At 40.5% G+C, this 70,053-nt stretch overlaps 6 protein-coding genes across 6 annotated transcripts; 1 reads left to right on the forward strand and 5 right to left on the reverse strand.

The window, feature by feature from the left end:
• Window positions 1-562: 562 nt before the first annotated feature.
• Window positions 563-7,408, reverse strand: cdk21 (cyclin-dependent kinase 21). Its single transcript, XM_061711734.1, has 7 exons — window positions 6,841-7,408; window positions 3,759-3,891; window positions 3,514-3,681; window positions 3,293-3,402; window positions 3,128-3,178; window positions 2,825-2,957; window positions 563-705 (listed from the first exon to the last, which is right to left on the reverse strand). The coding sequence occupies exons 1-7, from the start codon at window positions 7,065-7,067 to the stop codon at window positions 628-630; spliced, it is 900 nt and encodes a 299-aa protein (XP_061567718.1). The 5' UTR covers window positions 7,068-7,408; the 3' UTR covers window positions 563-627.
• Window positions 7,409-8,808: 1,400 nt separating this feature from the next.
• Window positions 8,809-16,591, reverse strand: LOC133422225 (all-trans-retinol 13,14-reductase-like). The gene is made up of 11 exons (XM_061712170.1): window positions 16,395-16,591; window positions 15,172-15,354; window positions 14,680-14,921; window positions 12,779-12,980; window positions 12,478-12,675; window positions 11,632-11,751; window positions 11,349-11,487; window positions 11,154-11,263; window positions 10,901-11,070; window positions 9,815-9,974; window positions 8,809-9,734 (listed from the first exon to the last, which is right to left on the reverse strand). The coding sequence occupies exons 1-11, from the start codon at window positions 16,546-16,548 to the stop codon at window positions 9,586-9,588; spliced, it is 1,827 nt and encodes a 608-aa protein (XP_061568154.1). The 5' UTR covers window positions 16,549-16,591; the 3' UTR covers window positions 8,809-9,585.
• Window positions 16,592-17,279: 688 nt separating this feature from the next.
• LOC133421445 (all-trans-retinol 13,14-reductase-like) lies at window positions 17,280-22,520 on the reverse strand. The gene is made up of 11 exons (XM_061711051.1): window positions 22,291-22,520; window positions 21,442-21,624; window positions 20,968-21,209; window positions 20,205-20,406; window positions 19,923-20,120; window positions 19,715-19,834; window positions 19,426-19,564; window positions 19,179-19,288; window positions 18,926-19,095; window positions 17,858-18,017; window positions 17,280-17,777 (listed from the first exon to the last, which is right to left on the reverse strand). Exons 1-11 carry the CDS (start codon window positions 22,445-22,447, stop codon window positions 17,629-17,631), a joined length of 1,830 nt encoding a protein of 609 aa, XP_061567035.1. The 5' UTR covers window positions 22,448-22,520; the 3' UTR covers window positions 17,280-17,628.
• A 1,431-nt stretch (window positions 22,521-23,951) lies between these two features.
• On the reverse strand, window positions 23,952-32,126 carry LOC133421994 (glycylpeptide N-tetradecanoyltransferase 1-like). The gene is made up of 12 exons (XM_061711832.1): window positions 31,996-32,126; window positions 29,559-29,664; window positions 29,191-29,335; window positions 28,965-29,083; window positions 28,403-28,494; window positions 28,130-28,246; window positions 27,788-27,958; window positions 27,586-27,694; window positions 27,320-27,490; window positions 27,069-27,233; window positions 26,827-26,964; window positions 23,952-25,304 (listed from the first exon to the last, which is right to left on the reverse strand). The coding sequence occupies exons 1-12, from the start codon at window positions 32,097-32,099 to the stop codon at window positions 25,284-25,286; spliced, it is 1,458 nt and encodes a 485-aa protein (XP_061567816.1). The 5' UTR covers window positions 32,100-32,126; the 3' UTR covers window positions 23,952-25,283.
• A 3,723-nt stretch (window positions 32,127-35,849) lies between these two features.
• On the reverse strand, window positions 35,850-61,330 carry plcd3a (phospholipase C, delta 3a). The gene is made up of 15 exons (XM_061711577.1): window positions 61,153-61,330; window positions 48,943-49,110; window positions 45,055-45,282; window positions 43,735-43,865; window positions 42,992-43,217; window positions 42,158-42,359; window positions 39,918-40,062; window positions 39,613-39,765; window positions 39,306-39,458; window positions 39,078-39,228; window positions 38,810-38,926; window positions 38,431-38,609; window positions 37,397-37,532; window positions 36,980-37,129; window positions 35,850-36,084 (listed from the first exon to the last, which is right to left on the reverse strand). Exons 1-15 carry the CDS (start codon window positions 61,235-61,237, stop codon window positions 35,942-35,944), a joined length of 2,367 nt encoding a protein of 788 aa, XP_061567561.1. The 5' UTR covers window positions 61,238-61,330; the 3' UTR covers window positions 35,850-35,941.
• A 4,312-nt stretch (window positions 61,331-65,642) lies between these two features.
• Window positions 65,643-67,452, forward strand: hexim1 (HEXIM P-TEFb complex subunit 1). The gene has a single exon (XM_061711185.1). The coding sequence runs from the start codon at window positions 65,976-65,978 to the stop codon at window positions 66,957-66,959; it is 984 nt and encodes a 327-aa protein (XP_061567169.1). The 5' UTR covers window positions 65,643-65,975; the 3' UTR covers window positions 66,960-67,452.
• Window positions 67,453-70,053: the final 2,601 nt, after the last annotated feature.

Here is a 70,053-nt window from a genome sequence, read left to right on the forward strand (position 1 = left end):
ATGAACAATGTGACTCATGTAGAAAAATATCTTGTACAGTCTCTCAATATAAACATAAAATACTGGTGTAGTCTGTATTGATTACACCAAAAAACGTCCATAAAAAAAAAGTGAATAAATAAAAATACATCAAATCAGATGTGTTGCACATTTCCAGTACTTACAAGTCACAAACTCTTGACTGAAACAAACATTTTAACTTAGAGGTGCCCATGATACTACTTATAATACATAGTAGTATGTTGTAAACGTGGAAATGAAAAAAAAACAACCTCAAATATTAAGACTCAACAACAATATTTATGTGAAACTTAGCAAAAACAACATATCGGTCCTCCATCCAGATGAAGGCAATCAAATTCACAAAATAAAACTAAGGACATAAAACAAAATAAACTTCACATTCTCAAAGATTTTGCTAATCAAGCTCCATTTCCTACAAGCTTAGAAGTTCAGAAGCCTCAAAACCTCAAATCTGAACACAGCTTCTCATAATTCTGACATTTTCTTTAAAAGAACAAAAAAAGCAAACTCTCACTGTCAACAAACAAGCAAACTGTTCATAGGATTCTTTTTGGTGCGACACTCAGCGGCGGGATTCTTCCTCTTCGCGCTCCTCAGTCATCTTTACGGCTTTCCAAAGAAAGGGTGAGCGAGGGCTTCAGCAGCAGATATGCGACGGCTGGCGCTGAATATCAGGCATTGCTGCAAGTAAGGAGACGTCACAGCTCATGTTAAGTTTGCAGACAAGTACTGTTTGTATTCTCTGAGAGCAAAGTCCCAGTGGGGCTTCTGGGATTCCCACAACCTGCAAGTGTTTGCTATTTTTAGCTGCCCTGGTTCTGGAGGACTGTGATGTGCGGTCGGCCCGCCGCGCTGGCTCTAACTGAGATACACCTGTTGCACCGACTGCAGAGACGCTGGCGCAAATGTTAACGACTTCACGATGCCAGAGCTTAAATCTATCCTCCAGGGAACTTTAATGTAATTAAATCAAATACCAGCAAGGCTACTTACATTTAAACAGGTGTGTGCAATGAGCTTAAATAAAAATAAACTGAAATCACTGATCTCTTCATCTTTGCAGTTCATTAAAGAAAATGGCTGAGAAGTGATCAAAATAATCAAACTGACTGTTCTTACAGGACGATATATTCCAACAGCTCCAACCGGCCAAGTCATGAACTCCAGCAGCTTCTCCAGCTGCACTGAGGTGTTAACGAGATGGTCCCTGGAGTTTAAGCATGTAGCTCAGAAATGTGACCTTGCACCACCCTTAAGCCGGACATACACTGTGCGATTATCGGCTCGTTTTGAGCCGATTTTCCAGTCGTGCGACTTTTTTTTGATCGGGCCCGATTTTGACCCAATCGTTGCTCGTGCCTCGTGCAGTGTACGTGGGGTAACGACGAGAGATTAACACCTCACGACGAGCTCCCGATCACAAATCGTGAGGTTGCAAGAAAATCAAGCATGTTTGAAATCCTGGTCGCTCCTCGTGAAGGAACCGCACAGTTGAAGCAGTGCTGCGACCCGATTGGACTCATCCTTTAACAGAGAGCATGCGCAATCTCTGATGTCACCTCAAAAACTATTATTTGTAGTTTAAGTGTTGCAAATTCACATTACAAATCATGTTTTAATAGCAAAAAAAGACCGCATTTCCACGTACGGTGCGGGTCGCCACGTACCCTGCGCCGTAGGCTCTGCGTTGGTAACGTGGAACCATAAATCAGCCTTCAGTGTGTGCGCTGTCTGCTGTAGGCCGTCAGGTCACCCACCTTTTCGTTTCATCTCGTTCCCACCTCCTGCGTGTAAATTCTTTTCACTTTAAAAAAAGAGCTATTTATGTTAAGCATAGGATAAAAGTTTGAACTCGGATTTTTGGGAAGTATTTTCAAGATCGTTATTTTAATAGCGGGACTATTTCCAGCGGCGCCTGTGTCGAGGAGCGCTTCGGACGCGTCACGTGATCGCGCTGGACCAATAACAGCGGCCCCTAATGTAAACAAACCTGACGTCATACAATGTTGGCGCAACCTCGTCTTCCCAGAAAAATAGAAATAGAAAAATACAATATAATGAGCCGAAAAGTGCACAAAAATGACTAAAACAGTGTTATATGATGCCACAATGAAGATGAATTATAAACTAAAGTGAAATAATAAAAATCGCCCATAATGTGATTTCGTTTTTATCATTGTGCTGTACTGTTCGGAACAACTCTTTTTTCTCTTCTCATTTTGCTGGGACGCCGGGTTCCTCCGCGAGACACAACTTTTGCGGTATGCGTTCATTGTTATGTCTAAAAATGATGCAGAGTGCCGACCCAATCAGAAACGGTACAGATATTTTATTATATATTATATTTCCAGTACACAGAGGTGCGACGGGAGGATTATGATCGTATAGTGTGAGCAGACGGGTCGCATCCGAGCATCGGCTCGTACAGTGTGAGAACATAAATCGTGGGCTCTGAACTTTTGAACTCCGCGATCTAGTCGTGCAGTGTGAGATGGGGCAGTCTCATACGATTCAAAATATCGCACAGTGTATGCCCGGCTTTACAATGCTTCTTTGGACCAGTTTCAATCTGTAGAGACGTCCACACGACAGGAAAGCTCCACTTTAAGACTTAATTTAACTTAAAACTTATTTTTAAACTTTAAAGAACTGAGAGATAATCAGTTTTATCCACTTCGCCCGTCATTTATTTCAATGTGGATTGTAGGAATATCTTAGTTTTGTGTGTGAATTTGTTATCTTTTTATCACTCTTAAGCAAAAAAAGAAGAAGATGTGAAAATCATGATGGACGTGCTTACAGAAAGCAGGTTGTTCTCGTCTGGGCCCAGGCTGGGCATCTGCTCGGTGCAGGATTTTCTCGGCCCCCAGCTCTCCGAGTACGAGACGGGGGTGTCCCGAGGCCAGTCCTCCTTACTGGGCAAACCGATCACCCTGATAAACGAAAAGAACTCACTCACTGGCATTTTCTTTTTGCTTGTTGGGGGAAAACAATACCTCCAAAGGATTTCCCCAATGTTTAAAGAGTATTTCTTTTGTTTAGAGGAGAAAGATCAATAATGACAGTGTAATGTGTCAGGTTCAGTTAGAATAAAAGTACTCACTCAAAGATTTTTTGCAGTTGCTCCACCTCCGTGTATCCCTTAAACAACGGTCTGCAGGACACAAGAACAAAGCTTTATCTCTATCATTGCAACTGTGCAAAAAGTTACAATTTTAACTTAAGCAGTAAACTCAGTCGTTGCATATTTCTGTTTCCACTGTCTCACTTCAGGAGGAAGAGCTCAGCGAAGATGCAGCCGGCGCTCCACATGTCCACAGATGAACAGTAAACAGAATTCAGCAGCACCTCAGGAGCTCGATACCAAAGCGTCACCACCTGAGAGGTGGAGAGAGAAACAAAAAGAAAACTCAGGCAGGTAACAGGTTGTATTCAGAGCTCGTGGTTAGAAATCCTTGCAGGATTGATGCAGTAACCTTTAACACTTACACCTGGAGTCAGAGCGATGTTGAAGGTATGGATGCGTGCTAGTCCAAAGTCTGCAATCTTGACTTCTCCACAGCTGCTGACCAGGACGTTCTGTGGTTTCAGGTCACGGTGCAGCACCAGGTTCGTGTGTAAGAAGTCCAGCCCGCGCAGCAACTGCAGCATCACATCCTGAGAGCAGCGTGGCAGCAGTTACAAGCGTCTAAAGAGCTGCGGCGTTAAAGTACGATCAGACCACGAGATCCCACCTTTATGCAGTCGTGGCTCAGTCCTGGAGCAGGAACCTTGGAGAGGTAGGTGGACAGGTCCTGATCGATGTATTCCAACACCAACGTGAGGTCCAGGGCCGAGCCCACTGGTACAGCAGATGCATCCAAAAGCCTGCAGAGCAGCCATGTTTAGAGAAATCACTGCACCAGTTAAATGAAAGTAAACTGGGAATTACTTTCATGCCTTATTTGAATTTGAAGACACAAATTTGTCAAGGAGCATTCAAATGTCTGAGCTCCAATCTCACGTCAACTGATACTCAGCAATCATTGGCTCATCTGTGTCTGAGGGGGGGGTCTTATTGATAAATCAAGGGTTTACATTGCAGGCCTTAAGATTTAGGTACCAAATAACTATAAAGCAGGTCTTCAACCCTGTCCTCCATGTTTTAGATGTTGCCTTGCATCATCACACCTCATTCTAATTAATGGCCATCATCAGCTTCTCATCCAGATCTGGACAAGTGTGTTAATTCAGTCATTTATTTCACTGTGCGCTGAAGCAGGGAAACATCTAAAACATGCAGGACAGGGGTTGAAGACCACTGCTATAAAGCAATAATATAACCTTATGCCACAATTTTATACGAGCAAACACCTCGAAAGTTGTATTGACCACCAATCAAATTCGATAGCTTGAAAAAGAGGAAAGAAAATTGTGCTTCTTTCATTTTGGGTTGACAGAATGAGACGCCACCTCCACTCAAACTTTATTGATATTTATTGAGATTTTTTTTTAATTTCCCTTACAGTCCCACAATGGGGAAATTCTTTTTCTCTGCATTTGACCCATTTTCTAGTTGAACTAGTATAGCAGTGGTCGCCATGCAAAGGGCACGGCGCCCGATGACGCCTCGGACGGTCGCAATGGTGTTTCGTTCCCTTCTACTTTTTAGCATTTTGTGTAAATTTCCTGTTTTCTTCTGCCTACTCTATTATTGTTTGTAACTATTTAAATCTGGGTTCAGTGAGCGAAATAACCAGAGTCAAATTCCCTGTCTGGCATGTTCAAACTTGGCCAATAAAGCTGATTCTGATTTGCAAATCATTTCAATCTATTTTTCAATCTATTTTTAATACAATTTGACTCCACTCATATGTTCTGATGCAGAGTAGAAAGTAGAAAAGTAGAAAAGTTCCCTGTGGGAGAAAAAGATGACCATACCTGTCAAGTCTCCCGTTTTGGCCGGGAAACTACCGTATTCTACCTCTCTTTCCCCCCGTCCTTCCGTATTAATATTTTCCCCTAAATTTCCCGTTTTATAATATAATAATTTTTTTAAAGCATTATTGTGCCTTTCCTAACTGCATTGTAACTAACCTCACAAGAACTGTCCCTTGCTGTAGCCAGGGTGGCAGTTCTCGCAAGGTTAGGGGCATCAACGGGAACAAACTCAGAACAGATAAGAGATGGATGGATGTAACGAGAGAGGAGACATTTCTGCTAAAAAAGCAAATACTTGGTGCAAATATCTCTAAAAATGGGAAACCAAATTCACTTTCATAAAGAGGAAATACAGAAACATGCGTCTGTGTAATCAGTCAGAATGCCAGAGAGCCACATGAGTGAAAATTACAAATAAAAAGAAAATGTAAATGTTTCACCTGAAAATATTTAAAATAAATAAATGTGCTTTAATTCCCTTTTGTGTTTTCATTTAGGCTCTATTATAGGAATTATATGAATGAATGTTTTTTTTTATTTCGAACATGCATATAAAAAAATAAAAAATAAACAGTAACATCTTCATATTCACATATGTTCGAAAAAAAAGGAGTAGGAAGAAGTATACCCTTTTTCCTAGTTCCTATCCCTTTATAACTCTATGAATTTACATTATTATTATTATATCTACACAATATCCATATAAATATAGTCTATATAAATACTATGTAAACATGCCTATTACCACATAATTATCCATATAAGTATATATAAATATTACATAATTATATCAATATATAGAAAATACAAATATTATATAAATCTATATAAATATACCCTATATAAACGAAATACATATCCCTATAAATATATATATGCTACATACCTAATAAATATATAACATATATTACATAATTATAACTATCCCTCAGTCTCAACATATTATATATACTACATAAATATCTAAAGATATCTTAAGCAAGTATAATATACCTTTTTCCCTATTTTATTTTTCTCACACTCCTCGTTAACCCATTTCCTCCTCCATATACCTGTTTATAAATAATTCAATGTATCTCTTTTTAAACAGATTTATGTTGTCATTACACTACTCAAACATACGACGTTTAGTATTAGGGCCAAACAAAAAAACTAAAAAAGGAAATTACGAGAATAAAGTCCTAATGTAATGAGAATAAAGCCGTAAAATTACGAGAATAAAGTCATAATATTACGAGAATAAAGTCGTAAAATTACGAGAATAAAGTCATAATATTACGAGAATAAAGTCGTAATATATTATAAACATATAAATATAACTTCACAAAATGCTCAATATTCTATTCTCGCAACATTACGACTTTATTCTCGTAATTTTACGACTTTATTCTCGTAATATTACGACTTTATTCTCGTAATTTTACGACTTTATTCTCGTAATCTCCAATTTTTTTTTTGTCTTAGTTTGGCCCTAATACTCCGTCATACAAAAAAGACTCAGCACTGGAAAAAACAACAATTTCCACCTGTTTCAATTAGATTTTCACTTGAAATAAGTAGAAAAATCTTTTTTTTTGCTTGTAATAAGAAGATAAATCTTGTCCCACTGGTAGATTTTCCTACTTATTTCAAGTGAAAATTTACTTGAAACAGGTGAAATTGTCAAATAAGTTATTTTTCTGGTGATGACTCTAAATGTTGAAATAGCAGTAAAACCACATTCATTGATGAAATGACATAAGGGATGGAAAGTTTTACAGGGGGGATGATTTTGACCGTTTTTATTTCAAGGGGGATGCCATCCCCCCTCATCCCCTCTCAACTCCAGTACTGGTTATTTTAGATTTCTCATCATCCCTAACTCCAAACCTTGCCAGGTGTGCAGATGGCACGTACTTGACTATGTTGGGGTGGTTGAAGAAGCCCATCTTGCGCAGCAGCGCCACCTCGCGGATCATGAAGGCGGGGATGCCGTTGTCTGCGTCGCAGCGCAGGTTGAACTTCTTGACCGCCAGGAGCCGCTGCGAGTCCCCCAGCTCTCGGGCTTTATAAACCTTCCCGAAGGAGCCAGCTCCCACCTCTGCCAGGAGCTCGTACTTCAACTGTTTCTGCCAGCCGTTCATGGTCCCCTGCAAGTTCAGCGTCGCTTAACCTGAATTTCACATGATATAAAACAACAAATACGACGCTTTTTTATTTATTTTATTTTTTTAATCCCCCTTAGACCGCGCCCAGTGTAAGCTAGCTAACGAAACGCTTTATATTGATAGGTTAACAAGCAGGTAATTTAATGGCATTTTAATGCAAAGCACTTGCAAGAAAGATGTTTTGATTTCGCAGGTCGGTGATGTTGACATTACATGTTGTTTGAACTTTACCTCAGACTGCGCGCCAGCATCAATCACCTCGCAGCAGGAAAATGTGTCTGGGAATTTAAAATAAGAACAAGCCACGCCCCCTTTGCTTAAACTTTAAGCAAACCACGCCCCCTGGCAGGGTACCAGTGTGCGCATGCTCAGTTCAGTCAGAGTAAACTCATTTATAAACAAATTAAGTAAACACAGTTCAGAAAGAGTTGCTTTATTTCCAGGAATTTTCCAAACAAAGTGAAAAAAGTCATAACTTTTGCAACAAATATTTTTACAGAACAGGTGCACATATTAGTAAACAACATTACACATCATATACAGGACCGTCTCAGAGAATTAGAATATTGTGATTTTCTGTAATGCAATTACAAAAACAAAAATGTCATACATTCTGGATTCATTACAAATCAACTGAAATATTGCAAGCCATTTATTATTTTAATATTGCTGATCATGGTTTACAGCTTAAGAAAACTCAAATATCCTATCTCAAAAAAATTGAATATTCTGGGAATCTTAATCTTAAACTGTAAGCCATAATCAGCAATATTACAGTTTTTCACAATTGTTTAAACACATTTCCTGATTGACTACCTCACTTTCTCAAATCTATAAACACAAATTACAAAACTCACACACAAAATGCAAAATCCTACACTTCTCTTGTAAAAGCACACTCTACCCTCAAAACAGATGAACTCTTCACTAAATGGTATTTCCTTCTCAAATGCCAAACACACACATCATTTGAGTAGACATTTCTGAGCACCCACTGAACACTGATGTGCAGAATGGAAGACACTATAGTATGAATGGAAAACATTATATGAATGCCTCAGTAGAATCATGCATTTGTATGTTCAGTGTTACACCTTCAGCTGTTGGATGGAATATATCACCATATAGTATTCTTATGTATAGACTACTCAAATAGAAAACAACACACAATTCTTTACTGTAACAACAAATATTTTACAGTAGTTGGACTCAAAATGTGCAGTACACTGGACATCACATCAAGCTGCTCACCTCTGTCAATATTGCCCCCATCCATTGTTCTCCAAACAAACCAGGAGCTCACCTGTGACCCTTTTATGGCAAATTGCTGATTGCATATATCACAACAGCCTTTGGAGTTTAGAAATGTGATTGACTGTGTGTTCTGTGTGAACAGCAAGAGAGGGAATTCAGGAAGATTGTGCAGGGTATTGGGAATTGTGTGTAGTGTTGTGAGAAATGTGTGGTATGGAATGGGAATTTGAGTCTAGAGCAGTAAATGTGCTTGGAGTTCAGCAGGATTGGTTCAGGCACCTGAAACACGAGTTTCAGGTTGTGCACATTGTGTCTGATGTTCCAATAAATGTGTTTAAACAATTGTGAAAAACTGTAAAATAATAAAAGGCTTGCAATATTTCAGTTGATTTGTAATGAATCCAGAATGTATGACATTTTTGTTTTTTTAATTGCATTACAGAAAATAAAGAACTTTATCACAATATTCTAATTTTCTGAGACAGTCCTGTACTGTATGTTACATTCCCTACTGTTAGAGCCAATTTTGTATTGTGTTTTACTCCCCATTTAATAACTTGTGTGGGTATGTGAATTGTTGTAGGGCCATTTTTTGCACAGTAGGTGGTATATGGAGTTTTAGGGAATAGGTTTCATAAAGGTGAGGCTTATCACGGGCAGTTTTTTGACTTAAGTTGTGACTTGACTTGATTTGACCCAAACAAACAAGAAAAAATCTACAAGTCACTGAGGCGCTGATTTACCGGAAACAGATGACGCGTCTTAACTTTGGCATCGCATTGTTGCAGTTTTGGTCTTGCAGCTTTTACTGGTTTCATGCAAGTTATAGCTTTATAAGTGCATGTAGTTCGCTGTATATAAAAGGAGCTTGTGCATACAAATAAATACCCTTTTTGAGCATCACAGAGGATGTTTATGGACAATCATTCATTCAGCTGACATACTGCCCAAGGAGACGCATCATCTGTTACCGGTAAATCAGCGCCTCAGTAGTAGGTAAGTAGGTTTTTTCTTGTTTGTTTGGGTCAAATCAATTCAAGTCACAACACCTACCAATGAGTTTAAGAGGACAGATTACTCATCAAAAACCTCAGTAATCAGACAAACCACATGTCGTGTTGGTTATATTTAACCAAGTAAACAATAACAGTGCAGCTTTGAATATGTGAGATGAGGCGTCACGCTTCCAGTCACACTGTGACTTTGAGTTGCAGTGTTGAAGGACAGTATGTGTCCGCGGCTACTCCCCTTTACGTTTGTTGTCTTCAGATTTGGTTCTCTTCGCCAGGGCGATGGCGTCCAGGTGCAGGTTTCGGTTGAGAATGGCCGAGCCACAGGTGAGAGCCCCGGCGAGGGCGCCGGCGAACCCACACAGAAACACATCCTGGCCTGCGAAAGGAGAAAACGCTGAGTGAGATGACTGCGGTCTGAAAGCCCTGGATCGAGGGATGATACCCAGACAGACGTACCGGTCAGATAGAGGTTCTTCAGCGGCGTCTGAGGTCTGATCGTAGCGCTGAGCTCCGGGCTGAACCGGGCCACACCGTGATCTATGCCGTAGATCTCTCCTTTGGGGGCTCCAATGTAGTGCGTGTTTGTGATGGGGGTGCCAGCATCAATGTACTCGATCTGCAGACACAACAAAGGATTACTTAATAGAGGAGTGGGTGACCATTTCTGATATGAAAATGTAGCATTTGCCAGAATTACTGGTTATGTACCTCCGGTTATAAACAAGAAAGATCGATAACGTCCCCATTATTTAAAATAGAAAAAAAAAAAAAAAAAAAAAAAAATATATATATATATATATATATATATATATATATATATACATACATATACACACACACACAATACAGACCAAAGGTTTGGACACACTACCCCATTTGTTTGAATTTGGGGTCTTTTGGTCTGTACTATATATATATATATATATATATATATATATATATATATATATATATATATATATATATATATTTACGATAACATAAAAGAACGAACTGACAGCACGGAATAACATCTAATATTGTGTAAAAATAAGCCCCTGCTGATACCAGTCATATAAGATAAGATAAGATAAGATAATCCTTTATTACTCCCTCAATGGGGAAACTCACATGTTAGCAGCAGTACACTTAACACACACATGCAGGGAAGGGGGTAAAAAAGTAAAAAGTTAAAAATATATACAGTATATTTACAAGATATAGACAGTATATATACATTGCGATGGAAATAAAAAGTAGTGCGAAGGGAAAAAGATATATATATATATATATAAATAAAAGATCTTTCAGAGCATGTTAATGTCCCGAGAGACATCCCATTTTTCATTGTTTGAATTGATAAGATGTTTTTTTAACTAAGTAAGTTTTAACGTGAATGATTTTGAGCTTTAAATATGATACATGCGAATGATAGATCTAATAACAAATATGACTCTAAGAAATTCCCATCATAACTTGGTATTTTATTACCAGAACATATAGAATTGTTTGTCTTCAACTCATGAGAAGTGAGAAGAAAGCGAGTGGATCTAAAACGTTCACCTTGTCTCTGGTGATCTTGGGGAACACGTCCATCACCACCTCCAGAGCAGTGTCAATGAACGCTTGTTTCAGCTCCTTGTAGTCGCCTCCTCTGTTCGTCACTTTGCCGTCCTTCCACTCATCAAACCAGGCATAGTTGGCAAAACTAACCAGACTCAAAGTAGACTTCCCTGGAGGGAAGGGGAAAGAAGAGTGAGATGGAGGAGAAAAGCACAAGAGAACCAGGTGTGGTCACGTCCCGTCACATCTGTACCTGGTGACCTCTCCTGCCAGGTTGGGTCTTTTGCTGATGGAGAGGCAACAAACAGCAGAGGGATACTTTTGGCCGACTCCTCCCTCTCTCCGTTCAGATATTTCTCCACCCTTAAAATAAAACAAGGGGTTCTGGTCATTTCACACCTTCAAAAGTTCCATATGTCTCATGAGAATTAAGAAAAACGTAACACACAGTTCATCGAAGTTGTGTTCGGTAAAGATCCAGTAGTTATCTGCTTTCAGGCCCAGCTCCTCTTTGGTTCCAGTCATACCCAAAAAGATGCTCAAGCCTCCTTCACCGTGCTTCACCATACGGAGCTGCTTCTGGATGGCTGCAAGGGAGGAGAGTTTGCTGCTTTTCCGTTTTCTCTCATTGTACATTTTTTGTACAACGGCACATTTTCTGGACAAAAATGTGAACTTAAATATTAAAAAACGTGGATACTGATCACCGATCATCACTAGTTGCAACTAACCTGGCATAGTCTGGAGATCTGTGGGCAGCAGCTTCTCGTAGGTGTTGTAGATGCCGGCATTAGAGATGACCATCGGGGCCCGGATGTGAAGCTCCTCCTGACCTTTGAGCACGCTCACACCTGAAACCAAATGATCCAAATGCAGTGATCTCCCATGAGGGATCTGGCTGGTGTGGCCGCGAGCGGACGAACGGATGACCTGAGGGAGCTAGGGCTGGGCGATATGTACCAAAAGTCATATCTCGATATTTTCTAGCTGAATGGCGATACTCGATATATATCGATATTTTTTCTGTGCCATAATTGGGGTTTCCCCCAAAGCATTATAGCATAGCATCTCTGTTAGCTTCATTTTTTTCTGAGGCAAACCCTTAAAATGCCTCGTGCTAAATGTCACACAGGTACCTTTATTAACAGAGGTCTGCACAATATCAAAATGTATAAAACAAATGAAATAAAAATAAACTGCCTGCATATATAGAATAAAAATGCTTCTAGAATAAAACAAATATCCCTTTCCTGCATAACAATTACATTCAAATACACTGTGCAATTAATACAATGTAGACAGTAACAGGCAGACTTTTCCACTGAGGTTGACAGTTGTGCAAATAACAATAAAAATAAAACATTCAAGTCAATTTGTCACAAAATAAGCTATATCAAAATCATAAAAAAAAATATATATATATATATATATATATATATATATATTTTATTTTTTTTTATTTTTTTTTTTTAAATCGATATAAACGATATTGTCTCGTACCATATCGCGTTTGAAAATATATCGATATATATTAAAATCTCGATATATCGCCCAGCCCTAGAGGGAGCCACACCCACCACAAGCTTCCTTTGCGTCGTTGAATAAGATGCGGTTGACCGGGGCTCGGACCAGAACGGCGCCCCCTGCCTTCTCAATGATGGGGATCATGTGGTAGGCAATCTCACTGGCTCCACCTTTAGGGTACCAGGCGCCGTTCAGGTAGTGAGTGACCAGCAGACTGTGCATGGAGAAGCTGGCGTCTTTTGGCATGTTGCCTGCAGATCAGCGACGGAAACAAACACTGTGAGCAGCGTGCCGACAAACAAGTCCATCAACTAAACATGGAGCTCTGGGCTAAACATGGAGCTCTGGGCTCACCGTAGGTGCCAAAGATGTAGCTGAAGACGGCCCGGAGGTCCTTGTTTTCTGTCAGCTCATTCACCACTTCTGTCAGGCTGCGCGGGGCCATTTCGAAGAAGAAAGACAGACGTTTGGCGAGGCCAGTGTAGATCAGGAAGTTGGCCAGCGGCGTGGGGCAGATCTTCAGCATAGCGAGCAGCCAAATGCCACGACCCACTTTCTGAAACACACGTGAAATGCACAGAGGTCAAAGTAATTCAGCGTACATACTGATCCTACTTTTAATTAGAATATTAGATATTGTTTTTGTTTTCAAGGAAGATGTTGGTGATTCCTCTTGAAAGGTTCCCCTGCATCACTCCTCTAGTGCAGTAAGAACCATAAGACTTAAAACAAAAGAAAGGAAAGTTCATGACATGGTCCTAAACACCTGCCACTACCGAGGCCTCAATCCTGAAGTCTTGCATCTACGGGTGGTGCTGCAACAATCAAGGTGACTTTCTTGAAATTACCTCAAAACTGCTTCAACTAGAATTCAGAAACATCTTTCGTTTAATGTTTTAAAAACAAATCTACACGTTCAACATCGTAAACTGCAGGACTGGTCCTCACAAAGCAGACTGGAGATGCTCTCGTCCGGAACTTCAGCTTTAAAATAATTGATTGTCAAATGTGAACCTCTGAGATAACAGCCTGAAATTCAACACACGTTTAGAAGTGTTCACAGTTGACTTACAGTATAATTAACTAGAACTTAATGAGATGAATAAATCCATCTGTTCATTACGATCTTGACATTTATTTGATGTTTTGTTCCTCCAACCTCAAAATCTGCAAAAGCTCTCAAGCTAGAAGAAAAATAATAATAATAAGTAAACACATCCACTGTTTGGGTTATGCATGTTTGCATTGCTGCCGCCCCCCTGCTACTTCAGAGGTCCGTCAATCAGTATTCTACTTTAAAAAGTACATAAAAAATGAATTTATATGTTTATCTTCATAAAACTTTAACTGACCGCGGATTCTTTTAAAATTTGAAGTTAGATGTGACGCGTGAAAATATTTGTCAAGCAGGCAACTTCTACTAGCCAAATATTTAGTAACACTTATTTGTTTACGGCAGAATCTAAATAATCTGTTTAATAAAGCACATTGGCTAAGTGAGGCTGCACCATAAACTGAAGAACTTCTATTCTTTTATTTTTGACTGAACTACTTGATATTAACTTCATTATTTTTTGTGAATTTTGGATATAAGCATAGAAATTAAACAGGAAGGTTACTATAAGGGCAATTAGAGGGAGAAGGGGTATGAATAAATACGTTTTGCTTCTTCATACCCCTTTTCAGACAATTTGCAGCAAATCAATGTCATATATGTAGGTATAAATACTTACAAAGTTATTCAATTAGAAATGTTGTTTCTATTACCAGTATGTACAAATTTATATATGAATATATATTGCGACTATGAGTCAATACTGGTGAATATGTATATGTTGTTTGGGATTGTTCTTTTGTAAATACTGTTTACCAATCACTTTTGTGGCACTTGTCTGAAATAAATTCATTTATTCATTGATTCAACTTACATCCCAGGCAAGTAAGTTAATTGTAAAGAGCTTTGTGAGTTTTAGTCTTCCATCAAAATGCAACCGCTTCAATTGTGTATCAGCTTTTATTATTTCACTTAACTGTTTTATGGTTTTATTACATACTCTGAACTTTGATTTCCGATACTACACAATCAGAAACCTGTATAATCAAGTTTTTTGTGTCAAAGTACAGCTTTAACATTCAAAGCGTTCAACGTTCACATGGGATCTTGTGTTACAACACAATAAGTGGCCTGACAGCATCTGAAATGACTCAAAACAGACTAAGAACAAATAAACGATAATCAATTAGATGGATCTCACCTTGACCAGCCTCATGTACTCGTCGATGGCCTTCTCCTCTCCGGGGAAACACTTCTTCAGCTCTTCGGGGAAGCGAGTCCTCCCGCTGTAGATGGGGTACCGGCGGCGGTTTTCTGGAGGTCCCAGCACCACCTGGTCAAACGGGTTCTCCAGAGGCTCCCACAGCAGCTGCCCGTCCGTTAACTGGTCCAACATGCAGCGAAACGGCTTGTGGTCCAGCAAATCCCCGATGTAGTGGATCCCTGTGGTTTAACGTGACAACCGTTCATCAAGAATGAGACCGAAGCTCATGTTTTAACTTCATGTGGAAATAATGTGAATGAGTGGAAGCACAGAGAAGTCCACAGTGTAGAAAAGTTGATCTTTATCCTAACTCTGACCTTTATCCTAACTCTGACCATAATTCAGCAAATATTTGGTCTTAACAAAGCAACATTTAGAGGTTTCTTCCATTTTTAGGCACATTTCAGGCAGACAAGCCCTTCATCTTACCAACATCGAACTCAAAGCCCTTCTCAGTGAAAGTGTGGCAGCATCCTCCAGCCCGGTCGTGCTGCTCCAGAACCAGGACTCTCTTTCCAGTTTTAGCCAGCAGCACGGCCAGCCCCAGCCCACCGATCCCACTGCCGATGACAACCGCATCCAGGTTGTCTGGTACTTTACTGGACAGGAAACCTGCAGAAGGGACAAGGAGACTAAAGTCTCTTTTTTGCAGATGAAACACCTCAAGAAATAAGACAATTCAATTTAAAAGAGGATTATTAATTCAACTTTACACATGTTAAGATAAGATAAGATAAGATAATCCTTTATTTTCTCCCTCAGTGGGGAAACTTATTTTGTTGGCAGCAGTACACTTAGCACACACATGCAGGGGGAGGGGTAAATAGAGACTAAAAAGTAAAAAATATATATAAAATATGTATAATTACAGAAATATGAGCAGTATATACAGTAGACTGAAAGAAAAGAAACCTTCAAACCTGCAAAAAAAAAAGCAGGTAGAGTGTGTGTGAGGTAGACTGGCAGATATTGCACATATGATATTGCACATCTTTGCACATGTTTTATGTTCATGCCAGAAGAATATACCTGTTTACCAAAGGCTGAATGTATTCATTCTCAATTTTCCAGAAAAATAACAGATTTATTTATTTTTTTTGACACCACATCTGACAAAATTGCCTTAATTGTTTATATTTACAGTTGACATCATTCTCTAAGACAAAGTCTGATTCCAAGTCCACTGTGTCTTGTGAAACTGTGCAAAATTACAACACTCAACACATTTCCATGTCTGGGAGCCTCCACTTACAGGACTGTCTCAGAAAATTAGAATATTGTGATAAAGACCTTTATTTTCTGTAATGCAAAAATGTCATAAATTCTGGATTCATTACAAATCAACTGAAATATTGCAAGCCTTTTATTATTTTAATATTGCTGATCATGGTTTACAGCTTAAGAAAACTCAAATATCCTATCTCAAAAAATTTGAATATTCTCGGAATCTTAATCTTAAACTGTAAGCCATAATCAGCAATATTAAAATAATAAAAGGCTTGCAATATTTCAGTTGATTTGTAATGAATCCAGAATGTATTACATTTTAGTTTTTTTAATTGCATTACAGAAAATAAAGAACTTTATCACAATATTCTAATTTTCTGAGACAGTCCTGTAGTTTTGCAACAAATCCTGCACATCAAACTCACCTTGCTTCAGGACTTTATTTTTCTCTTTATCATGAACCATCTGTTTCAAAGGTTCGCGAGTGTCCTTGTCGAAGGGATTTGGCCCGGAGCTGAAGAAGAAATATTTCAGTATATACAAAAGCAGCGCTACACAAACGACCCATACGACAATCATCGTGTCACCAGTTCGTCCACCACATGTGAGGAAGGCGACTCTGTCCACTTTGACGTTCAACTTGTTTGGGTTGCGAAGGCCCCGCCCACTCGATAAAAGTGGCCAATCAAACTCGACCAAAATCACACGTGATGCTGGCCTGACCAATTAACGATGGGCTTATTGTGGCGGCGATGACGTAACCACTACAAACGTGTCTGCCCTTTTAAATCTGACGGGGAAAGAAAACAATGACCTCTGTGCTACTTTCACATGATAAATGGATAAGATTAAGATAACACATTAAACACTTTCACATACATTATTACTATGAAAATGTAATATTGAATGCGTCTTGAATTTCCCTCAAGATGTATAGATAATAATAAATATCATTATATATATAATTTAAATAATAATGTAAATCAATTAAAAATTATAAGCCACAAATTTGATTAGAAATATTTTTATTTGGTGATATTACTGCTCAGCGTGATGCTAAATGTGCACGGAAACTAGTAACTGGCTTATTTTCTTCATAGTGTGATCATATTCTATTAAATAAATCACATTTATGCTCTTTCTCAGACGTTCGCTTATGTGTCCTCTGCTCTGCATGTGATCAAAAAGGCTTCAAAAGTGCAATAAATTACTTTGGATTTCTGGTTTTCTTTTACACTTTCCCAGACCATCAAATAAAACCCCAAAAAATGACTTTTTTTATACAACAAATGACAAGGAATGACGAAAGATAAGAAAAACATGTTTTTATTTTAACCGTTATACTATCTAACAAATTGTATATTTAGGCACAGAGTTCAGTCAACATCGTGACACATTGCGTATGTTACATTCCCTCATCGATGAATGACTTTGACACTTGTGTGAGTTTACGAGGACAGACCAAACATCAACCCTGATTAATCACACAAGCAGTTTGCTGCGCTTGTAACAGTATGTTTAAGCAAATATAAAACAATTTAACGTAAAGACAGTGCAGGTTTGATTAGTGCTGATTCATGTGTGAGATTAGAGGCAGCGCTCCCACTCCCACTGCGACTGAGCGGTAGTTTTGAAGCAAAGTTAAGCACATGTCAGCAGTTACTCCCCTTTGAGTTTTTCTTTGACAAATTTTTCTCTCCTCGCCAGGGCGATGGCGTCCAGGTGGAGGTTGCGGTTGAGAATGGCCGAGCCACAGGTGAGAGCCCCGGCGAGGGCGCCGGCGAACCCACACAGAAACACATCCTGGCCTGTAAAACAAGAGAACTCTGAGTGAGATAAACTCACTCTTAAACCTTCGGATCAGATAATAATGCGGAGTTGGACGCACCGGTCAGATAGAGGTTCTTCAGCGGCGTCTGAGGTCTGATCGTAGCGCTGAGCTCCGGGCTGAACCGGGCCACACCGTGATCTATGCCGTAGATCTCTCCTTTGGGGGCTCCAATGTAGTGCGTGTTTGTGATGGGGGTGCCAGCATCAATGTACTCGATCTGCACAGACACATGAAAGGAGAATTGCTAATATGGTCAGGACGCTATAACATAATCAGGATTGGTAAATATGGTTTTGCTTGTTTTTAAAACTGTAAAAGAAAACGTGTGAAAAAATGATCATAGTTTCTTGCGACACAAGGTGACGTAGTCAGATCTGTTCTCTTCAACCGGCTGTGTCGAGGGTTGATCGATTTATATTAGACTAAGAAAAGTGGTGATTGCAGACATCAGAGAAGCTGAAACAGTTGTAGCTGCACTGGGATCTTCTACATATTTAGATATCTGCTTGTAAGGTAGGTATTACATCATTGTTTTTTATATGTAAATCCACACACTCTGTCCCAGCTTGTACATTACATCTCTACTACTCGCAGACATGTATTTCATCGTCATTTTATCGAGAGATTTATAGATTTTTACATTTCAGAACAGCAAAAAAGCAGAGAAGGCCTCTTGGCTTGAGACTAATTGTTTAAGCACCTCACTTTCTGTAGCTTTAACAACTTTACAACCAACACCTGAAGGTTGCCTTCAGTCACAGAAACTCTTGCAACTATTCAGCTCCCGATGGATGATACTTTTAGATTTTCTAAAAAGGAGATTTCTGATAAATTTGTTTGAATAATTTGAAGACACAACCATAGAAATACCTTTCCTTGAGCTCAAGTATTCTCAAGAGATATCAAAAGTATAAAATGCCTCCAACAATCACCTCGGTTTGAATTCAAATTTAACAATGATGCAGAGAAGTTAAAGCCATGAGAAAAAGTTGATCAATTATTGATGGTGTAATTCTACAGTGCCAATAACTTGGTTAAAACATATTTCTGGTGACTTTACATATATAGTAGGTTTTAGCTATACTAGTGTTTGTAACCCACGAGACGTGAGGAGTAAACGTTCACCTTGTCTCTGGTGATCTTGGGGAACACGTCCATCACCACCTCCAGAGCAGAGTCAATGAACGCTTGTTTCAGCTCCTTGTAGTCGCCTCCTCTGTTCGTCACTTTGCCGTCCTTCCACTCATCAAACCAGGCATAGTTGGCAAAACTAACCAGACTCAAAGTAGACTTCCCTGGAGGGAAGGGGAAAGAAGAGTGAGATGGAAGACAAAAGCACAAGAGGACCAGGTGTGGTCACGTCCCATCACGTCTGTACCTGGTGACCTCTCCTGCCAGGTTGGGTCTTTCGCTGATGGAGAGGCAACAAACAGCAGAGGGATACTTTTGGAGGACTCCTCCCTCTCTCCATTCAGATATTTCTCCACCCTTAAAATAAAACAAGCGGTTCAGGTCATTTCACACCTTCAAAAATTACTCATTTCTGCATTAAAAACCTTTGGACATACGATATGTCTCATGAGAATTAAGAGATAAATACAATTAAAAAGAGAAAAGTAACACACAGTTCATCGAAGTTGTGTTCGGTAAAGATCCAGTAGTTATCTGCTTTCAGGCCCAGCTCCTCTTTGGTTCCAGTCATACCCACAAAGATGCTCAAGCCTCCTTCACCGTGCTTCACCATACGGAGCTGCTTCTGGATGGCTGCAAGGGAGGAGAGTTTGCTGCTTTTCGGTTTTCTCTCATTGTTCATTGTACATTTTTTGTACAACGGCACATTTTCTGGACAAAAATGTGAACTGAAATATTAGAAACGTGGACACTGATCACCGATAATCACTAGTTGAAGCTAACCTGGCATAGTCTGGAGATCTGTGGGCAGCAGCTTCTCGTAGGTGTTGTAGATGCCGGCATTAGAGATGACCATCGGGGCCCGGATGTGAATCTCCTCCTGACCTTTGAGCACGCTCACACCTGAAACCAAATGATCCAAATGCAGTGATCTCCTACGAGGGATCTGGCTTGTGTGGACGAACGGATGATCTGAGGGAGCCACACCCACCACAAGCTTCCTTTGCGTCGTTGAATAAGATGCGGTTGACCGGGGCTCGGACCAGAACGGCGCCCCCTGCCTTCTCAATGATGGGGATCATGTGGTAGGCAATCTCACTGGCTCCACCTTTAGGGTACCAGGCGCCGTTCAGGTAGTGAGTGACCAGCAGACTGTGCATGGAGAAGCTGGCGTCTTTTGGCATGTTACCTGCAGATCAGCGACGGAAACAAACACTGTGAGCAGCATCCCAATAAACGAGTCCATCAACTAAACATGGAGCTCTGGGCTCACCGTAGGTGCCAAAGATGTAGCTGAAGACGGCCCGGAGGTCCTTGTTCTCCGTCAGCTCATTCACCACTTCTGTCAGGCTGCGCGGGGCCATTTCGAAGAAGAAAGACAGACGTTTGGCGAGGCCAGTGTAGATCAGGAAGTTGGCCAGCAGTGTGGGGCAGAGCTTCAGCATAGCGAGCAGCCAAATGCCACGACCCACTTTCTGAAACACACATGAGATGCAGCACCGATGATGAAAGTGTAATCTAAGAAATTCAACTTACACAGTTATCTAAATTTTAATTTGCACACTTTACAGTGTTTTGGTTTCAGATTTACTTCCGACCAAGTTTCAGGGAAGTTGTTGTAATATTTGTACGTTACAATTGCTTATTTTAATGAATTAATTTATATTTGTTATTGTTTTACTAATTTATTCTGTACTTTGATGCACTGAACTGATACGAGAACAACAGTGACAGATCTTCATCTGGATGTCTAAACTTCATTCTTCGGTCCAAGTGAAATTATGAAACGCGTTTGCAGCTTCTCAACAGCTTCAGTACTTACTCTGAACATTGATTTCTGATACTACACAATCAGAAACCTGTATTATCAATTTTTTTGTGTCAAAGTACAGCTTTAACATTCAAAGCGTTCAACGTTCACATGGGATCTTGTGTTACAACACAATAAGTGGCCTGACAGCATCTGAAATGACTCAAAACAGACTAAGAACAAATAAACGATAATCAATTAGATGCCCTCAATTACAGGATCTCACCTTGACCAGCCTCATGTACTCGTCGATGGCCTTCTCCTCTCCGGGGAAACACTTCTTCAGCTCTTCGGGGAAGCGAGTCCTCCCGCTGTAGATGGGGTACCGGCGGCGGTTTTCTGGAGGTCCCAGCACCACCTGGTCAAACGGGTTCTCCAGAGGCTCCCACAGCAGCTGCCCGTCCGTTAACTGGTCCAACATGCAGCGAAACGGCTTGTGGTCCAGCAAATCCCCGATGTAGTGGATCCCTGTGGTTTAACGTGACAACAGTTCATCAAAAATGAGACCGAAGCTCATGTTTTAACTTCATGTGGAAATAATGTGAATGAGTGGAAGCACAGAGAAGTCCCCAGTGTAGAAAAGTTGATCTTTGTCCTAACTCTGACCATAATTCAGCAAATATTTGGTCTTAACAAAGCAACATTGAGAGGTTTCTTCTATTTTTAGGCACATTTCAGGCAGACAAGCCCTTCATCTTACCAACATCGAACTCGAAGCCCTTCTCAGTGAAAGTGTGGCAGCATCCTCCAGCCCGGTCGTGCTGCTCCAGAACCAGGACTCTCTTTCCAGTTTTAGCCAGCAGCACGGCCAGCCCCAGCCCACCGATCCCACTGCCGATGACAACCGCATCCAGGTTGTCTGGTACTTTACTGGACAGGAAACCTGCAGAGGGGACGAGAAAAATCTTTAAAAATCTTTATATAATATATTATATTATTTATATATGATATTATATTATATTTAAGTCTGTTTTTTTGCAGATGAGACACCTCTCCATGAGAAAACATCTTTATATAATTATATAATATATATATATATATATATATATATATATATATATACATACATATTAAAATATATAATAATAATTATATATATTTATTATTATTATATTATTATTATATATAATACATCTTTACTGTCTTTAAGCAGTAATTTAATTTTATATTGTAAAATATTGATAGAGGATCATTTATTCAGCTCTGCACATCGTTTAAAGTTGGATTTTGTCCTCCTGGATTTTCCAGGAAAATAATAGATTATCATTTGACACTGACAAAACAAGAAATTGTTTTGCATAAATGGCCTCTAGAGAAAACCAGTTTATATTTACAGTTTACATTCCTGTCTAAGACAATGTCTGATAACAAGTCGATCGTCTCTTGCAAAACTTCCTGTTTTGCAAATTTCACACCTTTTAACTGCGATTCTCAGCAATGAAATCTACTTTTTCACAACCATAATTCAACTTATTTACAAAATAAAGTTATTTTACTCAGTTTTTGCAGGAAAACTGCAAATGCGACAGATGTCAGCGACCAAACCCACCTTGCTTCAGCACTTTATTTTTCTCTTTCTTATCGAAAACCTTCGGTTTCACCGGTTCACGAGTGTCCTTCTCAAATGGATTTGGCCCGGAGCTGAAGAAGACATATTTCAATATATATACAAACAGCGCTACACAAATAATCGCTATAACAATCATGGTTTCATCAGTTTGGCGACCAGATGTGGAAAAGGACGATCCTCTACTTTGACATCCACTTCCTCGTTCGGCTCGTAAAGCCCCGCCCACAGGACGCTAACCTGACAGAAGCAGCCAATCAGAGAGCTCTGCTGAATCCTACGTCACACGGTGTTCACCAATAGGAGACAAGCTTTAAGTGGGCGTGAAGACAGATGCTTCTGTAGTTTCATAACCATTAACCTCTGTGCTAGTAACAACTGGAAAAACGAGTTACACACGCATACACTTTAATGTAGAATAATACTATTACATTATAATGCTTTTAATTATTTTTTAGAGTAAATCTAGGGTTTTTTCTTTTTTTTTTTAAATCACTGCACTATCTATAGGCGACATTCTAGCATCATTGCTGTTTATCCGGTTGAGGTGCGTCAGTGAGTTGTTTTGCTGGGTCTCTGCATAGTTTGATGTTATCCGTGTAGAGGAGATAGCAGATCATCGACTCCACTGCCGAACCAGTCCATGGCCAGTGTTTGTGATGATCTAGGAGGGTTTATCTATGCAGAACAGCAGTGAGGGGAAACATACAGGACTGTCTCAGAAAATTAGAATATTGTGATAAAGTTCTTCTTTTTCTGTAATGCAATTTAAAAAAGAAAAATGTCATACATTCTGGATTCATTACAAATCAACTGATATATTGCAAGCCTTTTATTTTAATATTGCTGATTATGGTTTACAGTTTAAGATTAAGATTCCCAGAATATTCAAATTTTTTGAGATAGGATATTTGAGTTTTCTTAAGCTGTAAGTCATGATCAGCAATATTAAAATAATAAAAGGCTTGCAATATTTCAGTTGATTTGTAATGAATCCAGAATGTATGACATTTTTGCATTACAGAAAATAAAGGACTTTATCACAATATTCTAATTTTCTGAGACAGTCCTGTAATGCACCGTCTTTACTTTAAATCCTAAAGTATTTCAATCTTAGCTTCCTCATGTAGAGCACAAGTTAAATGTAATCTATACAGATGAAAATTAGCATTATACATTTTGCCTTTACACTACTTCCCGCATTTGTTGTCTTTTTTCACTTCTTTAAACCAGAAAAGTCTCAGGAAAGAAGGAATATGGTAAATTATGGAAAGTGTTTTTAACTTTGATATTGTAGATTGACTGACATAACAAATCTTAAAGAAATCCAATTACAAACTCTATGCACTGAGGGAGACCAAAATGTGGTTTGTAGCCATTTAACTTTTATTTATTTCTTCAGTTGTCAAAGTTTCCCTGCAATTTCGCAAGTTGGTAGCTTGATTTGAAAATATTCTTAAATAGTCCTACTTGTCATCCATCCTTTGAACAAACCTGTGTGAAAACCTCACAGCAACTATATTTTATCTTGCTTGAAAAACAAAACAAAAAAGAAAGACAAACCCTTCCAGACTCATTCCCTGCACCCTACCGTAACACCATGAAAACCATCTTTTAATATCAGTTTGCACACAGAACCAACATTTTACTTAAGAAACACTTTAATAGGAGGATTTCTTCACTCATTATACACCCTGCAGATTTTGCAAATCCAGACCCACGTTTCAACATCCACAATTGCAATCTTTCTCTCTCTGATCAACTTGATGTCATCATGCAGACTGAAGGGAAATATTTCAGGATAAAACGGATTTCTTGCAAGTCTGTACTGACTTACAAAACATTCTTAGATGTGATATTTTTACTCAGTGCAAAGCTGGATGTGTGTGAAAACTGTTTTTTTTTTGTAGTCTGGCGTGTTTATTTTATTAAATAAATACAATTTAATGTCATTCTGAGACATCCCCTTATGTTTAGTCTGCATCATGAGATCACACAGGCTTCAAAAGTGCACTGAGGTTTCAGGTTTCCGTCTGAATCCTTGCAGGAACGCTCGTCAAAGTCAGCGCTATCACAAAGGTGGACGTTGCAACTGGGGCACATTTTAATTGAGGGCGTCATTACAAATGTCATCGCCGATGACCAGACGTAGGACTGCAGTGAACTTCCTCTCTGATCAGTGACTGATTTATGTCTCCCGTCAAGCCAATCCAATACTCAAGGTTTCTTTTCTTAGTGAGGCAATCCGACGAAAGTTAAGTTGAGGGGAGCTCCAGAGAACGAATGGAGACTGGTTTCAGACTGAAGCACCTCCATGACTGTTAGTACCGATTGATGAGCAAAATAAGAGACGCAGGGTGAAGCATGACAAGAAAACTCTTCATAAGTCCTTTTCTCATGTCCACTTTTGGCATTTATTACCTCATCTTTTAGCCACTCGGTCCTTAAAATATTTTTTTCCTCATTTAGATTTTTTTTTTTTTTTTAAATGTCTAAAATTTAAGAATGACAGACTTGTTTTAATTGCAAAAAACACTTCCAACATTTAGGAATAAAATAAAACAGTATGTTCTAGCCTGCGTGTGTTTAGGGCATGATCTGGAGTTACGTCTGACTTTATTTACATGTATCGTTGGTTTTCGTAGATATGCCAACAGTGAGTGTTTTGGTTGCCAGTAATCTGTGCAAACTGTTCTTGCGTGTTTGGTACAATCAAGACAGCTTTCAGATGAACTACAGATGCTTGGGATGGTAACTACAATGGCTTAAGGTCCATGTGATTGCGGGAGGAGGGGGGAGAGCCGAGGGCTCTCCGGGCCCCACCCCCGCCTGGCAGCGGTAGTGCAGGTCAAAGTTCAAAAAAGGTCAGAAAGTAAAAATGGGCGGTGGGTTTCCTTTCCTAAAGCAGGAAGTCATCAGTCCACGGTGCGGTCCTCTGGCCTGTTGGTGAGTCTGGGTGATGGCGTAAAGAGATGTCACTGCAGAACCAACCCGACCTGAAAAAGAAGTAGCAGATTCGTCAGGAAAAAAAAAAAAAAGGAACTTTAATTCCTGCAAAAAGGATTTGCAGGATTCATCATTTTACTCAAATAAGTTTTATATTTTTTTCCTAGTCATATGCTACAACTTAAATTATTCTCAATTTATTGCATAATACATTATTATTCAGAAGCTTCTGTTAGCTAATAAACATTGATTAAAAAAATAAAAAACTGAGATTACCAATCTGACTAGTTACAGACAATAAATGGTGCTAAGAAAATGTGTTCACATATGAATGTATTAATTTAAAAACGTGTGATATCTACCGGACTGATCAATTATGGGTTGATATGGGAGGAAAAATATGTTATTTTATTTGTCAGATAAATGGTGAAACTGATTGGTGGCAGGTAAAGTCCTCATGTCATCTGCTGTGTCCTACTGGCAGGACCCCAGCGTTTCTGCCTGACTAGAAATGAAAACCAACGGCAACACCAGAACAAATACGCCAGTCTGAATGTTTATCCCTTGGTAGCACTCTGTGTTTACAATGGGATTTATTTCAATTTAATTTATATAGCATCTATTACAATAGAAGTTGTCTCTAGGCAGTTTCCAGAGACCAGAACATGACCCCCAAGTAATTATTACATAAACAATGGAGGTAAAAACTCCCCTTTAGGAGGAAAGAAACCTTGAGCAGGACCTGCTTTATGTTTACTGGCTGAAACACAGAATGTGTGAATGCGTATGAATGGTGGTGGTCGGAGGGGTTGTTTGGCGCGGAATGGCAGCCACGCTTCTGTCAGTCTGCCCCAGGGCAGCTGTGGCTACAAACGTAGCTTACCACCACCGGTGAGAATGTGTATGAATGAATAATGGTCTAAGTGTAGCACTTTGAGATTCATTGAATGTAAAGTGCATTACAAGTTAAATTCATTATCATCATTAAATTGATTTATTATACATATAACTTTAAATAGATTTCTTTGTTATTCATAAATGACTTGAATAGGATTTTTGTTACTTGCAGATAAACCAGCTGAACTTCTGTTAAACTCTTTCTTAAAGAATGCACTTAAAAAATATATATATTTAAAAAAAAAAAAAAAAAATACATACAGCCTTTAATCTAAGTTTAATAGAGTTTCATTTTACTGGGTGTACACTTTACTGTTTGATATGATGCATCACAAGTTTATCTTTTCTTCAGTTCTTTTGTTTATGAAGTTTCTTACTCACAAAAAAAATGAAATAAATAAATGATGATTTGAAGTTCAAGGACTGTTTGCTCTTATAGTTTGGCCAGAGCAATCAATATATTACTTTTATTGCTGCATTTCAGATGTTTTTATTCACCTGGGTGCACAAACTGCAGCAGACAGAGAAAGAATATCAAATATGAAATCTAAAATAAATACATGAACTGCAGAAGCAGCTATTCTATTATGAATTGAATTACCTGCAGATACTTTTACCTGCAGGACCATGTGGTGCCTTCATAGCACGCCATAAAGGAGGACTCCTAAAACATACCTTTTCAGCCCCCATGCTGGGACACTTCCAATTGTACAGATAATACTGTAGATTCCCGTCACCGATGCCAAACTTCAGCTTCTCCAAGAAATTCTTGTTTTCCATTAAATCCAGTGCATTAAAGACATCAAAGCCTTTCTGTATGGACGCGGAGAGGAAAGAAAAATACATGAATAAATCAGTTCCCTCTCGGTGAACCCTTAAAGTGCAAGTATACGTTTTAAAAAGGTTGAAAAACCCACCGATTTGGCTAAGATGAGAGCATCAGACATGAGGTCAAGCAGGGTGGTGGTGGTGTGCACGTTGTAGAAGGAGTAGGCTGCCTTTAAACTACGGTGCACAGGATGATTCATTATAGTAGAGGGCAGTGTGTAGAAACTCAGGAAATCGGTCACTTTGCCTTCGCTCTGTGAGAACAAAACCCGTCATTACTAAAGTGCTTCAATGCAACATCTAGGATTTGTGCTTAAATCTTCTCAGGAACTGCGTTCACCTCAACCAGGAAGGTGTCGATAATGTTCTCCCGAGGTAACAACCAGTGTGCCACCTCCTCCTGGTTCATGGAGGGCACAAGGTTGAACTGGCTCAAGTATTCCCGCAGGAGGCGATGCACCAACGGGATGTCCTTCTTCGTCATCGGCCGCAGACCTTGAGTCTTCGGAGCCTGAAGGGAAAACGAGGAGCTGCTTTAACACGCGAAGGAAGACAAAGAGGTCATTTCTTAAAACGGACCACAAATTTGGGACCATCTCCTCCAACCTCGGGCAGGCGGTACAACTTCATCGTGCGCTGCATAGTCATGTTCCTGCTCAGGTGGGAGAACTTCACTTCGATTAATTTTCGTGGGTTCAAAGAGCGATGCCAGTACCTGCGCAAATGAGGTGAGGTGACGTAAAATGCCGTAAAACAACAACAACAGCAGCAAAAATAAAGAAGAAGATGGCCTGTTTCTTAGACAAACCTGCATGTGCCCACGGGTTTGGGCAGCACCACCCCGGCGGTGTACACCGCCTGGAAGATGCCCTGAAGGTTGACCCGTCTGGTGATCTCTCTGATCAGAACCGGGGCCACCCGTTTGGAGCGGAGCTTCTTGTGTACACACAGGAAATTGATCTCAACCATTTTCTTTTCTCTGGAGCACAAAAAGAAAAACAAGTTGGAATAAAATAAATCCAAAACCTACGCTTGTTACGCTGAACATGACCTACATTACAGACGTGACTGCTGACTGGCTGAATAAGAGGACAACAACTCACAACCACATTCAGTTTACACTCCACACTACACAACTGGATTTATTTACATGTCATAGATGCGGATGGTGGCTGGAATGGCGCTGATGAACCCGACCAGCTTCTGGTTGGAGTTCACCCTCACGCCACAATGCCACTGAGGCAGCCAGCCGGGAGGCCGCAGCGCCCTGAGAAACACAAGAGATCAGTCTGATGTAACGTCCTTTAACTTCCCACACTTGTACTTGTAAAAACGCTGCATTTCTACGACTCTGCACTGAAAATAATAAAGCTTAAAAAGTTGTACATCATCACCAGGTTTAAAACCAAAAAGTTGAAGTTACCAGAGCAGGAACTCGGGAGAATAGTCAAATCTGAACATGTTGTCATCATCTTCCACATAGTTCTCGTTGAGGAGAGTGTAAAGCTCCTTCAGCTGGTTTTAAAGACAAGAGTAATGAAACCACAATAAGAAAACTGTTCTAAATATGTATAAAGTATTTAAACAATAACACAAAGCGAGTCTTCTCAACTAATCTGTCAAACAAAATCAAAATAAACGTTCAATAATAACTGCAGATTTGTTACTTTAGGCCCAGTTGGGAATTTTGTTGAAATTATGCAAAATGTTGTTTCTTTCTGAACTGGAGCGTATGCATTTTCTTTCCAATTTCAATCATTGAACGAAGACGACACACAAGAAGACAATCGTTTTAACCTTTCACAACTAAAGGAGTTGAGTTTTGTCGAGAGCTTAAAGTAAAAAGCATGAACATATTGCATCGTGGTCATTACTTGATGACAAAAAACTAAGCAAAGAGCCTGAAAGTCCAGCACTTGTAAAGGAATGACTTCGCTCTCATTTGAATATTTATTAAAATCAGCTGTGATGGAAGGCTTTCCTACCACAGCAGCGTTTCCCAGGTCCAGGGTGTCCCAGCTGAAGCCCTGTGGGAGGCTGTACGGCTCCTCACGAATCTGGTCCTTGTCAGGTTCAATGGACCCATGTGATGTCACCGTCTCCCCTGAAGCAAGAGGGAAGCAAGGAAAAAAGAAAATTAGATTAAGGACATATCTGACAGCAGGCTGTGTGTTAGAGAGGAAGTAGTGAGAGCCGTGACATGAATCATACCAAGCTTGGGCACTGGTTGCGTGTCCCAGAACTGGTAGCTCCTCCGACTCGCCTCCTCCATGGTTTTGGCTGGACCTTGGCCGACAGAAAACAGTTCAATAGCCTTTTGGATCTCCTGTAGCTTATCGGCTGGCAATGAATTCACCTGTGAGGAAGGTTGAGAGGAAATAAAACTTTAAAAAAAACTGAGGTCAATATTTTCACATCCATACGTTACAGGTTTGTGTGTCAGTGCCAAGAAATGACCTGGTTCCTCAATCTGCAGTAGGGACAGTGATGCTATATTTGGTCAATTACACATACATATGCAAGTGAAGTGATCTGACCTTGTGATAAATGTGTCATTTCAGAAATGAAATAATTCATGCCTTGGCAAGTGGGTCCTGAGCTGCTTCTGGGGTGCCAGACTTCTTCTTCTTTTTCTGTTTCTTTTTCTTCTTCTTGGCACCGGTGTCGTCGCCCAGACCTCGGTCACTGCAACGCCACAGAAGCGGAGTTTAAACTTTCATCCTGGAGAAAAACTAAGTCCTGGTCAAAGATGTATTTCTAGTACCTGCAGTGATATTACCCAAACACCAGGATGATTATAGGTGTGTTGAGCATTGATACTAAATTCACTGATCACACATGCGGAGGTGCAACTAAAAAATATTTTCTGTCTAGATTGATTGTCTGCAAATCTATAATCCTGCCTTTCTATGTTTTGTTGTTAAAAAGACACAATGATTTACATTTGAAATAAGGCAAATAAAAACTTGGCATTTCACCAGCGAAAAACCACACAGACGATGCAAAACTAAACCTTTGAAATTAATCATCAACTTTCTAATCATGCAGATTAACCCCTTTTGGTCGATACCAACACTCATGGACAGTAACAAGTCCAACTACAGGGCCATTAAAGTAATACCAACATTTGCCTAGAACCTTAAAAGAAACCGACAAAGCCATAAAAACTGGAATGACACATGCAAATGCTGTGAGCTACTGCTCAGTGTCCATCTCCACAAACGGCGTCAGCCGTTTATGACAGCAAGTAAGAGGATGCAAAAGCATTCATTACTGAATGGGTTCAAAAGTAGTCCAACAACCCCCTCTCAGAGTCTCAGGCTGATAACCCCTGTTGTGGGAGGAGATCGACCCCAAAAAGCCACAAATCTCCACCCTTTCATCCCGACAATGACAGCATACTTACAGAGGATAATCTCATTAATGTCCACGAGACGAGAGAGGCCATGCATTGGCCTGCATTTGTAACCCCCCTGCAGATGGTGAATCACATGACCTCTGGAAGAAGCGTACACGGTATCTACATATGTACGTACAAGAGGCCAGTGGGCCACTGGTACAATAGACAACAAAACATTCAATAGTTTGTTCTCCAGGCTTCCATTTTAACACAGTAAATTGACGAACAGTCAAAACCGTTCATTGTTCCTGTGATGGGCAAAGAGGAACCGCATGTGTAGTTTGTAACGGGGGGTGGGACGAGGAAAAAAGGTGATTTGCTTTAATGCAATTAACCGGGTCATGACACTCCTTAAACTTTGGTTCTGGCAAACTGTATTACATGCTGCCTCACTCTGCTGCACCTCTCACTTTGTATTTCTTTTGTACAATTTTAATTTTTATCTTGTATTTTTTGCACAATTCTTGTCTGTAGAAATTGTAAATAGGTCATACTTATTCTCACTACCTCAAACCGCTGCACCTTAAAATGTTTATAATCTTTGTACATAGAAATTCCACATTTGTCTATTGTTCATTTGTTTATTGTTCACCTTTAATACCATAGAGAGCGAAACTACCGGAGTCAAATTCCTTGTTGGACAATGTTCGACCCTGGCCAATAAAGATGATTCTGATTCTGATTAAAACCTGTGTCATATTCACTTTATCAGGGCTCTATAAATGCCCCAAATCAAACATTTCTAAAACAAGTCAATGTTCTCTTGTTTTAGGCAGATGAAGAGCGATGTAAGTCTGACTGACTGAAAGTGAAGGAGGTTGGAAATCACTGCCTTTTCTCTTTCCAGCATTTCCCATTAACAGAAAACCATAGACTGCACATCAACAAACACACTTTCTTTAAAAACAGGCATCAATACAAGAACGTTTAGGTGTTCTTCTTTCACGTTTGCCTCCATGAAGACAAATATCAAGGGAAGCAAGTCACAAGAAAAGCAGGATTTACAGCAAAGCCCACGTTGAGCAAGACCTGCTTGGAGCTGGCCTCTTAGTTACTGGATCGTGCATATTTCAGGGATTTGCACCAGAAACTGAAAGCTCCCGACACCAGTTGATTGTAAGACGTGAATATGAAGCTGGACCTTCTTGAAGCTGCACTTTTGATTTGGCCCCGCGTCAAGGCGCAGACAAAAGGTTTTGACAGCTATCTTAGCATGTGGGCTACCCTGTTAAATGCCCACTGCACTTGATCAGTAACAGAGAGGACGATTAAACTGCTAACATCTTAAATTGGAAGGTTTTTATTCTTCATGTTGCAGAGGCGTTGGAAAATGTCGTATTTTGTAAACGGATCTGCTCTGAAACGCACCCTGTGCTAATGTAGCTGAAGGGGTGCAGCGCTTAACCCCGCCCACTTGAGAATAAAAATCATTCTAAACCAATCAGATCGCGCCGCCGGTTGACTGACACGCGTTCCAGCCAATGGCAGAGCAGCAAGTGGGCGGGGCGAAGGAATAACGAAAGCTGTCCATCTTCGAGGCTTTGCTCAGCCCTCGCTAAGGTGCTAAGCGATGCGTCTCGATTTACGCCAAAGGGCGACCAGGCTCGCCCTCTTACCCATCGTCAAAGTGATGCTCTTCGTTTTCACAATCGCTACAGTGTCCGTGGTCTTCTACATCTTCTTTCTCCGGCTTCGGTGCTGTCTCATTCTCATCCGCCATCTTCAACCAGGAAGCGAAGAAGAAGCCACCGCGTGCACTGACGCCTTTAAAGCTGCCTGCACCTGATTGGCTGAGAGGCGCAAGCGCCGTGACGTCAGCGCTGTTGCGTCGAAGTACTATTATTATTTGATTTATTTTTATTTTTTTATTGTCTGCATACATATTAATGGTTAATACCAAGTTGGTAAAAACCTAAAGCATATATGCATTTTAATAAAGTATTAATGTCAAAGATAAACTTGACGCCTGTGCACAGTACTCGAGTTGTAAAAAAAAATCAGGGGGGATGGTGGATTTTATCATATGGGGACAGATCATTTGTGCTGATTACAAATAATATATTACAAATAATAACACTGACCAAAACACCTGCAGAAATGACATAGCAGCAGTTAAATGCAGCCTTCTGTAAGCTTTAAATATCCACTGGGCTTACATCAAATACATCAAAACACAACAATAAAAAACTGAACTTCTGAACTGAACTGAACTTATCAATATGCCTCTGTCCTTCACAAGTTAAGTAAAATGGATCACTGCAAAAACTCAAAATCTTAACAAGATTTGTCTTATTTCTAGTTAAAATGTCTCATTTTAGTAAAAAAATATCATTACACTTCAAGACTCATCACTGGAAAAAACAACAATTTTCACCTGTTTCAAGTAGATTTTCACTTGAAATAAGTAGAAAAATCTGCCAGTGGAACAAGATTGTTTTGCTTGTAATAAGAAGATAAATCTTGTCCCACTGGCAGATTTTCGTACTTATTTCAAGTGAAAATTTACTTGAAACAGGTGGAAATTGTCAAATAAGTTATTTTTCTGGTGTTATTTTTCTGGTGATGACTCTAAGTTGAAAAAGCAGTAAAACCACATTCCTTGATGAAATGACAAGGGATGGAAAGGGGGGATGGCAGTTTTACAGGGGGGATGATTTTGACCGTTCTTATTTCAGGGGGGATGCCATCCCCCCTAATACCTCCTCAACTCGAGTACTGCCTGTTTACATAAGGCAAGGCAAGTTTATTTGCACAATTAATTGCACTATTCAACACAAGGTAATTCAAAGTGCTTTACATCAACATTAAAAGCGGCAAGACACAATTAAACAGTAAATAACAAATACAATGAAAAAAAAAATTATAAGAAAAGAGGTAAAATAATAAAAAGCACAAGTTGTTAAAAAGTAAGGGCAGTAGAGTACAGCAGGTAAGTATTTAATTTAAGAGTATACGCTTGAGTAAACAGTAATGTTTTTAGGCCTGATTTAAAGGAGCTGACAGTTGGAGCAGACCTCAGGTCTACAGGAAGTTTGTTCCACCGGTGAGGAGCAGAATAACTGAACGCTGCCTCACCTTGCTTGGTTCTGGTTCTTGGGACACACAACAAACCAGATACAGATGAACCTCAGGGGTCTGGGAGCTTCATAGGAACTAACAGATCCAGCATGTATTTTGGTCCAAGACCATTCAGTGCTTTGTAGACCAGCAGTAAGATTTTAAACTCTATCCTTTGACTCACTGGAAGCCAGTGTAGTGATTTCATGACCGGTGTAATACGGTCCAGTTTCCTGGTGTTTGTAAGAGAGAAGCACGAGTTAATGTAGCAGATACTTTTCTAGACCAATTTATTTTAGTTTTTTTGGTTGTTTAAAAAAAAAAAAAAAAAAAGACTCAAAGAAGGATATTAGAGCCACGTGATCTGTGTTGAGCCTGAGCCACAAAGTAAATTTCACATGATTTGATTGACTGGAAGCATGTGAGAGACTTAATTATGCATGTCTAAATGGAAAAATAGTGTTTTAGGTCAATACTGAAAATAGTTCTAATGAAAAACATCTATTTCATGGATTACTGAATGAGCATGTTGGAGTATGACTTGTATGAATATGATACAAATGAAGTTAGAGACACAAAGCAAGCAGAGATGTAAATCAATCCCAAAAAGATAAAAAACATGACTCAAAATGTATAATCTACCAGTGTGAAAGAGAGAAAATTACAAATGCATCAGGGATATACTTACACCAATGGTCACGTTTGTTTAGGTAGGGATACGACCAGAAGCCACATGTATATAAACAACCATGCACACTTATTCTCATTCCTGTGTGCAATGTAGAATCACCCGTTAACCTGACATGAATGTTTTAGGACTGTGGGGGGAAGCTGGAGTACCAAGAGAAGCCCCCACACAAGCCTCCACACCCCTCCTGGGAGTCTAACCAGGAACCTGCTTGCTGTGAGGCAACCACCAAACCACTGGGCGGCCTTAATGGAAAGTAAAAAACCAAAAAAGTAGACTGCAGATCTAGTAAACAGTTGCTGGGTTATTTCAATTTTTTGTTTTCTTTAATTTGTGACCCATTTTTAAAAGATGAAACATTGCATACACTGTAACAGCAGGAGCTGAAACAGGAAACACATTCATATTATCCTTTTGACATGGCAGAATAATCACTGACTAATTAATGTGTGTATCAGCAGACTTGGTAGGTTGTTGAATGGTGAATAACACATGAGCACTGATCAATGGAATACTGACTTTTAATGCAATGTTAATGCACCAATTGTATTTGATATTTAAGTTCGGCATGATCAATTAGAAATAATAATTGTTAAGAAAAAGTAAGACACATGAGACATGACATGGTGACATGATATAAAGCATTTTTAAGTTCATCATTAACAGTTAATAAAGCTGTGACTACACTTGCAATAGCCTCCTCTAATATATCAGGTTAGGTTAGGTTAAAGATCTCTTAAAATCCAAACTGAGCATTTATTAACTTCTTTATCTGCCAATTACATCCACACGCCGGTTCTCTTGATAGCGTATGGAAAAGAAACAAACAGAAGAAAGAAAATTACAGCACAGTTGTATTAATACATCATATTTAAAAAATAATAATAATAATAATTTTCTCTTGTGCACTTAAGTCCAACTCACATTCAAAAATATAAACAACAACCAAGGACGCTGCAAACTCTTACTTCACTCACCATTTTAGAAATGACTCAAGACCACTTTATGCATCTAAACAGTAATTACAGCAAACTCTGCGCATCACCTTTCATTACTGAAGTTTTCTATTATCTGTAAATTGCTGGTGATTGCAGGGGGGTTGTTGATATTAATGTTAAACTATAATTTTCCACAGGAGCCCACAATTAAACAGAATTAAGTGAGTGTACACATGGCAGAAACTCTCTTTAAGTGTGACATGTGAGCTGATGCTGAGTTTAAGTAGAAAATCTTAAATATAGATTTATCTTTGAAACACAAAAATACAGTCTTTTGCCTTCTAGAGAGGAATTAAAAGTGCTAAAGTACACAGAGTATCAAGTAAGACTGATTGAATAAACTCTTTTGACATTAGTTCAAGGAAGATACAGATTTTTAAAACATATTTCCATCTGTATTACATCACAGTACTGAAATAATAAATCTATGAACTAACAATATATTTAAAACACAGCTAGTTATGTAAGCTGTTCTCGTCATAGCACCTAGTGTCGGTTATTTAAGTGCTAATTGTTGTTAACTACACCCATTATTGTGTTAAAACCAAAATACTTGAATATAAAACCTGCTAAAGTATTTTGTATCTTCAGTTTCTATTGAAATGTCTAAGATTTAGCACTAAAATGTAACAGTATCTCATGTACGTGTTTTACGCGCCTCATTCTCCAGAGAGCTGTTTCCACAGCACTGAATCGGTCAGATACCGTCCCTGTGCGTTTGAGACTCACACCATCAGGAATCAGGGAGTGGCTGAGTACGGACGGGCCACTCGGAGAGCGTCCTTGAGGGGCCGAAAGAAGCACCAGCTCGGGCGGATTTCACTTCTTGCCTTTGGCAATGGCCACGCGCTCGGCCACACTTTTGACTGGAACTCCTCTGCGGGTCACTTTTACGTGGATGAAGAGCGTAGCCGGGGACAGGCTGGAACCATCCGCCTTCAGGAGATGAACGTGCCGATAACCTGCGAGGGAAGAAAGGTATCACACGGGTTAAAAGCAACACGCCACAGCCAGAGCTGACACATGAGGGATTAGGGTTGCCACCTTTCAGAAATAGAAATAAAGGACGCCCCAATTTCAGCAGCGCACGAGCCAAAAAAAAAGCCCCAAAACTTCTAAACTGCATAAAAATGTGTTTATTTTATATGAAAAAAAGTGTTCTTTAATAGCATTGAACTTGCATGACTGTACAGACAGCCAACTATATAGCAGCTGAAATAGCCTCCTATTCTATGTATGTCCACATCAGCCAAGGTGTAGAATATTGCTTCAGGTGAAGAATATGGTGTAAAAGTTAACTTATTTCAATAATTCAACTAGAATATGGTGTCAAAGTTAATCTATTTCAATAATGCAACTAGAATTTGGTGTAAAAGTTAATCTATTTCAATAATTCAACTAGAATTTGGTGTAAAAGTTAATTTATTTCAATAATTCAACTAGAATTTGGTGTAAAAGTTAATCTATTTCAATAATTCAACTAGAATTTGGTGTAAAAGTTAATCTATTTCTATAATTCAACTATAATTTGGTGTAAAAGTTAATTTATTTCAATAATTCAACTTAAAAGGTGAAACTAATATATTACCTAGTCTTATTACATGCAAAGCATGATATGTTGAACCTTTATTTGTCATAATTTTGATGATGGAATTGATCAATTGAATTGATTATTGATAAATTTAGTGTTGATGTGTGTGTGACAGACGTGTGTATGGGGGGTTAATGAAAATACGGGACAAATCGCGTCCCGTATTAGTTCAATACGGGACGCAACATTTTTTTCTCAAATAAAGGACAATTCCGTATTTTACTGGACGGGTGGCAACCCTATGAGGGATGGATCTCCATGAGCACCTGTGCGGAGGCTCGTGAAGGGGCAAGTGAACTGTGCCACAAAGTCATTTTTGGCAGTGTGGTCGTGGTCCTCCACCACGAAGCGGACGAGGGCCAGCTCGGGGACCTGCAGCTGGAAGCTCAGGGTGCAGTCCCACCGCGGGTTGAAACCTGCAGAGGGCGACCAAGAGCTGTTAATGCATCACCCAGCCAGCTACCTTTCACTCAGCATTACATGGTGTTGGGCAGGAAGGGCACCTCCAAACATATGCCTGCACTGCATAAAAACAGGTGTTGGCAGTGAATAAAACTCACAAGTGCATAACATTATTTTGCAGCGATAATTACATTAAAAATCAATTTATGAGTCACCGTCATGCAGCTAAAAATGCAGGATTTGTGCTTTTTTTTGTGTGATTAAAGAAAAGTTTGAATCACCATTGTTATCAATGCGGTGGGTTTTCTCTCTTCTATTATCAATAGCCACGCCGTGAGTTTCCACCCACACTTGTGGGTCCACGATGGAGCTTGCTTTGTCCGTGTTGATTTTTGGCAGCTGCTGTGCAGATATTATCTGAAAAGGAAAAATTATCAGTTTTTGAATCAACTTCTGATTAGAAATGTGCCAAAGTGCCTAAAAAAATAGCCCTAAAGGGGCTTTGCAATCAAAGACACAAAGTACTGTATGTCTGCTCACTTTGGGAGAAAATAAAAACTACCTGAATAGCAACACAGTAGGGATGGGGGGTATGGACTAAAAAATGTATCACGATTATTTCTTGCATTTATCCCGATAACGATAAAAATGACGATAAAAAAAATACCAATTCAACTCCACCTTTTCAACTATAAATCTATCTCGCTCTCAGATCCGCCATGTTTGTTACACAAAAACATCATCAACGGGAATCTATCCTTTTTTCTTTCTTTCTTTCTTTCTTTCTTTCTTTCTTTCTTTCTTTCTTTCTTTCTTTCTTTCTTTCTTTCTTTCTTTCAGGCTCATTTCCTTCCTTCCTTCCTTTTTCCCTTCCTTCCTTCTTTCCTCCTGCTCTCTCCTTCCTTCTTCCCTTCCTCTTTTCTCCCTTCCTTCCTTCCTTCCTTCCTTCCTTCCTTCCTTCCTTCCTTCCTTCCTTCCTTCCTTCCTTCCTTCCTTCCTTCCTTCCTTCACGTACGTTGTGCGTGGATTTAACGCAGAACCATAAATCAGCTTTACACAAAAACGTCATCAACGGGAATTTATCGTTTTTACCGCGAGATGACAAATTGTTATCGTGAGGAATTTTTTTGACGATGTATTGTGAACGGTAATATATCGCCCATTCCTACAACACAGGTACATTTTATACAATACACGAATAGAAAAACACAATCTCTTTACTATTTCAGCTAAACTGTAAACTAAAGTGTAAACTGTATTTTTGCCGGATGATCACAATACTTTAGATAAAGGTGCAGAACAGGTTGCAGCTCACTCGTATGGTCAGCTGGGTGGGGATGTGACCGGGACCACCGCCCGTGTTCTCAGGGTTAAAGTTGGACGTGGGGCTGCACAGGAAGCTGGGTTTCAGGACGTATCCGCAGCGACCATTGGTGAGGAAGCGACCCTGGTTGAGGTCCATCTGCTCCCCGGGTGTCTGGAAGTTCAGAGCCACTGAACGGGACACAGAGCAGAGTTGTGATCACAAACAGACCCAGAATAATTCACCATGAGGACACCGAGCAAACGTGTCATGAGGAGGCACGAACCCACAGAAATGAGAGAGCTTACACAGCACCTTTTTCTTTTTAAACAAACGAAATGAGCTGGCTCCCATCTGCACAACATCCTAACTTCAAGTGTCAAGTACCAACCCATCTGGCAGCCGCCGTTCCACATTTCCTGAGGATCATAGTTAGATGATTGCAGGCGCTGGCCAGCGGGGTAGATCCGGCTCAGCTGCCTGCTGTTGTGTCTCACACAAAGCTTGCCTGCAAATGAAAAGAGAGAAAACAGCATTCAGTGGTGCCCTGGAGGCCAATTACACATTCTGTGGATCCATCTGCAGAAAAGACTGCAAATGCAAAATCTTTTGTCTTTCTTTAATTCATTTTTGGATGCAATCATTTCCCCCTTTTGTACCTGAGTCTTTGATGAGCCTGAGGGCTTCGCTCTCAGAGAAGGACGACATCTCATTTGGCGGTAGATCAGATGTGTTTTCAAACCCGCGGAAAGGGACGCTCCTGCAGTACACCACCAGCTCGGACAGCTCTGGGCTCAGTTTGGAGTGGACCTGGGGAAGGAGTCCATGAAAACATGAACCTCGCTGTTTGCATTCGATGCTCATCGGACGTAAAAAGCTGAACAGACCTTTGCAGGTTCTTTCTTGGGCGTGTTCTTGTTGCTGCTGACGGGTTCGTCGTCGGAGCTCGAGGAGAAGCTGGCCGAGCTTCCGTTCTTGCTCAGCTGACCCAGGTGAGGACTAAGCTTCTTTCCCTTTATTAGAATACGACCCTTAAGCTCCTAGAAAGAAGAACATTGGAGGGGAAAAAAAGTGTAAATTACAAAAACAGGCAGCCAGATGGCTCTGAAGGAAGGCCCAGCTGTGTGTGTGTCTGTGTGTGTGTGTGTGTGTGTGTGTGTGTGTGTGTGTGTGTGTGTGTGTGTGTGTGTGTACCTCAGGAGAAGGCAGCTCTTTCAGAGGCAGGCCACTGAGAGGTTTACTGAGCAGTTTCCTACCCAGGATGGTGCGGAGGTGTTTGGCCATGACCTCCTGCTGCTCCACTGAGCAGTGGTTCTCAAAGGACAGAATCAGAGGGTACGGAGACGCCTGCAGGGACAAACACAGAGATATTGGTATGGCAAGCCACTAATATGCAATAAGTCCTCATAAAGGAGATGTAGAAGCAAACGTTGTGTGAAAAACCAAAGCTTTTCAGATGTCAGCGAGGAGCAGAGAAGGCGAGGTGCAGCGGCTCATACCTTGAAAGCATACTGGGCGATGGTTTCGATGACTTCCTTGAAGGTAACTTTGGAGGTGAGGGTGTGGCCGTGGTAAATGACAGGTTCGCCTTTGTCTCCATCCCAGCAGTCCAGCTCCACGCAGCGGCAGCCTTGATTCAGAGCCCTGACACACATTGCACACTTTAGAAATCCCCCTGCAGGTTCGTGTCTGGACCGTCAACGACGGGCGCGCGGCCTCAGGGGCAGAGGTGTCAAAGGTATTCACATTCATTACTCAGGTAGAAGTATAGATACTAGAGTTTAAAAATACTCCTGTAGAAGTTGAAGTATCAACTCAAGTTTTTTACTCAAATAAAAGTATAAAAGTACTGGTTTCAAAACTACTTAAAGTATAAAAGTAAAAGTAATGTAAGGGGGAAAATAGCCATTAAGGACAAAAGTGAAAATGAATGCATCTTAGTATAATGCAAATATATTAAAGAACCATATATGTGTACTATTGAGCATTAACGTGTGTTTCAGAGAGCAGGAGATATGATGACTAGTTGCCTATAAGTATTGTAATGGTGCAAAAAGTCAAACTTCAGAGGCATGTTATCATTTATCCTAACCTTTATTGGAATGTACATCCAAGTTTAGTTGCAGGAATCTGAGGGCAACGGATGTAAGAACAAAACTGGACAAGAACATCTGAAACAACCACAACCAAATTCACTCTATCCGGATGGAGCAATTTAACTGGATAGTTTTTTTTTTAAAGGCCGAAATGAAATAGAGTAACGAGGCTGTTTTTAAAATGTAAGGAGTAAAAAGTACAGGGGCCTCATCTATAAAGCTTGCTTGCGCAGAAAAAGCGCCTGAAAGTTGCGGAAGCCACCTTCTACGCAAATCCTCGGATCTAAAAAGAAAAAACTAACCGAAAAATCTGCGTATCTTTACGGCAACTAGTACCCTCCCGTAAGAATTTACTTAAGACACGGGGAACTGGCGAGGCAGGCTGTGAGGTGGTGAAATGAAGCCAGATTCATGTCATACTCTTAATAATGTCATCACATATCACAACATATGTCAGGCTTAAAATAATAAAATAATAAAATAAAATAATATAGCGCTGATCGTGTCCGTCTGTGTGTGAAGCTGTCAGTCAGGACTCTGCTGCTGCTGCTGCAGCCTCTTCTTCACCCACCGCTTTAGGACAGAACAAATGAGGGGCTGCGTTTAGGGAGCCCCACGGAGCCCCTCATTTCTTCCCTAAAGGGACACAGATTTTTTTTCATATATATGAGTTTTACGCGCGCGTGAAACCTTTACGTGCTGCTTGTATATGGTGCCTAAATTAGGGTCCCGCGTTAAAACGACGCAGAGCCTACGGCGTAGGGTACGCGGCGACGCGCAACTACGGCGTAGGCTCTGCGTCGGTGACGCGGAACCATAAACCCGCCCTGAGCAGCTCTGAGGAGAGACGGGAGAGGAGGAGGAGGAGGGGGGGCGGGGGGTGAAGCGGGGCTGTGGGGCCGTTTTCGTATCGCTTTCATACAGTGTCTTGATAATTTGCAATTTAAGGCTGATCCTACCGTTAGTTTTTAAACTGTAAAAAGTAAGGGGAAAAAAAACATGGTTTTGAAAAGACGGGGGGACGTGTGTCCCCCTGTTGCGCCGGGGAACTCACGGCGTTTAGCGCAGCAACGGCGTGCTGCCACCCACTCACTTTATTTTATTGTATACTATTTATATACTTATTCTAACTTTTACTGTGACCACCAAATAATGTGGTTTTCCTGTCCTCCACATCATCTACAGCATCTAGGTCTCCGTGAAAGTCAGTGTCACGGTGGCTGCTACTTCTCATTCATTCTGACGCCAAACCATGGATCTGGGCCAAACAGGCTGCAGAAAGCCACTGCGCATGCTCAGCAGGCTCATCCATATGCATTTCTGGGCGTGTAAAGGGGCGGATTCAGCTACGCAACCTTCCAGCTGGACTGCGTGGAAGTCTGCGTGCACATGGTTTTATTGATCCGGATTTTTTTTTGCGCACGGCATTTTCGGCTTTTGAGAGTACGTGCACTTTTAGTATGAATCCTACGCACTCCATTTTAAATGAGGCCCCAGATAATTGCGTGAAAATGTAAGGAGTAAAAGTAAAAAGTCGTCTGAAAAATAATTACTCCAGTGAAGTATAGATAACCAAAATTTCTACTTAAGTAAGGTAAGGAAGTATTTGTACTTTGTTACTTGACACCTCTGCTCAGGGGTACCTGATGTACGGCTCCGTGCTGCTGGCGCTGGTCACCTGGTCCTTGGTGAGGTACGTGTTGTGCGAGGAGGAGATGAAGTAGTGGGCCATGGGCCGGCTCATGTCCTGGTAGACTTTGGCGTGGTCGGGGTTGAACACGTCATTCTCCCAGGACAGCATGTACATGGTGAAGCCGTTCTGCGTCATGAGCAGGTTCTTCTTGGCTGCAATGAACATCGACATGTTTCCATCAATCAATCATCAATATTGTACTAATCTCATGTTTTCAATGTCATCCTGTGTAGTTAGAGAAATAACAGGCAGAAAACAGGTGAATCGTTCAGTTGCGGCTACAAGCACCAAAATTGGCACACATACTCCTTAGGGGTTGCCCTTTTGATAAAACCATTGTGCCAAAAAAAAAAAAAAGATGGCGGCCTTTTTTCAAGATGGCCGCCGTCGAATATACAGTAATATTGCATTTCGCAATAAAATCCAATAGAGTTGTCCTATTGGAATGATCTTGGTGTCAAATCATAACCTTTTCACTATGTAGAATCTAAATGTGGACCCATGGACTTACTGCAACAAGGCAGAGGGGTTATCCTTTTACCACCATTATGCACAATAAGGTATGGGATACAACTAGGTTCGACAATAACTTATACAATCTACACCTAGCCCGATCGTTCATCGTTTTGGCACAATGGTTTTATCAAAAGAGCAACCCCTAAGGAGTATATGTGCCAATTTTGGTGCTTGTAGCCGCAACTGAACGATTATTCCTGTTATTTCTCTAACTAGTGCAGTCTAATCTGCCTCCTCAGTTCCCCAGTGACCGCTCTCGGACACCTACCCCAGTCGTTGAGCTCGTAGGCGAGGATGAGAGCCTGAGCGTGAGCCAGCGAGGCGTCTTCTCCCTGATCTCCCAGGAAGTCCCGCAGCTCGGCGGTGGAGAGCGTGAAGCCGTTGCTGGAATAGTGTCGAAACACGGCGTCCAGCTCGTGTCGCCGCAGCAGCTCCCTGCAGAACTCCTCGATCTCCGTGTGATCCAGGCGGCTGTCGCCGGACCGGTCGCACCGCTGGGATTCAAAGTAAAAGAGTTCATGAATGCAAGAGGCCCGGGCGGCAACGTAGGCAAATATGAGACGCAGCAGGGTTTTGTTATTAGGAGTGTTTCAAATTCCCCCGTGGGGAAAATATCTCCCCGATAACTCGGCTCAGCTGTGCACACTTTAAAAATATGGCTCGGCAAAGGAGGGTCAGAGTTTCACGGGGAGGGAGTAGAAAACCAACAATTCAGCTGTAACAGAGAGCTGAGGGACCAAGCGGGCAGTAATCCCCCTCAATAAAGAAATAAATGACTCTCTGCACGTTGTGGGGAAGATAAGAGGAAGGGGATGAAGATGGAGGGGAGCTGGCGGCCGGCTCGCCGCTGCATCAGTAATTGAATACAGACTCTGGACTCTGCAGTGTCGGAGAGAAACCACCTGACTCTAATGACATTTAACTCTTTTTTTACACTCTCGCAGAATGAGCTGATATCAGTCCTTCCTGCAGCCGAGCATACGGACCCCGGGGGTGTCACGCGGCCCTGACCTTGAACAGAGAGCGGGCGTACTGCTCACTCAGGTCGATGTTGATCATCTGCAGCAGCCGCTTGACCTCATCGTAGCTCATCTTGCCGTCCTGGTTCTGATCCGCTTGCTTCAGGTAGCCACGAATCCAATTGTAGGGAGTTAAGAAAATGAACCCTGAGTGAAACATGAAGTCAAGTCAAACAGCCAACAGCAGTCTCTGGATTCGTGTGATCAGACGGATTATGTTTCCTGATGTGAGCGCATTGCGCAAGCCTGCACCTTTTACTGGCTACTAAACCACTTCTCACTGACTGTTTACTGTCTTTTGACATAATTCTATGGACAGAAATATGTGCCACTAGAAACTGAATTTGAATCATTTATATTTCAATTTGAATTGCTCAACTTGAATAATTGCATTAAAAAACTGAATCTGAATCACATAATTTGAATTTGTATTGTTTAATTTGAATCATTGCATTGAAAAACTGAATCTACATTCAAAAGTTCTCACAATTCAAATTCAGTTCTTGCAATTCAATTTCAATTTCACTGTGCCAGACATCCGGGTCTTCCGCAGGAACAGCAATCGAGTGCAGGTACAAATAATTCCTTTTCACGTAGCCTACTATAACCTCTATTTTCTTTCAACGATATAAACGACCAATGGGAGCTAGATATTTCGAAAACCTATTGTGTTTTCTCCATTCTGTGTAAAAAGTGTAGATTTATATCTTGCCGTTTTGTAGAAACATTTCTGCTTATTCAGTTTTTCAATGTAATGATTCAAATTAAACAACACAAATTCAAATTATGTGATTCAGATTCAGTTTTTTAATGCAATTATTCAAGTTGAGCAATTCAAATTGAAATATAAATGTTTCAAATTCAGTTTCTAGTGGCACATATTTCTGCCCATATAATTCTCTCAAGAATCGTTTCTTTTTTCTTCTTTCCTGCGAATTAGAGAGATTTATGAAGCCTATTTTATCACTGTTTTTTGGCCATATGTAGCATGTAAAGCTTATTGGTGTCTGTAACCACCTCTCCTGTCCATTCTGGAAGAATTTATGGCTGTGGGAGATAAAGGAGAAATAAACAGCACAGCAGCAAAGCTTTAACACCTCATACTATCCGCTTTCTATGACGGTTGCAATTAACAGGACGGCTCGGGCTATATTTAGAGAAGGCTTTTTTACCCAGTCATTACTCCTCACTTAAGAAATGTTCAGGATGTGGGATGACACGTGTGACAGCAGGGCCAGTCGCCATAGCGATGTCGCCTCTGTGGCTTTATATTTGTCCCTAGCACGTTGGAAATTCATCAGGGCAGGATATTGGTCCAGCTTCTCCTTCTGCGTCATGGTGGCGACGCGCTCCTTCAGGAAGCGGAGGCCCCGGACCCAGCGCTGGGCCTCGTCCGTGGACGTGCACAGCAGGTCCAGGCTCTTCCTGGCTCCCCTGAAGATCACCGTGAAGCACTGGTTCTCCGGGACGGAGCCGGACAGCCGCCGCAGCGCCTCCGACTGGCAGCCCTCGCGCACGCACTCCACCTCCGTCACCGCAACTAGGGGGGGAACAGCACAAGAGTCCAGCGTCAACACAACGGTAGCTAAAGGTCGAGTGTGAGGTGGATCGTAAATCTGACATTGTAAAACAGATTGTAAAAAAAGTATTAAAATTAGACCTTGACATACTTCTAAACGGAATCGTTTGATCGCACGAAATGAGCGGGAAATCTGCCCTCCTACACAGCCAGTACTCGAGTTGAGGGGGGATGAGGGGGGATGGCATCCCCCCTGAAATAAAAACGGTCCAAATCATCCCCCCTGTAAAACTGACATCCCCCCTTATGTCATTTCATCAATGAATGTGGTTTTACTGCTATTTCAACATTTAGAGTCATCCCCAGAAAAATAACACCAGAAAAATAATTTATTTGACAATTTTCACCTGTTTCAGGTAAATTTTCACTTGAAATAAGTAGAAAAATCTGCCAGTGGGACAAGATTTATCTTCTCAATACAAGCAAAAAAATCTTGTTCCACTGGCAGATTTTTCTACTTATTTCAAGTGAAAATCTACTTGAAACAGGTGAAAATTGTTGTTTTTTCCAGTGATGAGTCTTGTTTTAAGTGTAATGAGATTTTTTTTTACTAAAATGAGACATTGTAACTAGAAATAAGACAAATATTCTTGTTAAGATTGTGAGTTTTTGCAGTGATCCATTTTACTTATCCTGTGAAGGACAGAGTCATATTGATAAGTTCAGAAAACTGTTTTTTATTGTTGTGTTTTGATGTATTTGATGTAAGCCCAGTGGATATTTAAAGCTTACAGAAGGCTGCATTTAACTGCTGCTATGTCATTCCTGCAGTATTTCTGCAGGTGTTTTGGTCAGTGCTATTATTTGTAATATATTATATTATTTGTAATCAGAACAAATTATCTGTCCCCATATGATAAAATCCACCATCCCCCCTGAATTTTTTTTACAACTCGAGTACTGTACACGGCTGCCACAAATCTCAACGTCCTCATGATTGACTTTCACTGAAGACATCTCAAGTACTTGAGAATGGCACACAAGCGCTTAATGAGCTTTAAATCAAGTAAAGAAGAGGACAGCTCATTTTTGAAGCCTTCACCGATGAGTGAAGCAGTGGAAAACTTGGAGTCTGCAGAAAAGTACCGTCCTGCATGAAGATAACGACCTCAGTAAATGCAAAAGGAAATATCCCCCAGAAAGTGGCAGCAGGTTGGATTTTGGTTCATGGTCATCACCTAAAGGTCACCCTGCTCATGCCAGCACTCCTCCACCAGCGTGCCCGGAAGGTTTGTGGAAGCGATGGTCCGGGTCCAGTAAAGATCTCCCATTATTCTGCCAGATCATTAGTCCCTTTCTTTTAATCTGCTCCTAGAACCTATTTAGAACATGTCTCGACACTTGGGCCTGTAAATCTTTTTCATTGTTGCTCATCTTGAGCTGAACACCTCATATCTTTTATTCCATGATCCATTTCTGGCGGTGCAGGACTGTGTGCTTCGTGCAGCTCTGGGTTTCACTTTTTCAAGACTTTGGCAGGAATCTAAGCTTCTTTGCGTGTTTAACAACCCTGTTGACGGGTTGGGACAACAGTTTGATTGTGCATTGTTCAAGCCGCCCCCACCTGTTCTGCGATTTTTAAATCTCCCAGCAGTTAAATCTTTTATGGATTGTTTTTATCTGAAGTAATGAATCATGCACACATTAATAAAGTAAGTTTATCAGTTTTGGTCATGGCCTCCCTTACAAAAACACACACTGCCTGGAAATGATTAGAGCTGCTGCGCATCTTTGAATTAGTCTTAGTGGGCACAGGTTAGAAAAGCTTTAGTTAAGCGGCTGTAAACGGTGTATAAATCTCATATTTGCAGAGATCTGGCGAGGCCGAGGAAAACAGCTGGGCAGTGCAACATATTTCCGGAGCACAGGAGCTCCTCTATTTGTGCACGGAGCAGCCTTCGGATGTCTCAGCTGGCCAGTAAACAGCCACCGTCCTGACAACAGCCTCATTCTCCGGGGAGAGGTCACCAAAGCCTCCTCCTTCCACCTCTTCAAGATTACTCCACATTCCTCTGTTGTGGTTATCCCGGGAGACGTGGCAGAAGTGACATGCATGTGTGTGATTGTGCGTGGATTGCAACAGCAGAAGTTCAAAGTCGTGCATCTTGTTCCAAGTGCTTTTGAGCGCAAGACACAACATTGCACAACTGCTGGCGTCCGATCAGACTGGACCTGGAGAGGCGCCTGGAGCTCGGAAAAAGGAAGAACCAAGCCAAGCCTTCCAGCGCACAGATTTTTCGTTGCCCGGCAGCTCGCCGGGGCGGCAGTATAATATCTGCCCGCCTGCGCTCACACGGACGCACTTGTCATAACTGCGCTGCGCTGGGCGTCTATTCCTGGCTGCGGCACGATCGAGCTGACCCACAAACCTGCCCGTCCCCCCCGCCCCTCCCGCTCTGCACACCTTGCAGAGACCAAACCACCCAACTGCATTCCAGCATCGGCGCAAACAGAGCAGAGGTGGAGGAGCCAAAGGTCAGACAACAAGGGATTGAGCAATAAAACAAAACAAAAAAAACTAGGAATTTGTATTTTTTTCATTCAGACTCATCACTAATCCGAGAAGCCGTGATAGAAGTGTCCTACATGTGCAATGACATCCTTAAGTGGATTCCCTGAATAACTTGATCATATACAGGACTGTCTCAGAAAATTAGAATATTGCGATAAAGTCCTTTATTTTCTGTAATGCAAACATGTCATACATTCTGGATTCATTACAAATCAACTGAAATATTGCAAGCCTTTTATTATTTTAATATTGCTGATCATGGCTTACAGTTTAAGAAAACTCAAATATCCTATCTCAAAAAATTTTAATATTCTGGGAATCTTAATCTTAAACTGTAAGCCATAATCAGCAATATTAAAATAATAAAAGGCTTGCAATATTTCAGTTGATTTGTAATGAATCCAGAATGTATGACATTTTTGTTTTTTTAATTGCGTTACAGAAAATAAGGGACTTTATCACAATATTCTAATTTTATGAGACAGTCCTGTATATTAGTACGTTCCCTCTGTGTGCTGTTACACAACATTTTTATAAGTTCTTCCTCCAATCAGACCAGTGTGAATAAACAGGGGTTTATAATTAACTATTTATCTCACAAAGGATGCTGCCTTTCCTCCAGTGGGGGGTGCGGCATCAAAGAAGTGAGGAGGAGAGTTTAAGTGAAACAAACATGAACCAACACGTCGGATTTTCTGGTGGAAGAGCCTGAACATGAAGTTTGATTTGAGTTGAAATAAACAGCGGCTGGCTGAGGTTTGACAACTAAAGGTGGCAGGAGTTGGAGTCTCCCACTAACCTCAGCGCCACTCCCGCTTCGTGATGTGGTGTAACCGACCGGACTCTGGGCTGTTTCAGAGTTGCATTGTTCACGCCCTTTCTTCTCAGGGGAACTGGGAACAATAGTAGGAATCTTGGACCCTGCCTTTCGGAAAAGTCACGTGTTTCCTGTAATACACAGGTCTCGGCCTCCCAGTGAAGAGGATGTTCTCAGACCTTCTAGGAATCCGTTTAATTAAACACCAAACAAACTCACGTCCCTCAACAAGGGAACTGCTCATTCATAATAAAGGCGTGTCTGCAGATCACAGACCCTCACGCAAACCTACATGTCTGCTGGGACTTGGCTTTGCGGGAGCGCTTGGTGGACTCGCACCACACGGTCAGCCCGTCCTCCAGCAGCCGCAGGTGCCGGCTCTTCTGCCACCGCGACGAGCGAACTTTCACCATGTCGGTTCCCTGCATCATCTCCCGGATGTCCTCGTTGTCCAGCAGCCCTGGAGAACACAATGGAAATGCATTAATGTATTAATATCTCAGCACGGGTCGCACGTCCACGCAGCCCGAAATTCATAGCAAATATTTTCTGTGTCGGCAGTTATGAAGATGAAGACAGAACATCTGAGAAATATTGGAACAAAATTGCAAGTCTTTATATCAAAATGAGCCCTACGGCTAAGGCTGGGGATCGATTCAAATATCAAGAATCGATTCGATTCCGATTCTTAAGATTCAGAATCGATTATCACGATTCGATTCGATCCAATTCGATCCGATATTGATTTGGGTTACTGTTAATAAAACTGTTTTTTCAGCTGTTGCATGAATTATATGACTGTGGTTCTGCAACATATTAATACTAGTATTATATTGAGATTCAACAGCAAGTACTGCAGCTAATGATGCTGTAAGGACCAATCAGCTCCCAGAATGTTGATAGAACTGCTTTCAGAAACATCGTGTGGCAGAATTATCAAACAGATAGAGGGCAGCAAACAGAGGACGAAAGAAATCGCTTTTATTTTTTCCCCATTTATGAGAATTTGGTTTTTAACATTTATGCAAATGCAACCCCAAGACAGTATATAAAGCAAAGAAATATAGACAATTTATGCAATTATAACTGAAAACTTTAATTTTTTCATACCTTTAAACATATCTAAAGGCAAAAACATGGCACCAGTTATTCTTGTGTCCAACAAAATATTCCTTTTTTGGGCATAAACAAAAAAGTACCAAAAGTTGTAATGTAATGATGAAAAAAAAAAAAAATATATATATATATATTTTTTTTAAATCGATCTTTAGACATATGAATCGATTTTTAGGAATTAATATGAGAATCGATTTAAAATCGGAGAATCGATCTTTTCAACACATGCCTACCTGCGGCCTCTTAAACTGTCTTTTAAACTCGTATATGAATGTATTATGTGAATTCGATGACAAATGTGCTTTATTTAATGGACTTTAACCAATCCTTAGTATTCTTTTCAGAGCGGCTGTTGCTTTCAGAAATAACTCAATAACCTACCAAATCCCTCTCGAGGTAGACCTTTGCTTGTTTACACCCCAAACCTCAGATTTTGTTTTCTATACAAACCTCGGAGGAGATGACTAGCGCTTCAGACAAGCGTGCAGAGTGAATGGAGGGACTTACAAGTGACTTAAAACGTTAGTTTTCTTCAGAGGGTAAGTGAAGGGCTACCACCGATCGTAACTCAGTCGTGATCATGAGAACAGAGAACAGCTTCAGATCACCAGGATGACACAAGAGCAGAAGGCAAATTTTAATATTAAAGAGACAACGGATTTGCACTAAATTGTGGAAAACAAGGTCTCCAGCAAAGGTTAAACAAGGGGTGAATAATACTTAGGTTGATCACCTGAAAACTGATCAGAAACAGTTTTTATTACAGGTTAAACAGCCAAATGGTATTTCTGTGTGGCCTTTTTTTATGATTGGATTATAAACTTTGTCTTTTTTGATGTGACAGGAAATAAACTATATTTAGGTGGTTTGCAAAAGCCTTCAAGACCAAGACAGATGAGTAGCAGCAAGTTAGTTTATCAAAACTATCTCCAAAGCTTCAAATCATCCACAGGCTCAGAGTAATCAAACACAGTGTAGACGACTGACAACCAATGTAGAAAATTAGGGCTGTGCGATTAATCGATTTTAAATCTAAATCGGATTTATTAATCAAAATCGATGTTAAAAAAGGAAAATCGGAAAATCGATTTTCCTTTTTTGCAGCTGGCTGCATTACAGACAGAGCTCGTCTAGTCATCTTTGGTCAAGAAAATTGTAAATGTTGTCACTTTACTAAACTCAAGGAGGATTTACAGTATCTTTCAATTGCACTTCATTCCCAATAGGGAAATTTGTTTGCTATTTTTCTTTAAAAATAAAGATAAAATATTTTAAACAATTTATTCCATAGTCTTTTGTAGTTTTACCAAAAAAATCGAAATCGAAATCGAAAATCGGGTTTTCAGAGAGAAAAATCAGGATTTTATTTTTGTCCAAAATCGCCCAGCCCTAGTAGAAATATTGTAAAATTAACGTTTTCTGGTCTGTGGTTCATTGAGTCTCGTTCATACAGTTCTACGTTTGTATTCAGATGTAACTAACACACAGTTTTGTGCCAGTAATTAAACATTTAGTCAGGAATCTGGTTGTTTTGCAGAGCAGGCGTTTATGGACATTCAGCCGTGCCTCTTTACGTCTCCTGGGACGAGGACCGACCTCTCAGAGCTTTCTCTCCTTCAGCGCTTCGAAGAAGCAGCTCCAACGAGCTCTCGCTCATCAAATGCTTCAGGGTTTTGGGGTTCAGTCCCTTCTGCCCACCTTTAAAGGTTCATCCAGACACAGTTGGCATACTGTCTTTCTCTTCTCCTTTAAATCACAGCCCTCCCTGCCAGTGCCAAGTGGATAAACAGAGGTCTTCGTGGGGGCCCCTGAAGTTACAGCATACAGAAAGTGCTCCCAGCCCCCCCTGCTCGCCCCATCCAGGCTGAACACAAAGAAATCCCCCTACCAGACCCACAACCATAACAAGCCTGTTTTTCCAAGCTGTTACCTCATGCAAGGCATTCCCACAAGCAGCACACGGACCTGATTAACTGCAGGTCATTGACCACGCTAAGCTGCTCAAACAACCCCGCCGGCTCCAACTCCACTCCCCACTAACTAACTAACATTTTATTGCCAATCTAACTCCAAACCTGTTCCTACTTTTCTCCCCTGCATGATTTTAAGATCAATTAACAGCAGAGAAAGTGAATACAAGTCTGCAGGCGCGGGTATGTCAAAGCACAGTTCGTTTAAACAAGAGGCACAGTCATCTTTTCACGGCCTCTGAAAGGCTCTTGGTGAGAGTAAAATGGATTGCTGGGGAGGATTCTTCAGGCCCAGAGCTGAATGGTGTTTGTTTGGTTAGCAACCATGCTGATGTATTTTAATGAAAGGGTTTTGGAGGCGTCCATACACGCTCTCTGGGTCCTACGTTCGCCGGTCCTGAGCGCTTTCTCTTGTTTCCACAGAACTAATGAAAACCTGATAAACACGTTCCTCGGCACTGCAGTCGCTTATAACAACTACGGCGGGAACTCAAAGGCTGTCAGTGAAAATAATGTGAAAGAAATAAAAGGAGTACATGAGTTCAAAGGATTGAACAGCAGATGTAAAGTTTACCCTCAAATGCTGGATGCGTCATATTTGATCCTAGATCTGGAGATCACTTTTACACAAAAAAATCATTGTGCAGACACTTTAAAAAGCTAAATTGGTTTAGAATTCAATATATAATAAACACTTTAACTAAAATGAATAGGATTTCCCGTTTATTAGGTCATATGCCTGGTATTAATGGGTTAAAACCTGTGACCCTGAACTTTATTCATTGAAAGGCATTTGATTGAAGAGCTCTGACGGAAAAATACAGCCATTATCATCACCCAGTTTAAGTGATGAAAGCGTTTGATGTAAACCGAATAACCATAAAGTTATATTTAAAATTATAATTATAATTATAGGACTAAAATTGCAACTTTTAGCTCATTCAAAGCATTTTAGTAGCAAAATAACTGATTCTGAACGTGGGTATTTTTTTTAACTAATGGTGGTATGCTAACAAAGCTAACTAAAGCTAAATAGACTGTTAGCAATGTTCACCACATTAAAGCTTGATGTAATGTCTGTGTTTTTGTGCCCACAGTTTCTGAATATTATCTGGTCCGACCTGAAAATACTCGTAAACTTTAATAAAACTTGAAACTGAAAGCATATGTGCTGGAATTACATTTCACATCTGAAAGATCTCAGAGTGGAGTTACCGTCCACACATGAACAGTTATTACAATAGTAGTGTCTGAAGTTAAAATGTCTAGGCCTATACTTTTTATTGTATAATGTCAGATGTATCGTATTTGATACATCCTCGGTCCCACCCCCATTTTTACACAATTAAAATTAAAAATTAAATAAAAAAATTAAAAAGATAAATAAAAATGTATTCATGATACAAAAAAGTGTATTATTTTTATTTAGAAAGGTGGTTCTTTAATAATTTTATACTTTGGCTTTGTCGTCGGCTATATTCTTTGACTGTTTACCTACAAATAAAAAATCAAAAATCTACATGAAAAATGTGCTTTTATAGCCCATAGATTTCTCGAGAAGTCTGAAAAACCTCTAAAACAGATGATACTCATGCTGTCGTGCTCCCGCTTTGCACAATCCTCCCTAAGTGTACTTTGTTTTGTTTACTTTTAACCATCGCCCAATCGCTGTTGGGCTAGTTAAATTATTTGAAAAGTTTGGGTAAAAATATTAGATAGATTATTATTGATTATGAGTCCAATATTAACATCCGATAGTTGCACACAAGCCTTCAAAATGACAGTTTTTGTCAGCTGTCAGAGCATAAATGACACCATATGGGAGTTGTGATGGTAAAGAGGGACGGTCATTAATACTCAAATACTTGTTAATATACCCCTGTCATCAGTAAGGTGGTGCAGGAATGAAAATGTTGAGTAAATAGTTTGCACAAAAGTTGCACAAGTCACTTTTCGGAGCATGATGTATTTTACAATGTTTTTATCTTATTGCTCTTATCCATTCCTAACTTGGAGGAAATTTTGCTCTTGGTGTTTTAATTCTTTTTTAGCCTCATGTCTTTTATTTCTTATATTTATTTCATGAACTGCAGCACTTTCTGTCGAGCCGAAGCTGTCTCTTGTTTTATGTGTATGTGTTCTTCTTAAATGTCTTGTTCCTGAACTGATTGTCTGTTTTCTGCTGCTTGTTTAACTCTCGACTGCAAAACCAGTTTACCCTTGGGTATCAATAAAGTAACCTGAACCTGAACCTGAATAAGTAAAGATCGTAAGATCAGCACTTAAGTGAATACCGAGGGGCACACTGGGTGGACCTTCCCCTGAGAGATGACAAAGAAAGAAAGAAGAAATAAATAAATGTATCAGGTGGTCCGGTTGTGCCAGCGGGAGCCCTCCGCACCCACGGTCACATACCAGCTCCTTCTGGGACACGGTTCATGTTTCTCTCAGCACAACGGACACAACTGCCAGCAAGCATAAATTCTCTGCTTGCACATAGACAGACAATTTAGGGTGTCGTGGATATGACACCGGTCCTGGGCCAGTTAAAGACTCTTTTGCCCACCAGCTGTCCCCAGGAGACGTTGGAGCTGCTCCTCATGCAAGGTCCGGCCCTTCACAGCCACAATTAGAGATACTCTGATTAGGCCTGTGTTCAAAAAATCGATTTCCCAATTCTAAATCGATTCTCATATTAATTCCTAAAAATCGATTCATATGTCTAAAGATCGATTTTTTTATTTTTTTTTTGGGGGGGGGGTTCTTTTATTTATTTATGTATTTTTTTTTCATCATTACATTACAACTTTTGGTTATTTTTTTGTTTATTCCCAAAAGAGGAATGTTTTGTTGGACACGAGAATAACTGGTGCCATGTTTTTGCCTTTAAATATGTTTAAAGGTATGAAAACATTAAAGTGTTAGGTTATAATTGCATAAATTCTCTATATTTCATTACTTTATATACTGTCTTGGGGTTACATTTGCAAAAAATGCTAAAAACCAAATGCTCAAAAATCAAAAACCAAAATACACCGAAAATGGAAGAAATAAAAATGGAATGTGGGAAAAAATAAAACCGATTTCATCCGTCTCTGTTTCCTCCCTGGATCCGTTTGGTAATTCTGACCCACATGATGTTTCTGTTTCAGTTCTATCAGCATTCTGGGAGCTGATTGGTCCTTACAGCATCATTAGCTGACAATACTTGCTGTTTAATCTCAATATAATACTAGTAGTAATATTTTGCATAACTACAGTCATATAATTCATGCAACAGCTCAAAAAACAGTTTTAATAACATTAACCCAAATCAATATCGGAATCGAATCGGATCGAATCAAATCTTGATAATTGATTCTGAATCTTAAGAATCGGAATCGAATCGATTCTTGACATTTGAATCGATCCCCAGCCCTAACTCTGATGAAACTATCTGCAGCATGTGTTGATTTGTTGAATAAATGGATAGAAAGAATTAGACCCAAACTGGGTGTTATTGGGAAAAGCAGAATTCCTGCCAATGTTTTATTGGACACCACAGAGCCGAGCCCTCTTTGTGTTTGGCTGCAACCAAGCAGCGTCCAGTGAAATATTCCCTTTATCTCCCGTAACGACTGAAACATCAGTCTTTCACTGGTTAATAAGCGAGATGGGAGCACGCGAGGAGGAGCCGTTACCGCCTGCAGCCCCAGGACACGGCTCCGGGCATCGAAAAGAAGAGACACGGCCAACAAGGTGTCCTTCTGAGATCATCCTCGTACATTAGAGCTCGGTTGGGTCCCACGGAGAGTAAATCTCTGTCACGCTCCTCGTAAACGCTCAGGCTTCAACCTCGGAGCTGCTGCAGAGAAAGGTTAACGCCAGACACCGATGGAGTCACGTGGAAACAGTAAAACGGGACTTTTTCCTCACACGTGAACAAGAGAACGGTGGACTGTCTCTGGAGAAGCGTTTAAAATTATGTTAAAAGTGATGGACACAAAAAAAGGAGCAGAAGAATATATATATATATATATATATATATATATATATATATATATATATATATATATATATATATATACATATATATATATATATATATATATATATATATATATATACATTAGGAATGGGCGATATTTTACTGTTCACGATATACCGTCCCCACGGTAAGAATTTGTCATCTCGCGGTAAAAACGATAAATTCCCGTTGATGATGTTTTTGTGTAAAACTGATTTATGGTTCTGTGTTAAATCCACGCACAATGTACGGGAAGGAAGGAAGGAAGGAAGGAAGGAAGGAAGGAAGGAAGGAAGGAAGGAAGGAAGGAAGGAAGGAAGGAAGGAAGGAAGGAAGGAAGGAAGGAAGGAAGGAAGGAAGATGGAAGAAAGAAAGAAAGAAAGAAAGAAAGAAAGAAAGAAAGAAAGAAAGAAAGAAAGAAAGAAAGAAAGAAAGAAAGAAAGAAAGAAAGAAAGAAAGAAAGAAAGAAATGAGCCTGAAAGAAAGAAAGAAAGAAAGAAATGAACCTTAAAGAAAGAAAGAAATGAGCCTGAAAGAAAGAAAGAAAGAAAGAAAGAAAGAAAGAAAGAAAGAAAGAAAGAAAGAAAGAAAGAAAGAAAGAAAGAAAGAAAGAAAGAAAGAAAGAAAGAAAGAAAGAAAGAAAGAAAGAAATATTTATAGTTAAAAAGGTGGAGTTGAATTGGTATTTTTTCTATCGTCATTTTTATCGTTATCGGGATAAATGCCAGAAATGATCGTGATACATTTTTTAGTCCATACCGCCCATCCCTAATATACATACAGTACATATCAATCAAATGATGGTACATTTAAAACATGATTAGGATTGAGTGACAGTCGGACCCTGTCGTACACAAACCTTCCACATGGGCTGAGGATGCTCTGGTGTCCATGTGAGAAGTAGCAGAAGTAACAGAACAAGAGAAAGAAAAGAAAAGCATTCACGTAGGGCTAACTGCTTAATTGCTAAACTGATGCGATTGCAAACTGTGAATGACGCACATTCACTGTTGCAGATTATTTTTGAGTATCGCTCCCCGAGGCAACTCCAGGAACAAGTCCTGACATCTGTTGCAGCCCTGCAGGCAACCGTACATGAACACCAAACGTAACAGAGGTGGTCCTGTTCCTGTCCAAGATGTAATATTCAGTCCTATTTAAAGAAAAAATGATTTAGTTAATAATGATAATAAACTTTGTCACAAATATGTCACGTCATTCAGCCCGACACGCCAGTGCAGCTAAAAGGATTTAGAAAAGACACAGATGGATATATGGAGGACTTGCCTACACGATATGTCCTGGTGTCACACAGAGGTGTCAAAAGTATTCACATTCATTACTCAGGTAGAAGTATAGATACTACAGTTTAAAAATACTCCTGTAGAAGTTGAAGTATCAATCAAGTTTTTTACTCAAGTAAAAGTATAAAAGTACTGGTTTCAAAACTACTTAAAGTATAAAAGTAAAAGTAATGTAAGGGGGAAAAAAGCCATTAAGGACAAAAGCCATTGAAAATGAATGTGTCTTAGTATAATGCAAATATATTAAAGAACCATATATGTGTACTATTGAGCATTAACATGTGTTTCAGAGAGCAGGAGATATGATGACTAGTTGCCTATAAGTATTGTAATGGTGCAAAAAGTCAAACTTCAGAGGCATGTTATCATTTATCCTAACCTTTATTGGAATGTACATCCAAGTTTAGTTGCAGGAATCTGAGGGAACGGATGTAAGAACAAAACTGGACAAGAACATCTGAAACAACCACAACCAAATTCACTCTATCCGGATGGAGCAATTTAACTGGATAGTTTTTTTTTTAAAGGCCGAAATGAAATAGAGTAACAAGGCTGTTTTTAAAATGTAAGGAGTAAAAAGTACAGATAATTGCGTGAAAATGTAAGGAGTAAAAGTAAAAAGTCATTTGAGAAATAATAACTCCAGTGAAGTATAGATAACCAAAATTTCTACTTAAGTAAGGTAACAAAGTATTTGTACTTCGTTACTTGACACCTCTGGTTTCACATCATCTGCATCCACATTTATAAACTCGGCCTTAAACTTGTTCTGATATTGGACAGTTTGGTGTTTATTCTGCAATGAATCACCAAATGTTAAACGATCCGTCTGAAAGTTTCACTAAAACAGAATCTTCCCCGCTCTGGCAGGTCCAGGGAAGGATGGCTCAGGTACAAGTGGAGGGTTGTCAAAGGGGGGCCGAGTCCAAACCTGGATCTTACTGACATGTTTTAGGAACCGAAACCGGCAAAAAAAACCTGAAAACTTAGCACGACCAAAGTAAAGAGACAACCAGGTGCTCCTCCTCATCCCACCAGAGGAAGATAAATCATAAAACGTAAATGTACTTAAGCCTTTAAGGTTTGTGCTTAGGGCTGGGCGATATATCGAGATTTTAATATATATCGATATATTTTCAAACGCGATATGGTACGAGACAATATCGTTTATATCGATTTAATTTTTTTTTTTTTTTATGATTTTGATATAGCTTATTTTGTGAAAAATTGACTTGAATGTTTTATTTGAGATTTGCACAAATGTTTTGTTATTTGCACAACTGTCAACCTCAGTGGAAAAGTCTGTAAGTCATTGTATTAATTGCACAGTGTATTTTAATTTAATTGTTATGCAGGAAAGGGATATTTGTTTTATTTTATTCAAGAAGCATGTTATTCTATATATGCAGGCAGTTTATTTTTATTTCATTTGTTTTATATATTTTGATATTGTGCAGACCTCTGTTAATCAAGGTACCTGTGTGACATTTGGCACGAGGCTTTGTATCAAAACTGACTGTTTTTTTAAGGGTTTGCTTCAGAAAAAAATGAAGCTAACAGAGATGCTATGCTATAATGCTTTGGGGGAAACCCCAATTATGGCACAGAAAAAATATCGATATATATCGAGTATCGCCATTCAGCTAGAAAATATCCAGATATGACTTTTGGTCCATATCGCCCAGCCCTATTTGTGCTCCAGAAAATAACAAACTTAATGCCACGTTAATGTGTTTAGGCTCATGTACGACACTGAGCGGTCTGGTTCTGCTCCCTGGACAGACCCAAATCTAATTCAATGAGTTTAATTAACTCAAAAAAAAAACACAGAAAAGACAGAAGAAACAGACGTTTGGCTCCGGTGGCGAGGTTCCTGCTGTGGACGGCGTATTTATACCCGTTAACGTGAAAGACTGCACTTTACTGGTCCTTGAAGATGTTTCACATCTCGTCGTAAAGTGAGTTACTGCAGCGACGCCAGTCTCCGTCCCACCCAACAACCCTGTGGTTCGTTAGGGCCCAAAAAGGCGTAGTTACTCTTTCAGAAGCGCAAACTCAACATGTGTTGGTTTATTTAGAAAGAAAATAATTCAAAGACCAACTTCCTTTGTCATCTTGTTCCAGCATGTCCCTTTAATCCCCTCTTGAAGCCACAAATCGCTGAAAAATCCAACAAAATTGATGCCTGAAGTGCATTTCACGTGAGAATATAAATAGTATTTAACCGCTCTGAGGTCCGTAACAGTTTCAGGTTACAAGTAGGACAATATTGTGAACTAATAAACTAGTTTTATAGTCATAGATGCCTTTTGTCTGTGTTACGGGTAACAACACGAACCTTCGGAGGTTTCTGGGACAAATAAATCTGACTCAAACACATTATCTCAAGAGTAGTAAATCTCTATTTTGCCTGCAAGGAAAAGGATTAGAATCACAGAAAAATCTTGTGACGAGTCTTGTGACAGAAAACCTTTGAACTCAGCGTTTATGGAGATGGTGAAACTACAAAACTGTGAGGTTTTCACTAATGGACGTAAGAGTTCAAAAGGAAGTGGTGAGCGGAGAGCCGGCTGACTTATTTACGAGGACACATTGCGGTGAAGAGGTCAGCTGGACCGGTGACCTCACCGTTATTTCGCATTACTGGAAGATTCAAATATAGCGTTGACAGCTGCGTGTCTTATTTTTGGGAAGATGTTTGGTTTCACAGCGAGAACATCAGCGGCGCGGCTGCAGGTGTCTTCCTGCAGGGTCGCTGCAGACGTCTGGTTTCCTGCACACACACATGCTGCAGAGACATGACGTCTGTCACAGCACCATTTCACGTCATCTGACTAATTTGGACTTTTTGACACACAGTTTTGGGAAGTAATTATGACACGATTCACTCCTTTTTTCTTTTTGGGAGGAGAGGTTTGTGGTGTGGATATGAATAACCGGGTCAAACGGCACAAGCTGAATCAACTCTGGTCCACACTTGCAGATATCCAGTGTCTTGACAGAGATTTGCTCAGCAAGTGTCTATTTTGGGGAGAGGTGTGACCCTTGTTGACTCCGGAGGGTCCGCCGGAGGGCCGGCAGCAGCCGGGGAAGTGGGTATGGGCTGTGATCTGCTGTGATCTGGCTCTGAGGATGAGGGATCGCAGCAAAGGGACAGGTGAGCTGTTCAGCTCCTCCTGAACACATGACTGTCTGTTTGACGTGTCAATGACCTGCCAGTATCTCCTGATCCTCCCTGGACTCTTATTTACTACTAATACTGTCATTTAGCAGACGCTTTTACATCTGAGACACATACACTATGGAGCAATTAGGGTTAAGGCCTTGCTCAGGGGCAATGGTGGTTCATCTTGAACCTGGGTCCTCCAGACCCAAGACCCCCCCAAATAAAATAATTCAAAAGTTATCATGTCATTGTTAAACAACATAACTTCTATCTACAGTGTATACACAAACATTATATAAAGATATCATTAAATAGAATATCTGTTAGAACTGTAAAATAGTTCCTTTTGTAAAATGTGAGCTCTTTTAGTTTTAGAATAGACTTTATTGTCATTGTGCTCAGGTTACAATGAGATTGGTTGGGATGTTCCCACCAAAGTGCAAAGGAAGCAAAAATAAGAGGAATAAATAAATATGAAAAGCACAGTATAAAAACATAAAAGCAATACAAACAATGTCTGGTAAAGTGCAACAAACTCCCACATCATTCAAAAAAATACAAAATCTACCTAATTTTATCATAATTAAACAGTATTTCTCCAAGTACACACGTTTGTATGAATCAATAAACGTTACTCACATTACTTTCCATAACAGCTCTAAAACAGCAGATTTATTTCATCAGATCAAGTCCACACTGCTTTATTGCTGATCAGATTAAGTGGAGAAATCAATGTAGGTCAAATGGACAAATGAGTGAGGCACTTGTCAGCAATGAAATATAAGCCATCTCACTAAGATAAGATAAGATAATCCTTTAATAGTCCCACAGAGGGTAAATTTGCTATTTTAAGGGTATGCATAAACTGGTAAACTACTAAAAAAGTAAGTGATTGTTTCTGTGTTTGTGTCTAGAGAAGAGGGTTGCAGGTTTATCCTACCGAGCCTCCTGATGGGGTCGGTGCTCCTCTCGGCCGCCGGCCGGCCCGTCTCCCGGGGACCGGCGCTCCTCCCGCCGCCCAACATGCTGCTCAGACTCCTCTGCTCGGGTTTGTGCGCATGAAAACACTTTCTGAGGATGTGCGTGTCTCTCTGCTCCGCTGCGAAGCACTGACAAGGAGTTTTAGACTGTTTTCCCACATGTGACAGAGTCCCTCCCCGGCATGTCTGGGCGGATCAGGACTCCAAACAAGGTTTTTGCCCCCCCCTTTCCTCCTGCTGCCCTAAAGCCTGAATTATGGTTCTGCGTTAAATCGACGCAGAGCCTACGGCGTACGGTGCGCGTCGCCGCGTAACCTTCGCCGTAGGCTCTGCGTTGGTGTAACGCGGAACCATAAATCAGCCTTAATAAACACAGGTACCCGGTTTATGGGATTCAGCGCCTACTGATTTAATCAATACAACCAGTACTCGAGTTGTAAAAAAAAATCAGGGGGGATGGTGGATTTTATCATATGGGGACAGATAATTTGTGCTGATTACAAATAATATAATATATTACAAATAATAGCACTGACCAAAACACCTGCAGAAATACTGCAGGAATAACATAGCAGCAGTTAAATGCAGCCTTCTGTAAGCTTTAAATATCCACTGGGCTTACATCAAATACATCAAAACACAACAATAAAAAACAGTTTTCTGAACTTATCAATATGTCTCTGTCCTCCACACGATAAGTAAAATAGATCACTGCAAAAACTCAAAATCTTAAGAATATTTGTCTTATTTCTAGTTACAATGTCTCATTTTAGTGAAAGAAAATCTCATTACACTTAAAACAAGACTCATCACTGGAAAAAACAACAATTTTCACCTGTTTCAAGTAGATTTTCACTTGAAATAAGTAGAAAAATCTGCCAGTGGAACACGATTCTTTTGCTTGTAATGAGGAGATAAATCTTGTCCCACTGGCAGATTTTTCTACTTATTTCAAGTGAAATTTTACCTGAAACAGGTGAAAATTGTCAAATAAGTTATTTTTCTGCTGTTATTTTTCTGGTGATGACTCTAAATGTTGAAATAGCAGTAAAACCACATTCATTGATGAAATGACATAAGGGATGGAAAGGGGGGATGGCAGTTTTACAGGGGGGATAATTTGGACCGTTTTTATTTCAGGGGGGGATGCCATCCCCCCTCATCCCCCCTCATCCCCCCTCATCCCCCCTCAACTCGAGTACTGAATATGACTTTTTAAGGATAATAAATGACCACAGACACAACTGTTGTATTGCACCAATCACAACAAATTACTTGTGTGTATTAAACTATTTGGCAATAAACTTCTTTCTGATTCTGATTCTAATTATTTCTAGATACCCAAAAGCCAATTTTATCGACGGAATATATGTGTTAAGACACAAACATATAACACTTTTTGATAAAAGTGTAATAAAAGTTTTAAAAACGTGTACTTCCTAGTGTTTTATAGCTATCAGTTAATTGCTGGCTGCCATGAGAGGGGTAAATGAACCAAATTGTTTCATCCAGATGGAGCACTAAACGGGACTTTACTGTTTTATAGAACTTCGGATAAAAATACAAAATTAAATAAATCTTGATATATTTCGTTAAAATTGGGATTCCAAATAGTAAATTGCTTCAATACAAATCAGAATCAACTAGTGGCATCAGTGAATGGAGTAACAGCACCATCTGGTGGTCATTTTTATGAACTACTAGTTAAAAAAAAAACCCAAAACAATCACTTCTGTAATGACATTCATTCCTGGTGTGCATGCTGTCTACACAGATTTTGAAGGTTGTGTGCTTTATGAAAAAAATCCAAATCTAGACTTTTGCACAGAGGACTAAAGGACTGGCTGAAGTACTTATTTTAGTCCTAGTAATGGAGCTGAAACGCAGAGAGGGATGGAGCTTAGATGGGCGGTCTGGAGAGCCAGTCCTGCCCCAGTGATCCTCCTCGATCCAAGAACACACGTACAAACACACACAAAGGCAGCTTTGCTGGGGTTGAGTACAGAGAGGTTGTGGTGATATGTTTCTTTAACTTGAGCACTTAATACAGGTAATGCATCTGGTGATGGTGTCTTTCACTACACCCACCCATCTGCACTTTGTGTCTCTGTGAAATCATCATCCTGTGCTCGGTTTGTGCTGAACAAAGCATTTTGTCTATTGGAGTCAGTTCATATCTTCCATCTCATCTCAATAGCACCAACAACCATGTTTAGAAAGGGTAAGAGATTAAGTCATGCCTGCTAATCCTCACAGGCTGTGATCTATGCAGGAGCAGCTTTGGCTCTGTTGCTGCACTGCTCCCAGATTTGAAAATATGGGAGCCCTGCTATGATTTCCCAGTCTTGAGGTTTCACATTAACTGGAACCTATCAGCTCTTCCTCACTGGATTCTCAGTTCAGCTTTTTTTATTTGCTGGAGCTGAAACTCTGCCTACTTCTATTAGTAGAAACAGGGGGCCTGTGTTGTTTGCAACCATTAGATTCCTGATGTTTACAGGCGGTGTTAGGGGAAACCAGTCAGTTGCAACAAGATATCAGACTGCATAATGACACATTTCCTTCTTTGACTGAAGCAAAACGTTTAATGGAAACTGCTTAGAAACCATATGAGTGCAGATGAAAAAAAAACAACGTTAATAAGACATTCAGTCTGTCTTTGGATGAAAAAAATGACACTATTAACATAAAAACGACACTTCACAACAAGGTTTCCTTCCACTTACATCATTTTATTTGTGCACAAGCCAGCAATGGCTACTAAAAGGCTTTTGATGACGCAGGAGTAAACTAGTTTAACGATTTACACCAAACTAAAGCAAAGCCTCAAGGCTGCCTTGAGACCCGGCTCCGTCTAACTCCTGAAACGATGTCAGTTAATCGAAGATCTTGTGTAACACATTCATATAAACAACTTATATTATCAGTTTGCTTTTATGTGTCACCAGTTTCAAATCGTCCTTTTCCGATATAGTATAATATGACTTAAGTTTTAAACAATAAACGAGATATCACAAGACACTAGTTATGGAAATATTAAAGTCCAGGAATTACACGGAGCCCAGAACACGTTGGCCTAGTTAGCAGAATGCTAACTATTAGTTTCTGTTGTTAATGGTGTAATGCCATTTATTACGTTTGTACTACAAGGTCATACGTGTAGTGTTCATTTTTTATTATTTTTCTTCATTTAAAAACTCGTCAAACACATCTGTTTTATTAACTTGTATTAACGGCAAAAGGCAGTGCCGTCGCGGAGGCTAGTTAGCTTCAGCTAGCCTAGCTTCACGGTCAGTGTGCCGTTTTTAACCGTTAAAATAGGCCTCATTTCCTGAAAGACGGACCGTGCCCAAAAACTTTTGAGCCCTCAATCTCTTTTTTTATTTAGGAGTATTTAATGAAACATCGTGTAGTGTTTTATAGTTTGCAAAACGACACGTCGTAGCGCTCAGTCGCTAACTAACGTCAACGCTCAGCTAAACCGTCGCCGTTAAGGCACGAAACAACCGTGAAAAGTTGGGTTTTCACGAGGAAGAAAGCTCCCAGGGCTGATCTACACCACTCCGTCCACTTGTTTCAGTACTAGTGAGCAGGTGTGAGCTCGCCTGACCCAACCCTTGGACACCCAGGGACTCGAGGATGTGATCGCAGCGGAAGCCTCACTATAAATGTCGTTTGTTTACGCTGATGCCAGAGTTACACCATGAGCTCGTATCACTCCGCGCGGCAAATTATATTAAAAACTGACAGATTTAACCGTCTTAATGCTGCACCAATGGCAGATTTATGTGCAACCATTTAATAAAATAAGATTGGATTTATAGAAAGAAGTGTATTTGGTGTTTTCTTATATGAACATCGAAAAGGGACTAGATTCTGTGCGCGGATCGCTTCATTTTCTTTTAAACGCGGGACGTACCATTTTATTTTTTTAAAAACTTTTTAGTCCTTATGGTCGCAGGATCAATAAAAACCATACATCTTCAAAGGGGAGCTACGGGGATATTAAAGCACAAAAGTCTTATGTAATTTGGATGTATTTAAATACACTTTAATTTCGTAATGTGTAACCGTACCCCCTTCATTTGTTAATAGTAGCGTCCACAAAAAATACCCGGGACTGCTTTTTTGGTACGTTTCACGCACTTATGAGTGACTAGTACGTTGTCCAATCAGAAAATAAATTAAGCTTAGCAACAACGAAATTGTCCTCTGGGCCAATCGGCAAAGGGAAAGGCGGGGTTTTCGTTTCCCACAGTCCTAATATTTGATAGGTTAAAAAGCAAATCAGTTATAATAGACTTGTGGACCGTGTAGTTCTACGCCGAGGTCCGCGCTTTAGTTTGACGGCAGTCGGAACTACACGGACCACAATGCATCTGCGGTTACTAGCAGCGGCATGCGCGCGGCTGGGGGCGGAGCTGATATATAAGGAGGAGCTCCCTCTGCTTTGGTAGCACACTGGACACTGTTGTGACGGCGGAACGTAGTCTCCGGGTGAACGTTAACCGTGACAGCACCGAAACAGTTAATGGTAGACAAACCCTTGGAGGAGTAACAAGTGTTCACTATTCGGAAGTTTCCTCTTACTTTGCGAGGATTATTTTTCCCTGACTCAAAACTTTTATTTTTATGATTTTCTTTTTTTATGACATTTAAAAAAAAAATTTGAAAAGATAATAAGTTTATCTTCTTACAGCGAACTTTGAGGTTTGATTTTTTGAGGCCATGAAAAGCATCTAGGATGCGCTGAATTGGAGCCGTGAGAAGGAGGATCATCATTATGACGGAGCCCGCGGAGCATCTTCACCTGGACGGTCCGGGCAGCCCATCAGGTGAAGCCTTGGAGCATCTCCCGGCCAGCGAGCGTGCAGTTCCGCAGAACGGCGACAGGGGGCGCCAGAGAGCGCAGCAGCGGGCGCAGAACTGCGTTCATGTCAACACGGGCAAGTTGTGGCAAATGCAAGAAGGCGGACGGAGGGGGGTGTGTCCTGCCCCTGCAGCCGGAAACGAGCTCTCCATTTGCCCCGACGAGCTGCAGGAGACCCCCGACCCCCGAAACTACAGGAAAAACGGCGAGGACCGGGGTCTGCAGGGGCTGCAGGGGAGCCTGAGCCGGGAGGAGGTGGAGGTCGTGGACTCCGACACCGGCTTGGACGCTCGCATTGGCAGGAAGCGGCACCGGCGCAGGACCTCCCGCAAAAAGCGCACCTGGAAGCCGTACAACAAGCTGTCGTGGGAGGAGAAGAAGGCGCTGGAGGAGCGGGAGACGGCCCGGGCGTCGCGCATGCGGGAGGAGATGTTCGCCAAGGGGCTGCCGGTGGCGCCGTACAACACCACCCAGTTCCTGATGGACGAGCACGACCGAGAAGAGCCCGATTTGAACACCGAGAGCGGGGCCCGGCGCAGCCTGGGGGCCGAGGACCCCGGCAGCGAGGAGGACCTGTGCGAGCCCGAGGAGGAGGACGAGGACGACGGCAGCGGCGGCGGCGGCAGCGACGGCATCGGCAGAGCCGGCAGCGCGGGGGGGGAGTTCCTCCAGAAGGACTTTTCCGAGACCTACGAGATGTACCACGTGGAGAGCCTGCAGAACATGACCAAGCAGGAGCTGGTGCAGGAGTACCTGGAGCTGGAGAAGTGCATGTCCCGGCTGGAGGAGGAGAACAACCGGCTAAGGCAGATGCAGCAGGAGCTGGAGAGACTGAGAGCCGAGAACACGGAGCTGCTGCAGGGCCAGCTCCGCACCAGGGACATGCATTCCAACTAAATATGGAAGAAAAAATGTTAAGCAAAAAGGTAAAACATGGAACTGTATTTTTCTACCGCGGTTGAATTGGTTTGATATTGGATATATTAGATATTAACACTCATAAAACTTGTGATACATACTACTGATTTTGGTCAAACCACTTGTGATGTGTGCATGGTCATCTAGACTATATATCACAAAACAGTAATTATTAAAAAAAATCTTATTAAAAAAAAAAAAAAAAAAAATCATATATATGGGCTGATTTAATGTGGTTTAATGATTTCAACACCCATAAAACTTGTGATACATACCACTGATTTTGGTCAAACCACTTGTGATGTGTTCATGGTCATCTAGACTATATATCAAAAAACAGTAATTATTATAAAATCATATTATGGGCTGATTTAATGAATTCAACACCCATAAAACTTGTGATACATAACACCAATTGTTTTATGGGTGTTGAATTCATTAAACCTCATTAAATCAGCCCATAATATTATTTTATAATAATTACTCTCTTGTGATATATAGTCTAGATGACCAGGAACACATCACAAGCAATATTTCATTTATTTATTTATTCAAACAGGTTAAAACAAAATAATCAGAATGCATAAAATGTATATACCAAAAAAAACAAAGAACAACAAAGAAAACCATAAGCAAAACAAAGCAAATTAAAGAAACAAATCTATATGTAAATAAATATTTACATATAGATTTGATAAATAAATATTTAAATATGACCAAAATCAGTGGTATGTATCACAAGTTTTATGGGTGTTGAATTCATTAAACCACATTAAATCAGCCCATATATATGATTTTTTTTTTTTTTTAATAAGATTTTGTAATAATTACTGTTTTGTGATATATAGTCTGGATGACCATGAACACATCACAAGTGGTTTGACCAAAATCAGTGGTATGTATCACAAGTTTTATGGGTGTTAATGTCGAATATCCAATATCAAACCAATTCAACCGCGGTTATTTTTCTTTTACCAGTTTTCTGTAATCAGTCTTCATTTGGACAGAAAGTCATTGCACTGCGATGCAACAGCCTACTTGACGTTTCTTTTTTTTTCTATCTCGACTGTAAGCTGTCCTGTTCGGTTTTCTTCAAGAGGAAGTGTAAATATTTCAAAATTAAGATTCCCTTTTTCCGTTTTATAAAGGAGTTTAACTATGCCAAACCGTTCTGTTTTTCCAGGCCAACTTTGTAGGTAAAATCTACTGAAATAAGTTCCATGTTCAATTTTTAAAAGTTGTATGTTGCATTTCCACTCCAGATAATACAAGGACTTATATCTAATCTGGCCAACATGCAAACACATGTTTTCAGTATTAAACTCCAGAGTGAACATTTTAACAGTTGTGTGTTAACATTAGTTCAAATAAAAAAAAAAAAAAAACAATTAAAAACTGAAGCCATGATCAAAGTTGTCATGTGTTGTGAAGCCTGCTCAAAAAAACACAGGAAGCCGTCAATAAAAGCTGCAGTGAGGAACTGCTGTCCGTGGCCTTTGTCAGATTACAAATGATCACAGGGTTTGTTTTTGTTGCTGTTTTTATAATGTGTGCCAGGTTTAAAATGGGCCAAACAAACGCCATGAGTGGGCTCTGAACGGAGGACTGTACAGCCCCGGTGGAGGGGGATGGGGTACGTAGATGGGCTTAATGAAGGATCACTCATAGTTAATCTATTAAGGACTGGGGATAAGGAAAGGGATCCTTTTTTTATTATTACACGTAGCTGGGAACTCATTAACATAGTCCTGTGCATCTTGAGGACAGTTAAATTGAGTGTATTCTGAGTATTATAGCAACCAATACACTGTTAAGCATTCAAAGAGTCAGAGGAAAGGAGCTTCACTAGTTAAGTTTCTCTTGTGGAAACAATCTGTGCCAGCAGGACTTGAGAGCGTTTCCCCCCTCAGCCTCCAGAGCGCGACACCGAGCTCCTATTTTAAGAAGCCTGCAAAGTGTGAGTCTTGCAGAAATCCACTGGAGTCGAAAGCAAACGCACACAGCGACTCTTAAACATAGTTCTGTTTATTTACATCATGTAACCTTGCTTTAGAGCAAACAGCCATAAAGAAATGATTTCAGGCGGACCCCAGTCATTATTCATATTAGTTTTATACTTGAAAGCAATTCCAAATGTACATAATGCAATATGTTACATATTAAGGTAGTATGTACAAAAAAAAAAAATAAATGAAATACAACAATAAGACATCAGGTAAAACCACATTTACAACGAACACCAACTGATGAGGTTTCCTTTGATAAATTCATGGTCTGTTCATTAAAAAAGTTATCTGGCATGACCTAATGTTGGCGGTACGGTAGGGCTTTTCTAGTTTAAGTGTACCATAGTCACTCCCTGTGGTTTAATGCAGAGCGATCATCTCAGTTTGAGAAAAAGCAGCTGAGGATACCATGCCTCTTCCCTCTTAGCAGTATCGGCCTCCTCCGAAGGCGTAGCGAGTGCATAGATGTGTCCTTGGCTGGGAGGGGGCTCCTTTTTTCTACGGCCTCTCGCTCAGCCTGCTTGCAGTTTAAGCAGATGTCTTTGGGTCAGTCGCCTAAGCTACAGCGTCACAGCAGAGGAGCAGGAGCGGGGGGGAATGGACAAGAGTTGACACAAGGAAACAGGGAAAGATAAGAACCGTGCATGGCACCGCAGAACAGAAAACACATTCCAGAAATCAGGCACTTGTAGAAGAATCTTGAGGTAAGACGAGACTAGAACTTATGTATTATAATTTTTATTTGAGTTATTTGGTGAGATTTTTAACCTCCTTGTTTGCGGTACTTTGCCATGGCTCCAAAGTCAACACAAGACAAACAATAGAAGTTCATGTTAGATGACGCTCTGCTTTCAATTCCTCCATTGTACCATTTCCTCCTGTCAGGGAGGATTTATTAGAAACTGACAGGAAAAGTCCCGGCCGCCCGGCGTATCCCTAAAGGTCATGAAGGTGTCGACAGAAGGAGATGCACCGAAAAGATCTCCAGCAACAAGAGGCGAAAGTGAAGCGATGAAAGTGGGGAGCACTTTAAAGTTGAGCTCAGTAAACACGAGCAGATCTGCAGA

Source organism: Cololabis saira, chromosome 21 (assembly GCF_033807715.1).
Source record: "Cololabis saira isolate AMF1-May2022 chromosome 21, fColSai1.1, whole genome shotgun sequence".
Lineage (NCBI taxonomy): Eukaryota > Metazoa > Chordata > Actinopteri > Beloniformes > Belonidae > Cololabis > Cololabis saira.

What these genes read in the sequence shown, in the direction of transcription:
- cdk21 (XM_061711734.1), bottom strand. Translation starts at nt 7,067, where the DNA reads ATGAACGGCTGGCAGAAACAGTTGAAGTACGAGCTCCTGGCAGAGGTG. An exon ending in TGAGCCACGACTGCATAAAG is followed by an intron (nt 3,682 to 3,758) that starts GTGGGATCTCGT and finishes CGCTGCTCTCAG; the next exon opens with GATGTGATGCTGCAGTTGCT. An exon ending in ACGAGAACAACCTGCTTTCT is followed by an intron (nt 706 to 2,824) that starts GTAAGCACGTCC and finishes CCTTACTTGCAG; the next exon opens with CAATGCCTGATATTCAGCGC.
- LOC133421994 (XM_061711832.1), bottom strand. Translation starts at nt 32,099, where the DNA reads ATGGCGGATGAGAATGAGACAGCACCGAAGCCGGAGAAAGAAGATGTA. An exon ending in GAGCATCACTTTGACGATGG is followed by an intron (nt 29,665 to 31,995) that starts GTAAGAGGGCGA and finishes GTGGCGTTGCAG; the next exon opens with TGACCGAGGTCTGGGCGACG. An exon ending in CTCTCATCTTAGCCAAATCG is followed by an intron (nt 26,965 to 27,068) that starts GTGGGTTTTTCA and finishes GCGTCCATACAG; the next exon opens with AAAGGCTTTGATGTCTTTAA.
- plcd3a (XM_061711577.1), bottom strand. Translation starts at nt 61,237, where the DNA reads ATGTTGGGCGGCGGGAGGAGCGCCGGTCCCCGGGAGACGGGCCGGCCG. An exon ending in AGCCAAGTCCCAGCAGACAT is followed by an intron (nt 45,283 to 48,942) that starts GTAGGTTTGCGT and finishes TTCCCCCCCTAG; the next exon opens with TTGCGGTGACGGAGGTGGAG. An exon ending in CTTCACGAGCCTCCGCACAG is followed by an intron (nt 36,085 to 36,979) that starts GTGCTCATGGAG and finishes CTTCCCTCGCAG; the next exon opens with GTTATCGGCACGTTCATCTC.
- LOC133422225 (XM_061712170.1), bottom strand. Translation starts at nt 16,548, where the DNA reads ATGATTGTCGTATGGGTCGTTTGTGTAGCGCTGCTTTTGTATATACTG. An exon ending in AGTACATGAGGCTGGTCAAG is followed by an intron (nt 12,981 to 14,679) that starts GTGAGATCCATC and finishes CGTGTGTTTCAG; the next exon opens with AAAGTGGGTCGTGGCATTTG. An exon ending in CCAAGATCACCAGAGACAAG is followed by an intron (nt 9,975 to 10,900) that starts GTGAACGTTTTA and finishes TTGTGTCTGCAG; the next exon opens with ATCGAGTACATTGATGCTGG.
- hexim1 (XM_061711185.1), top strand. Translation starts at nt 65,976, where the DNA reads ATGACGGAGCCCGCGGAGCATCTTCACCTGGACGGTCCGGGCAGCCCA.
- LOC133421445 (XM_061711051.1), bottom strand. Translation starts at nt 22,447, where the DNA reads ATGATTGTTATAGCGATTATTTGTGTAGCGCTGTTTGTATATATATTG. An exon ending in GGGCTTCGAGTTCGATGTTG is followed by an intron (nt 21,210 to 21,441) that starts GTAAGATGAAGG and finishes GTTAAACCACAG; the next exon opens with GGATCCACTACATCGGGGAT. An exon ending in CGACGCAAAGGAAGCTTGTG is followed by an intron (nt 19,835 to 19,922) that starts GTGGGTGTGGCT and finishes ATTTGGTTTCAG; the next exon opens with GTGTGAGCGTGCTCAAAGGT.